We start from the raw sequence: 71083 nt of genomic DNA, 5'->3' as shown, positions 1-71083 counted from the left end.
TGTTTATTTGGTAATAAAATATGGGACCTTTAGGAGGTGATTAAGACACCAGGGCAGGGCTCTAATGGATGATGGGTGCTATAGTTTGGAAGTGGTTTGTCCCTCAAGGTTCGTGTGCTGGAAACTTGGTCCCTGTGTGGCAGTGTTGAACTTTTAAGAGGTGGGGCCTGGTTGGACATAATTAGGTAATGGTGGGGGGTCTCCACCCTCATGAATGGATTGATGCTAGTCTCCTGGAATGGACGGGATCTGGTAGGAGTGGATCAGTTCCTGTGAGAGAGGGTTGATACTAAAAGAATCAGCTTGACCCCTCTCCTCTCTCTTGCTTTTTATCTTGCCATGTGACCTCTCTCTTCTATATCCACCTATGCCATATGATGCCATGGACTATGAGGTCCTCACCAAAGCCAGCAGATGCTGACCCTATGCTCTTGAACTGCCAGATGGTGAACTGAATAAACTTTTCCTTACAAAATATCCAGGCTTGGGAATTTTGTTACAGCAATGCGAAATGAACTAAGACAATGGAGTTAGTGACCTTATAAAAGATTGAAGAGAGCCCTCTTGTCCCCCTTGAAGACACAGCAAGAAGGTTCCATCTTAAAAGCAGAAAGCAGCCCTCACTAGACACTGAATCTGCTGGCTTGGTCTTTGACTTCTCAGCCTCCAGGACTATGATAAATAAATTTCTGTTGTTCATAAATAACCCAGTCTTAAGCATTTGGTTGCAGCAGTCCAAACAGACTAAGACACTGTCCCTTCAGCTAAAACTTGGCCATACAGCTACATTTAGTTACAAAGGCCATGGAGTGCAATCTCAATCCAGGCTGTCATGTGCCTGGCTAAAAACTTTGGTGTTCTACTGCAATGAGCAAAAGAGGGAAGAAAGGGTGCAGGAAGATAGTCAGTCATCTCTGCCATAGTTGACTTTCCACAAAAGAGCTCTTTGAAGGACAAGGACCACACCACACCCTCTGTATCATCCATAGGCCAGCCAAGCTCCCAGCAGGGGAATGATTACATGTATTCATCTTCCCTTTTCCCAAATTGGAGCCCAAGCCCATCACAGCAGATGTCTGTAGTGGGATTTCTGTTTCAAAGGCATCTTTCTGTGAGGCTAAGATGCCTTGAGTCTCTAAGCCTTCACGTTCCCCATCAATGTGGAATCATCTTTCAAATCCCAGACCCCAGAGGGTTCTTGGAGGTGGGTGTTTTGTTTCTCCTGACTCAGTGCTCCTCTAAGACCATGGCATCTTGTGCAGGGCACACCTGTCCTTCCAGCCTGTGCCTGGGAAAACTCTGTTTGGGGATTCTCTCCTTGGACCATCCTACCTAATGATCCTCCAAACACACCCTGTAGACTCAGACTCAGATTCCCAAAGGTCCAGTCCCCACCCTTTGGCAAGACCAGGTCAGTCCCTGGGGTGGAGAGTGGGGGAGAAAAGGGCACCGAAGGCCTTCAACTGAATAGCTGCTTTCTTCTCACAGGCTCCCCTGCCCCCCAAAGTGGTCACTGATTAACCCTTCAGACCAGATAACCCCTCCATGGGAGAAGAAAATGTGTGTTTATCCTGGATCGTAAAACATCAATATTGACTTCTCATGGTAAAGGGGAAGGGGAAGGAGAAGTGGGGGCTAGTGGGGGAAGGCTTGCCTAAGCCACATTGTATGACCCATAGAGGCCAGCCCACCAGGCTTCCTTTCCTCTGGAGAATATTGAGGTACCAGGTTTAGGTACCTGAAGAAGCAGATTCCTGCCTCCACCTCAAAGCTGGTCCCTGAATCAGGTCCAGGACCCTCCCTTCCTGCACCCTTCCACCCTCACCCCAGAAGGTAACAGAGTCATCTAGGTCCCAGGTCTGGACTCAGATTGCCATTGGCTCTGCTCTTTCCTAACTCCAGGACTTGGAGAAGTAACAACTTGGACCTCTGTTTCCTCATTTGTAGAGTTCCATGGTAACAGCCCTAGCACAGAGGTTATTTAGGATGCCCAGAAACCACTTGTGCCTTAGGAGCAGGAGCTCATGTGACCGGCAACACTTGTTCCTCCCCACCTCTTCTCCTGGCTGAGCTTGCCTGATGTGACTTGGGGGTGGACAGTATCAGAAATCAGGGGAAGTTGGGTCAGAGCTAGGTCTCATTCCTCTCCCCTCTGACCCAGATTGAATTGACCCCCCTCCCTCAAACTCTCACTCATCTCGTGTTTTCCTTCAGAGGGCCTGGGGAAGAGGTCTGTATCCCTGCACTGCTCTGATGGGACAACTGGGTAAGGAGTTCAGCAATCACACTTCTCAGATAACCTTGCAGTCTGCACTCTGTCCCCAACTCCTTCCTCTTTCGGGGGAAGGATGTTGTTCCTGTCCCTATCTGTTCTTTGGAAGGACCAGGAGGAGGACATGGCCCCACAGGGAATTTTCAGCCACTAAGGCCTGGGCACTTTTTACAGCTCACTGACACAGGCATGGGGAGTGCCCGGAGGCCTTGAGCCTTGATCGTCACCCAAGGCCGGCATTCACTACTCTTCTGATCTTTCATCCCTCCTCTGCCCCAGGGGAGCCCCACCTGATGCTGTGAGAGGCCAAGGCCCCAGCCTTGAGTGCCCTCCATCCAGCTGGCCAGAGGGGCTGTGTCCCTGGGCACCTGGTCAATAATTAACACTGAGCAAACTCAGGCCACAGCCAGGTCTTGCAGCAGGGTCAGGACCAGACAAAGGCCCTCCTGTCTGGCAGAGCTGCCATCTTGGTGGAGAATTACTGACTGTTCAGTCAACTCAGGGTGACAAACACCCCCGTCTCCAGCAGAGAGCTGAAGTGTCTGCTACTCAGCAATGAACTGGGTGGAGGGGTCCCTGGAGAAGGGCAATGGGGAGTGCAGTGTTGGTCAAGGCCTGTGAAGACCCAAGCTTCAAGTCTGTGAGCATGTGTGAAATGGAGACGATGGGATGAGGGTCTGCTGAGGGGCTCCTAAATCAGGGTGCGTCTGCCCCTGGCTGCCAGAGGCTGATAAGAATGGGTGCCTGCCTTTGAGATCAGCCCTAAGCCCCTCCTTCCTTCTTTCCCTCTCATCTATTCTCCCTTCCTTACAAAAACCTGCTGCGTGTCTTCTCTGTGCCAACCCTTAGTGGCACCCCCATCTCTTCCCACCCGCCCCCCCCAAACCTCCCATGGCTTCTCTGCTTTGTTTACAATGTTCCCACAATCCTGGAAACATTTCCTTTCTATTCTTCTCTCCTTCCTCCTTGAAGAAGTCCTCCTTGAGCCACCCTGATCTCTTCCTTCTGATACCTTGTACTCAGTGCTCTCTGATGCCTCTTCCCATACTGTGCAATCAAGCTCTATGTGACTGTGGCCTTCCTCCCCCACCATGCACACTGAGTAGATTTATCAGTAATGTCACCTTTGGCCACAAATCAGGCAAGAAGTTACTTCTTACAGAACAGCAACTCAGAAGACAACGCCAATCAGAAAATTCCAGACACACTGCAGAGTTCCCAAAGTTGCCCTCACCAGCCCAGGTCTCCCTCCTTACCATCATCCATCATCTCTTCCTTTCCCCAGCCAAGCCCAGCTAGCGTGTCCCCTTGATTTGAAGCAGACAGGACACTTCTGGCTGCCCGTCCAATCAGCCTCATGCACAGTCCCCATGGCCTCCTGGCCCTTCCTCCCTGTGGCAGCTCTATACTCTCTGTCAGGCACCATGGCATCCTTTCCCTGCAGTGGGAGTGACAGAGTCCTGCAGTGCCAGCCTCCTGTCCTCCCCTCAGGTACCCACTCACCCTTGGTTCATATTTCTTCCCTCTTGGCCCTCAGCACAGCCTGCCTGACCCTGCCCAGGTGCTCTTTGTTTGCAACAAGGGTGTACATTCCACACAGACTTGCCACATCCTACACTATACTGGCTACCCAAAAGTCCAAGTTGAACCAGCTCTTTCCAGAGAGGGTACCCCATCCTTAGGCAGGCCAAGGGTGACACGTTGGCTTTTATTTAAGCTGAAATAGAAACAGGGTGTAAAGAAGAGATTATCTTCCATCTCACTCAAGTGAGGAAATGGGAAACCACTTTGGTGTTTTGTTTTGGTGTTGTCTGAGCCAGGCCAGGGTTTGGGGGCACCTCTGTGCTACCAGACAACCCTCCTTTAAAACATCCTGCTCCGTTGTCTCATAAATATCCTCATTCTTTTTTTTTTTAATTCACAGTGCAGAGAGAAACACTCACTGTTATCAAACCACCTGCACCAAAGTAGAATCTAAAGCCTATGACAGCTCTCCTAAGGAATCCAGGATCGGGGGAGGCAGATTGGGACCAGGCTGGGCAGATAGCTTTCTGGATTAGCCACCACACATTCCAGCCAGATCCTCACCTTCCCTCTCTCAGCTTCCCTTCTCTACAGCTCCTTCTGCCCTCCTCCACCACAGAGACTGTTAGTGCTTTGGAAACTTCCTTGGATGATATCTCTTCAGCCCTCATCTGCTCCTTCCAAGGGTCCTTCTGCCCTGGGCAGTATCTTTTTCTTCCACCTCCCACAGCCCACCCTGCAGCTCCCCTACCCATGGGTGCACTACCTAGACCACAAGTGGAAGGACTCCAACTCCAAGTACAAGAAAGGAAGACGTGGGGAGGATGGCTGGAGAGGATGGTTGGGGAGGCCCAGCAGAACCCACCTGGGCCTCAGATTTTCCTCCTGGATTAAAGACTAGTGACTAGGAGGTGTCAGGCACATTCATCAGCAGTAGCTCCTCACCATGCTGACAGCTGTTGGAACTCATGTTGTCCTTCATCAGCCCTTGCTACAAGCAAACATGTCTGGTCACCTCCTGAAACTCTTCCCCCAGCTAGGGGCTTGGAGCACCTCCTGAGGGCATATGAAGAAAGGTAAGCCATTGAGAATTAGAGGCTGCTGAGAACACCCCCAACAGGGACATCCCACTGCCAAATGTTGGGCAGGGCCTGGAGTTCTCTTGGCCTGTGATGTAGCCTCCAAGTGAGCTCCCTAGGCCTTCTCCCTGGACCCCAGCTGAGTGCAGGGGTGGGCAGCAATGGACAGGGACATAAGGGAGAGGCAGGAAGAGCCGGGGGTGAGGTCCACAGGTGGGCAGGAGGGAGTGGAGCAGTTAGGTGGAGGTGAGGGGCCCTGGAGCAGCTCTCCAGAAGCTCTGGTCTTCCCTCCCACTCCCAGGGAGTTTCCTGAGCAGACTGGCTCAGGACCCTAAATCCAATCCCAGCAGCATGGCGCCACCTGCTGTAGAGAGGGAGGAGCACAGCTTATTCCTTGCAGGGGTGGATAACCGACCTCAGGGATGACAGCCTCTGTTCAGGGCTATAATATATGGACTTCCACATGGGACATTCTGTGTCATCTGTGCCTTCTTTCAGATGGCCAGTGTGCTATCCCCGCAGGGTGAGCTCTCCACATGCCAGGAGTCCTTGGGCTCCCCTCTCCTTTGCACACTCCTCACAGTTCACAGAAAGTACCTCCATACTGGAGTCCTTGCAGAGGCCTTTGCCTCTGTAGCCCCAGCACCTGGAAGCCATGCAGGAATGAGTAAGTGAATGAACCCGTGGCTAGGGATGCTAGCCTAGGCTAGCTAGGCATGGCATACTGACCACGCAGAAGACCAAGTTGGCCAGTCCTGCATTTCCTGCATTCCCCTTCTTCTCTGAGCTCTGTCTCTCACTCCGCCACTCCCTTTCTTGCCTGGCTTCTAAGTCCATGTTTGTGGGGCAGGGGGGAGCTACCCTGCATCCTTTCTGGGAGTTCCTAGCAGCCTCTCCAGACTCAGAGTGACCCCTGCCCACTCCACACACCCCTGTTGCCCAACAGACAGAAACCAGTCACTCGCCTGGCCAGCCGCCCAAGGCTGCTCTACAGGTACCAGTCTCCTTCTACAGGAGGACCTGGGCAGGGCTAGGACAGGGGTTCTTCTGCCTATATCCAGAAGGCCTTGCTGGCTGTGTGATTGGGTGTCTCTCTGTCCTCAGAAAGCCTGCATTACCTCTGTAGCTCAGCTGGCTTGCTTGTTTCGTGGAGGGACATTTTACCACCTGCAACACTATAACCCGTCTGAGAGCTTGGACTATTCAGGGAAGTGTGGCTTCTGAGGCTAGGTTGTCATGGAAGACACTTAGGCCTCTGCCTTAGTCTTTCAAAAGTCTTACCCCAGAGGAAGCCATCCACCATCGTGCCTTGAGACACTCAAGTGTCCACCAGAGAGATCTGTGTGCTGAGAAGCAGGGGCCTCCTGCCAACTGCTGCGCCAACTTGGTAGACATGCCTTGCAATCAGTCCCCAGCCCCAGGTGAGTGTTCAGATATCTACAGCCCCAGCCGGCATCTTGCAACATTTTGACCACAGTCTCACGAGGGGCTTCGAGCAGAAGCACCTCTCAAAGCTGCTTATGAAGGATTCCTGACCCACAGGAAAAGTGTGAGATATTTGTTTATTGCTGTTTTTAGCTGTGAAGTTTAGGTGTCCCTTAATTATGTCACAATAGGTCATTAATGCAGAATTTGATGATTTCACCACTGGCAACTTCTGGCTAAAAAGCAAAGCCCACAGTGATTCTCAAAGAAAGGTCTGATACACGGAACCAAAAATGCAAAGCTACTCAGATGAACTTGTACAGACATGGCCACGGTGGGGTTGGAAATCCCTGACTTTGACTCAGATGGGTAAAACCAGCATCTTCTCAGTTTTTCTTGTGCTGTTCTCATCTTTAGCTGAGAAAATCTGTCCTGCTATTTACAGGCAATAAATGAGTGAAAGAGTGAATGAATGAGTGCGTGAGTAGAAAAATGCAAAATGAAGCAATCTTGAACTTGCCCATCGTGGGCAGACCCATTTTTCAATGTTTAACGCAGTCTTCTTTGAGTGAAAGGCTCAGTTTTCCAACTCCTCCCCCATTCTATCTAAGAGAATGTCCTGCTGTAGGGAAATGTCCATAAACCCTGCAGCAATGGGAAGAGGTGTCCATGATAGGCACACAGTCTTCTTCATTCTTCCACATGGTATAGGCTGGCCTGGACCCTGGGGCTCCCTGTGGTGTGAGGTGGCACTGCTGAAGTTTGTGGATACCACACATGGCTGGGGTACTGATCCTATCTCTGTGGCCTTCGCTCCTGGTCATCCCCTGGGACCTAGGAGCACCTGGCCACATTCTCCCCACCATATCAGAAAAGGCACAATTCTGTGAACCCATTTGTTAGACCCCCATCATTCACCATTTCTAAATGACCTGAATGGGCTTGTGTTGCATGGCACCATCTTGAGTCACTACTCTGCTGAAGGGGTTCACTAGGTTTTCCCATGACTACGATCTGAGAGTCCAGCCCCACTTTTTCTTGAAGTGAGATTTCACCCACAAACCCAAGTCGGGTTCCTCCCATAAACCCCCAAGGCTCCTCCTGGTGTGAGGGATGAGCTGGCTTCTCGTGTTCTCTCCTTTTTGGGTCTTACTGCTGTTGGTAGCAGTTTCTGCCATCTGGTCCTACTTTATCTCTACTGGATGAGGCACTGGGCTTTGACTGCACCGTCCACTTACTTCCCCAGGTGACAAGCATTGCCCTTAGCCTTCCCTTGAAGGCTGCAGGACAAGAACCACAAGCAAATGAAAAGACATTACTTCAGTCCCACGTGAGACAAAAGCACACAACTCACATTTGCTTGCAGTTACCTGTGAACAAGCTGCTACCAAGACCCTTAGAGAGGGTACGAGGCGTGGCTCAAGTGGAGAGATGGCAAGCTCAAGGCCCTGAGTTCAAACCCCAGTCCCATCAAAATAAAAAGACCCTTGGAGATACCAGACACTTCACCACCCCCTCACCCCGAACTGGGGTCCCAGGCCTTTGTGGAGCACACTTGTCTGTGTGCTCATCAGCCAAGAAGACACGTCCCCTCCTGGACCTTCCTGTTCACTCTCGAGGTTATTTTTCTGACCCTATATCTCCATGGCCTTGAACGTGAAGCAGAGAGGAGGGAGCTGTACCTCTGCTCAGAACTTCTTCAAGATACAAACCTGGAGATGCCTTCTGGCTTGTGGGTTGCCACAGTGGAGACTGCCTGCTGTCCCTGAGGCATCCCTGGACTTGGTCCCCTCTGCTGGGCTACATCAGCTGCTGATGTTATCGGCAATCATTGTTCTCAGACCTTGGTCCTTGCATTCTGAATGGAAGAATCCAAGCAGAGCAGCACGTGGATGGGGGAGGTAGAATAGCTTTATTAAGGGAAGGTGGCTCACACGTCCTGCCAGGTGAAGGAAGAAGGGTCAGGGTCTCTTGGTAAGTCATTTTTATACCACCTTAAACTTGGAGGTGGGGAGACAATATGTCATCACTTGGCTCCTGTCACCTGTGGGCTAGGGGGAGGAGCTCTTGAGCCAGACTGTCCCTAATCTCGCCTGCCTCACTGGCGGCTTCTCCATCTGACTTCCACTCATCCCAACTGACTTGTCCTCAACCTCAGAGTGGCCTGCTCCTCTTTCGACCTACCCAAGCCCATTTGCTCTGCTACTGGACACATTTCCCATCCCTCCCTCCTATCCTACCATTGCCCAGGCCAGGCCTACATCTGATCTTCCCACCTGGATCTTCTCTCTCCCCTGGCCACCAGCCCTTTTTTCTCCATGACCTCAGTCTGGTCTTCACTGGCAGTAGGCCTTGTGAGTTCCAGTCCCTTCTCAAACTCCTGGTGCTCACAGGACACCCCCTGGCAGAGCAGGGCCCTCTTTCCTTCTCTGGCCCAGCAGCCTGTGCCTCCGGGTGCTCTGCTCCTGTGGCCAGGTCTGGCTCCCTTTCTCTTTGGCCCTGTCACCGTGCTGAAGGCTCTGGCTCTCTGGAGTCCCCAGTCACCTTCTCATCTTCCACCATCCTGCCTGAATCATTTCCCCAGGGACAAATCCTGAGTCAGAGTTATTCACTCCTCTCTCCGTGTCACTGGGAAACCTTATTGGAGTTTCTCCCCAGCACCTGTCCCATCCTTCACTGCTACGTCCCAGCTGCATGTCCATGACTGACCGACCCCCTTGCTCCTTCCACTATACTGTGGACACAACAGCCCTTAGAAAATGCTGGTCAATACATGTCTTACTCAAAACTCTCCAACACCTGTATCCCAGAGCTACAGCTAAAACCCCACACCCTAGCTGCCATCCCCATCTTTGGGCCTTTCCTCATTCTTCCCTTTCCCTCTCTCCATAGCCACCCCAGCCTCCTCACCGCTCTTCAATACTGCTGGCCCTCTCCTGCCTCTGGGCCTTTGCACATCCCCCAGATACTCATTCTCATCTTCCCCACCAACTCTAAGGCTTTGCTGCAGTCCTCCCTCCTCAGTGACGCCCTGATCCCTGACAGTGGACCACTCCTACCAGCTCACTTCCTGACCCCTTGCCTTGCTCCATTTTGCTTTCCTTCCATAGCACTCAGTACCTTCCAAACATGTTTGTTTTTGTTATGTCAGTCTGTCTCCCCTACAAAAAATTCCAGCTTCACCAGGGCAGAGTTTTTGCCTACCTTGTTCACTGATGGATCCCACAGCCTAGAATGGTGCAAACAGTGTACACCCAACAATTAATGAACAGTCAGCTCATCTGGGCTCTCTGTTGGTTTTTGTGGAGGCTTCCTCTGCAGTTGGTGAGGTCCTGGAGACTGAATTCACGTCTGTCATCCCTGGATCCTTAGAGCTTAGCCACGGTCCTGGCCACAGTGGGTGTGCAAGAACTAGCTGTTGAATGGACAAGTGAATGAGTGAGTGAATGAACAAATGTGTGAATGGATGGAGTGGATGAATGAATGAAGGAATGGGTAAATGAACGTGTGAATGAGTGGACATAGGAGTAAATGAATGAATGAGTAAAGGTATGAATGACTGAATGAACAAATGTGTGAATGAATGAAGGCGTGGGTAATGAGTGAGTGGGCATATGAGTGAGGGAGTGACTGAATGAATGTATGAATGAATGAACAAATCTGTGAGTGAATGGAGTGGGTGAATAAAGGAGTGAATGAACAAAGGAGTGAGGGAGTGAGTGTGAATGAATGAATGAGTGGAAGGATGAATGAATGAATGAACCCTGCTCTACTGGCTAAGGAAGAGGCTTAGGGGCCTGGGCAGCTCAGATCAGATCTGCATAAACAATAACACTGCCAAATCATTCCCGGGCTCCTCCTCGCCTGCACCCAACACTCACTTTCTCCAGAATCCCACTCTGTCCAATCGCCCTTCAGTCCAGTCCCCACTTACTGTTGATTTAGGAGTCAGTGTTAACCTCCACTCAGGGGAGTCTGCCTGAAGCCCACCCAAGACTTAACATTTTCCAAGAAAATGTGGGATCTGTAAGCAGGGGCCAGTCCCTTCCCCAAAGATTTGAAGCAAGTGGTGAAGCCCGAGGTGCCATGTGAGGCTGCGAAAGGTGTTTGGGGGAATCTGCTCGCAGGTATCAAGCCAGTCCTGGGCCGGAGGCTGCTGGTGGCCTCCATGGAGTCAGCCTTGCCCTTCCTGGGCAACCTTCCACAGACATTATGGGGTAAGGGACTCAGCTCTGAACTGAGGACCAGAAACCCGATGCTGCACAGAGCAGGGGTGAGAAGACACAGTCGCCAAGCCCTTGCTCTGTCCCATTGCCTCCTGTGCCATGGGCTCCTTCCAGGCTCTCAGAGGCTGCTGGAAGGAGAGGGGTTTGGGTGGGGTTTGGCTTCCCAGGCTCAGGCTGGACCCTGACCTGGGCTTTGGCATTTCAGGCTATTTCTGGAGCCACAGTCACACGTCCTTTCATGTAACCTGAGCCTTCTGACACCGCATGAGTCTGCACCCCAGCTCCTGAGCCACATCTGCTTCTCATTTCCGCCCCAGGAAAACGGCCCAATTTCCATGAGCGGCTAGCCCAAGCCAAGCCCCTTGCCTCCCTGCGGCCAGCCCCACCCAGCCAAGCTGCAGCCCTGGATGTGTGTGTGTGTGTGTGTGTGTGTGTGTGTGTGTGTGGAGGGGGGGTTAAAAGAGCAGAGTGTGAGAGGGATTGTGTGTGTAGTGGAGCTGGGATGCAACCAGGAGGCCTGAGTTCTTGGGGTGGCTCTGTTGATTCCTTGCTGTGTGTCCTTGGGCAAGTCCCTTAACCTCTCTGAGCCCCAGCTTTCTAATCAGGGAAATGTGTTACTCTACTGATGGAGATATTAGGATTTAGGAACCAAATCCTCCTTGAGAATAACAATAGAGTTTTCCCCAAAACAGTACCAAGAAGGGTGTGGCCACTGGAGCTGGCCTACATTGGAAGATGGTGCAGGACAGAACCACCATCCTATCTGTGCAATGGCCCAGGTCCACCCTCAGTAGTTTGATAGTTTGGGCCTGAGTCCTTGTGCTGGGAAAGTGTAACCCCAGTTCTAAACCCTTCACCTACCAGCATTTATTAAGAATTAAGTATATGCCCAGCAGTGGGTAGGAGTCAAGAAACCAAAGTGAAAACAGACATGGTGGTACACTTCTGTAATCCCAGCACTCTGGAAGCTAAGGCAAGAGGATCATGAGTTCAAGCCCAGTATGGGCTACACATCAAGACCCTGTCGCAAAAAACAAAACAAACATCAAAAGAGACCAAAATGATAACAATTTATGTTCTTGGAGCAGAAGAAGGGTCCTCAAGTAAATAAACACAACCCTGCCCAGCAGATTGATGGTGGTATGGACGGGGAAGCCAGAACTGGAAGCAGCAAATCCTATTCCTGTTTTGTTAGTGGAGACCTGTAATTTTTAGGACAGTCTCAACTTGATGTTATTTCTGTCTGCAGCAAACTCCATCCTCCTTCCAATAAGGAAGGAGCTCTGGGTGACCCACAGAGAAAGAGGTCAAACCTCACCTGCCACCTGAGACCCCTGGTGCCCCTCTGGCCCCTCAGTCCTTCCCCAGCCATGCCCAACAGATCCCTGCTTCCTGGCCATAGGGCAAGTTCCCGAGATGCGAGCAAGGGAGGCTGCCCTGGGCTCTGCTGCTCCCACAGCAGGAATGCTGGACCCAAGTACCTTGTGGAACTCCAAGGACACTGTGTGTCCTTACCCCACCTACATGTCCCCAACAGTACTAAACCATAACCCCGTGAGTCAAGTGCTACCCGTGTCTCATTCTCCAGATGAGGAGCCAGAGGCTCAGAGACACTCTGTCCTTTGCTCAAGGACAAGAAAGCCACTAGGTGTGAAAGCTCGTCTCTAATCCCAGAGCAGGGTCTTTGTACCCATGTGGCACTCCTCTTGGGGACTCCTGTTAAAGTTCTCCAAGACTCTGCCTCAGTTTTTGAAATATGTTTCTTTAAATAAATCAAATTTATTGGAGGGAAATTTGCATGTAATAGTGTGCAGGTCTTGAGTGCACAGCTTGAAGGATTTTGATGAAGATCTACCCTCAGAGAACAGCTGCCTCATCAAGAGAGAACACTTCCCTTAACCCAGGAAGCCCCTCGTGCTGTGGTTGAGCTTTTCATTTGTAAACAAGAATCTCAGCCTCAGTGTATTAGGGAAATGGGATGAGATAATCCAGATACCGACCTGGCGTGAAGAAGGTGGTGGGTACACACTGCTGACTAGAGCGGGAATCGTGGCACGTGTGAAGCCATCCCCCTCCCTAGCCTGCCGAGGAGAAAGAAGACATGGGAAGATGATCTTGACCTCCTAGAGGAGGTTTGGATCTGACTCTGACTGCCTCCAGAAGCCCGGCAGAGCTGGGGACAGGCAGGGAAAGTTTTTTGCCCTAAGCTTGGCCCAGCAGATCATCCTCTGTTCTTCTAAGACCTGCAAAGGTTGGAGGTGCTGGTGGTAGGGCGGGCTTCAAGGGCTGGTCACCAGTGTAGCTGCACAGGGCCCCACACTTGGATTAATATTCTGATGTCACCCTTTTGAAATCCTTCCTAACTTTTAAACAAGAGGCCTGCATTCCACTTTGCACTGTACCCGGTGAATTATGTAGCCAGGGGTGATGGTGGGGAGGGAAGAGCAAGCTGGCAGGTCTCCCTAGGAGAGCTGGTGCCCTCCCATCTACACATAGAGTCATGCTCAATCACTCACCATCCTCTGGTCCCCTGTCTGGCCCTCCCCATAGCCGGGCATCAGGAAGGGCCTGGGTCCCACAGAGCCCTCATCTGCTTGTCTGGCCTGGAAACCTGATTGGGGACAGCTCCTGCTTGCAGAGCCTGTTGGCTGGGCCACTGAATTCCCATCCTCTGACAGTTCTCTCCAGCTGCCTCCACCTGGCTCTGCAGCTCAAGTGCAAAAACCACAGCTGGGCACCAGCCAAAGGGGCTTGGGTTCCATCAAAGACTTCCCACACCGTGGCCAGAGGAAGGGGCTGGTGGAGCTGCTGGACGGCAGAGGAGGGGGTAAGCTCCAGTCGTTGCCTCGCTTCCTGTGCTCCCCAAAGGTCCCACTCTCTGGCCTCCATTTCCCCTCTGTGTAATGGACAGGATTCCATAGGGGAACAGATGCTAAGGGTGGAGAGAAGGTGACCTCAGAGGCCAGGGCTTGCAAGAGTCCCAGAACTTAACTGTCTAATAGGGTAGCCATGAGCCATGTGTAATAATTTAAATTTAAATGCATTTCAATGAAAGAAAATGAAGATTTTTGTTCCTTAGTCACTCTAGCCACATTTCAAGCTCAGTAGCCAGCTACATGGGACTCATGGCTGCCATATTGGATTGGGCAGATATGGAACATTCCATCTCAGAAAGTTCTATTGAGATGTGGCCCTAGCTGGGAAAGCCAAGGTGCTGGGGACACTGGTAGCTTTTCTGGCCTCAGTTGGAGGTGGGGGGAGGGGGGCTCTGAATGAGAGACATTTAGGAAAGCTTCCAGTTCTCCCTAGACTTCAAGACTGAGGAGGTAAACCTACTGTCCAAAGGAGTCAGGCCTGACCTCGACTGGGGGTGTGGACAACCATTCCTGGAGTGACAGCAGGCTTCCTGGGTCCCTAACTGAGTGGCTAAAAGTGCCAGGGTAACCTCTGAGAGGGAGGAAGTGGCCAAAGCAGGTGTCCTTCCTAGCAAGGGGCTCCCCAGGAGCCATTTCCCTTTCACCTTCCCCCTGGAGAGTCAAAGGTCATATTCCCATCAGCTGAGGAGCCCTTGCAGACTTTAGAATACTGGGTTCTCAACCTTAGCATTGTCAGGATCTCCCGGCTAAGACATAGCTTTGAATGTACCCACTCTTACTAAGCTTATGAGCTAGGTTAAAATATAGATATGTGGTTCTGTTCAGCTTAGGGTTCATAGTTTGGACCTGCCTGGGTCAAATCATTGAAAAATAATGGATTTGGTTTAATCTTGGTATATTAAAAGGGGACACAGCAGAAAGGGTGACATGGTGGGCCTTAGGAGAGGAAGAAAAGGAGGGAGAGGAAGAAAAGGGGAGGGGGGAAGAAGAGCTCTCTTGTGTCTCGTACTGAAGTCATTCTTGCTCTACATTATCCCACCTTATAAGTTGGTAAAAGTGTGGCTCAGAGAGGTTCCACAACACCCCCGCAGACACACGGTCACTAGGGAATCCGGCTAGACCCTCTTTCCTTTCCCTTCCCTGCCTCTAGCTCTGAATATTTTTAAATGAAATAAGCCTGGGAAGCAGGGAAGGCACAGAGCTGTGAATACATTTTTTTGTTTTCTGGGCTCATTCGGCTTTGACAGGAAGCTCAGCCAAGTGCAGGCATCTGAGGCCTGGCTCTCAATGTGCTTTTTAGGCATGCCTTTATACAGAATGCAAAGAGTCACAGTTATAAATATCAGCCAGCCTTGGTGGCCCAATCAGTCCCTCACCCCACACCCAACAGAGACACGTGGGAGTTCCCGCCTGCCATCCTATCCCCTCCCCACTTCAAGCCAGCACCACCCTCCCTACATCTGGGAAGGGTAGAATCAGGGATGGGTCTTGGGTTGGGAAATCAAAGATGAGTGAAACCCAAAAGTTGGCCTCTCCTTTTGACGGTTTTTACAGCACTGCAGAAACCATCTTACACATTTGTGAAAATTCTAGGATGACCCTCTTTTTACAGGCGAATAGAGGTCCCCTCTGGAAAGCTTATGAACACCCTCCACTCTCCCTCTACAAGTGCCCTGTAAGGCAAGCATGGTCCCATTTTAAAGATGGCCAAAGAGATTAAGTGACCACACAGTATATCATTGAACCAATCTCAGCCAGCCCGCCCCCACAGATGGCTCTGGCGGTCCCACTTCCCCACACCCCAAGGCACCTCCTGTCTCTTCACCAAGGCCAGGAGCACAGTTGATTTAGAATGTCTTGCTCTTTTGACAATCTTTGTGTACAAAATGGGCCTTATTCAAACCACTTTGCAGGGCATCTCTCTAGCCCCTTCCTCTGGCTTCATTAAGCCGCCTGATCTGAAGCAGGATAAATCTTCAGCATTTAACTACCTGATCAGAAATTTAACTATGTGATCAGAAACATGTTTCTGATTCCTGTCCCTGCCCTGCTGGAAGGCACATTTCTCAAAGGGTTAATTAACAGCCTTCACACAGGCCACATTTAGCCACGAACACAAAGCCACACACATAAATAACGTCTAGGGCGGAAGAAGAGGTGCAGATGGCTTGTGACTTTGCCGTCCAGTTTTCTAAACCGGCGTGAACCATGTCCTGTCGGGGGCCCAGGCCCATGACTCAGGGTCAAGCTTTGAGGTAGGCAGGCCAGAGTCACTGGTGGCCAACTCTGTGCTCTGTTGAAAGAAAGTCTCAAAGGAAAACTGAGCTTTGAGCCAAGAAGTGGGGGAGAGGGAGGGGCGGGTGGGGGAGCAGGGCTGCTGACCATCCAGAAGCCAGAGAAATTCACTGGGAAGAACCGTGCTGGAGACTGGCCCTGTTCCCCACAAAGTGCTGCCTGGGAGGCTCCATCAGGATTCGAACCTGAGCCCAGGGTCCCTGTGGAGTATGATGCTAAGACATCTCCAGGCCTAAGGGAATCACACAGGGCTGAGGAAAGGGTGGAGTGAAAGACAGCCCAAGGAAGCCTGGAAAGTTCTTGAAGGGGCATAATGGTACAGGGTTCTGAGGGTAAGGTCTGCTCTCCTAAGTAGCCTCAGCTCCACTGGGGGGTCACACGCCCTTCTTCCCATAGCTTAGGAACACATCTAAATGCTCCCTGGGTGGTGAGCGGAGCAGAGGACTCATGTTACAGAACTCAGCATTGTCAGGAGAGCCCTGAAGCCAAAGGAAGAGGAAAACAAAAGCCAAGAGACAGCACCCTAAGCACACACTGGACAGCAATGAAAATGAGACCCTCTCCTTACTTCTGTAGCTCCTCCACCACCCTTAAAGAGGTCCCCTAGTTTGGAGACCCCCGCCCATGATTCCACCTCTGGTTAGGGTGCTCCCTGGCGGTCTGCCTCAGCACAACCCAGGCTGCCCCAGGGCTGAACCAGCCTGAGCATTCAGGTCAAGTGCTGTCTCCCCGTGCCAGGCTCAATGCTCTGCAAATGAGACGAAAGAAAGATGGACGCCAGACAAGGCCTAACAGCCGTGGTCTGTGTCCAGGAGCGGCAGTTTCAACTTGAGTAATTTTCCATAGCTTGGCTTTCCCTCCACATACAGGCTTGCTCACAGAGTTCAGGCAGTGGCTACCATCCTCCAGAGGGTTACTCTGGGCCAGTCCCCTGCTTGGTGACCCTTCCTGATTGGATTTCTACCTCCCCACCCCCCATCACTCAGCTGCATCCAGCTTGCTTCTTAAATCCCTGCACCCAGCTCAGAGATAATATCCCTTGTGGATCCCTGGGTCCATCCCACCCCATCAGGACCTCACTCTGGGGTAGATCTAGGACACCCCAAATATACCATCATTGCCCAGCTGGGGCCAACCTTTCTGTTTTCTCAGAAGGATCAAAGCTCCATTCCGACCCTGCCAGAAGGAAGCAGTTTTGATTTGTGAAAATAGTTGCAGTTCATTTGGGATTTTACTTTGGTGAGAAATAAATACACAACCATCTGTAGACGATGGAAATATGACTTAAGTAACTTTTTGGTTGAGGCTCTTGGGTCAGAGCCCAGATGGAAATAAGACCTTGTATCTCAGTCTCTCTTGCACACTTTCAGAAAAAAGAAAAACGCAGAGGGGGAAGAAAAGTTGATGGAAACAGAAGTTCAAAATGGAGTGTGCTATATTTCTTGGCCTGGGAAAGGCAAAATAAACAACCAAACAGCATCTCCATTCAAGTGTGCGTTATCTTGCTCATCCTGGCCAAGAACCCACTCTCCTCCCTTCTCTGACCGGGAATTACTGTGCCTACAAACAGCCCCCACGCCCACCCTAACCAGGGCAGGAAAACAATGGCCCGGCAAACCCCGCTCAGCCAAGGCCTCTCCCTGCAGCCCCCAGAGGCCTTAAGATTGGGAAACACAAGGCTATTTTTAAAGTGTTGTCTACCAACTGTGGCTAGATGGCCTGAGAAACAGTATCATCTGTGGGAGGTGCCATGGACTTTTTTTTTTACTTGCTCAGACAAAGCCACATTTTCGCAACTTTCAGAAAAACCAAAAAAGCAACCACCATCCAAGGGTGACCGCTTCCCTGGCTTGTCCTTCTTCTCTACAGGGGATTCTCCTTGGATATGTTTGGGAAGCAGCCCCCTGCTGTATGTGCTGGTGAGCAGTGACACAGGCCTCAGATTCAGGGCCTGGGAAAGGACAGCCAGTGAAACAGGGAGGGGGGAGGGAAGGGAGAGAGAGGGAAAGAGAGAAAGAGAAGAAGAGAGAGAGGATCTAAGAGAAAATGGGTAGCATCCTCCTGGTGAGGGAGGCATAAACCACGTCTTGCTGGCCCCAGTCATTCTTAATAGAAAAACGTAAGAGGAGGCCTAGTGGGGTGGCTCATGTCTGTAATCCCAGCTACTTAGGAGGCACAGGCAAGAGAAACACAGTTCAAGGCCAGCCAAGGCAAAAGAGCTAGTAAGACCCCATCTCAATCAACAAGCTAGTGGTTCACATTTGTCGTCCCAACTACACAAGAGGTGTAGGTAGGAGGATCACAGTCCAAGGCTAGCATGGGCAAAAAGCATGAGACCCTACCCAAAAAACAACTAAAAGCAAAAAAGGGCGGGAGTTGTGGTTTAAGTGATTTGCCTAGCAAATGCAAAGCCCTGAGTTCAATCTTGAGTGCCACCAAAAACAAAGCAAAACAAAAAAGTGTGAGGTCACACACAGAGGAAATGGTTTCACAATATCCATCTATGTTCCAAATCCATGGGAGGCTCTGTGTGGTGGGGGCACCTGGGGACTGAGAGGGGGCCACTAGGGTGCCACTAGGTGGGCATGCTTTGCAAGTGAAGGATGGAAGGACTCGTGCCGGGAGCATCCAACCACACCAGCAGCAGCCTTTCCACTCCTGGGCCTTCCTCTGTAAAGGCAGCCACACCAGGGTTCCAGGGGTCTCTGCATTCCTCCAGGACAAAGAAGTAGAGAAAGAGTGGTGATGGCAAGAGAAGAATAGCAGAGATGGCAGAGAAGCAGAAATGAAAGAAACAGAGGCATAAAGTGAGAGGGAGGAAAAGTCTGCCCACCAGACAGGTGGGCAGAGAGATGGAGATATTAAGGGAGGCAGAGGGTGAGGGCGTCCTCTGCTGATCCCCACCCTGCCCAGGGCTGCCAGGACAGATGAAGGATGCTGCTCAAGTCCAGCACAGAGAGACACCAGAGTGGGCGCCTCCTTCACCATCAGCACCACAGCCCACAACCTGGGGTGAGAAAGCAGAAGTCCTCCAGCCACATGCTGGACACCTGCCCTGCCTGACCACCAGGAAGCTACCTCCCCATCACACACACACCTGAGACTTGTGTGTGTGTGTGTGTGTGTGTGTGTGTGTGTGTGTGTGTGTGTGTAAAATTCTTTGTAAGTGCCTGGCACACAGTGAGGGCTTGAAAAATGGCAGCTTTAATGTGTGGGGCATGTAGTTGATACATGGTAGTTGACATTGCCAGTTCTCCTGGAGGAGAGCCAGTGGGGTACAGGCAGCAGGAACAGGCAGAGGAGTCTGGTGAGAAGGGCAAGGGTGGGGAGGACAATGCAAAGTTAATGGAACCATGTGTCCTAAAGCTGGATGGGTCTCAAGACAATCCTAACCCATCTATGACAACCCTGCTACTGACTGCACAAAGTGAAGGACATGAAGGTCCCCAGGCTCCTACTCTGACAACCTGGGTCAGACCCCTGCCAAGCCTTAGGCCTGTCTGCCCATTCCATGCTTTCTTGTGACTGGTGTTCTGGAAAACCAGGTTCCAGAGGAGCAGCATGGCAGCCGGGTGACCAAGCCCCCAACTGTGTACAGAGACGAGCAGGAAGCCAAGGAGTCCATTATCCTGACTGCCTCAGAAGCCAGCTCCTGAGGAAGAAGTGCTCTCAGCTGCCATGTTAGCACCCCAGTGGCACTGTGAGGGTGCTGGAAGGCCCCAGCAGAGGCAGGTACATCACTTCATCCCTTTCCACCAGCCTTCAATAAACCCCTAGAGGCAGGTACATCACTTCATCCCTTTCCACCAGCCTTCAATAAACCCCTACTCCCCACCCCCACTGACCCAGAGCCTACCCTGCTCCAAAACAGCCATTTGGGCACCCAGACCAGTCCTCACCTTCCCCCAGAAAGGGGCCCTGGTATCCAGCATGTCTGCTATGTCAGGGGTCAGGGCAGAGGAAGGGGAATCAGCTTGTGTGGGCCACTGGGAGGAAGTCCCCTGAGATGCATGCGATTCCAACTCCATCACTTTACAAAGGTTGCTTTGCAACTTTAAGTTTCTCAACCTCTCAGAGCCTCATTGCCCCCTTTCTGAAAAAGTAGGTAATTATCTTTACATGTTGGGGGTTTCTTTAACAATGGCACATGTATACAACCACTTAGTCACATTCTGAGCTCCACTTGTGAGTACTGACACAGTGCAATTTGGTGGGTGTTAATGGATGCCATCATGGTTGCTAGTTCCACCTCTGCCTTCAGCAGAAGCTGGTTGGTGTTTGCTTCTCATCTGCCCAGTGGGGATCCAGTATTCAGGTTAGTGTGATGGCGAAGTGAGTTGATCACATGGATCCTTCAGCACAAGGTCTGGCCCCAGCCAGTGCTCCATGCAGCTGGTCAGAGATTGGAGAGGAAAGAGGAGGCCCTCTGGGAACTGCAAGAGGGAGATGTTCAAGATCCATGTAGAGGAGAAAAGCATGATGCAACAGCACGTACAGCATGGGTGGAAGTAGGGAAGTCAGACCATGTGGCCATACTGGCTGGAATTTATATAAGAACATTCTGGAAAGATCTCTAAGAAACTAGTAAGAGGGGATACCTTGTGGAAGTGGGAGAAGTCAAAGGGGACGAGGTGGGAGTAGAACTTTTGATGCCATTCTTTTTCCTACAATTCAGGTTCATCAACCATGTGAGGGTACCACCTATCTCCCAAAGTTTTGAATTATCGTAGAAAAACGTGTGCTACTGATTTTTCTTGAGCATCGATTTCTTCCTCCTGACTGACTAGAATTTTATGGGCACTCAGGTGAATATACAAGCGTCCAGAGAATCAGAAAGAGGCTGGGATGAAGATGAAGAGGATGAGGATGAAGAACAGCGTGGGTAGGAGGAATGAGTGAGGCAACTCTCCGTCCTGCTGTGTCCCTGAAAGGGGCCGATGTCCCAAGACCTGAGCCTTGGTCAAGTCATACATGCCACCTGGATGGCTTCCCTGGCCTCTTTCCTCCAACGCCCTAATGCAAGTGTTCCAGGGAGGTGCCCACAGGTGAATGAGGCCAGGGTGGGGCCCCTGGGAACCTGCCTGTGACCCTTAACACCTGCTGGTGCTGTGGGAACAGGAAGGGTCCTTGGGAACACAGGACAGTAGAGGAACGAGACATTGGAAAAGAAAAGGAGAGATCCAACCCAGTGAAGGCAATGACGGACAAACCATCCCAAGGATGTGGCAAGTATGACCTGGTTCTACACTCAGGGAAGTGAGAGAGAAGAGTTATCTTATTTGTTTCCGCTCCCCCTCTCCCCCATAAACAACTCCTCTGCAACATAGATTTTATCACCATTCAGAGGAGGAAACTGGGGCTTAGACAGTTTGGGGGAGTTGGATAGCCATGTGGTAAGAAGTAGGGCTGCAGCTCAGGGGCTGTGCCTCTGTTTAACCACCATTCCAACCTACCTGCTCCCTGGCTCAGGGATGGCCACCTTCAGGGGCACTCTGTTCACAATTGCTCACTAGAATGGCCAAGGCTTAAGCTCACACCTCCTGGTGGCAGCAGCAGTGGCCACAACAGTGTTTGAGGCCCATGAATCCCTCCTCTGGGTTTCTATACAAATTAGATGCCCAGAGGTTGTGGGCAGACTGGGAGGGCTGGGCTGGGTTTGGGAATCCCCCAGGATTCCATGCCCCTGAAACTTAAGGGGCACAAGACTGGAAGAATGAAAGCGCTTTTCATGGAATTCCAACAGGAAACCCACGAGAACATTCCCGCCCAGACGATTCCAACAGGAAAACCGCAAGAACATTCCTGCTGGGGGGGGTCCAGCCGGGAGCTGCAAAGGAGGCTGGTCAGAGGTGGAGGGATGGAGGAAAGGACTTGCCTCACCCCCAGGTAGATCCAAAGATTCCCTGACCTCTGCACCCCCTTGGAACTCAGGCTCCCGGGCAGAGGTGGAACGAAACTGCCCAGTTCCCAATCTTACTGCCTTGGCTCAAAGTGGCTGTATTGCCACCTGGCTTCCAGAGACAATGCAGGTTCCCTTCAAATGTTCGTCATCTAATGAAAGCTTGCTCTCTATTCTTCCACGGGTCTTCGTTGTCAGGCAGTGTGAGGACCTGTGAGCACGTGAAGAGCTTGTTCTTGAAACGGATTGCCTCTTGAGACGAAGTAGTCGGCATGCACCTGCCCATCTGACCTGCCTAATGTTCATGCAAGGCCCTGGCCTCAAGAAACCTCCCCTGCAGTAGGGAGGCCAGGGACCTCCACCAGGAAGCCCTGTTGGAGTGCTGAGAGAGAAATGCCCTCTGGCCACTGGAGTCATCAGAGCCACCCATGGTCATGTGACACCTGCCATAAGCCAGGCACTGCAGGAGCTGGGGGTGGGGGGGACTGGCAGTCTGCATAGTTCCCCCTCCCAGAAAGGCCTTGCCTCATGAGAGAGATCTATAAGTGATGGCTGTTTCATGGTGAGAGGGAAGTCAGAACCATGGTCTGCAAAGATCCTCAGTCAGGCCACCCACCAGGGCAGGCTTCCTGGAGGAGGTTCTAGTATACTAGCATTCCACTGTGCTTAAGCTGGGAGGGTCTGGACCTTTGGGTAGGATGGGGAGGTGCTTGAGGCTTGACTAAGCATTAGTTGTGAAACTGTGACAAGCCTTGCTAAAGGAGGGTGAGGGGACTGTGCAGATATGGGCACAGGAGAGCAGTACAAGTACCAGGAGGGACAGTTTGAAGAAGAGTGCTGGGAAGGACAGGGAGTCCTGAGGGCTGTGGGTAAAGACAGTGTGTATGATTGTGCTCAGTGGAAGAGAAGGTTGGGGGAGCTGCACTCAGAACACAGAAGGAGCCAGTCTTTAAGGGGGTCTTTGTGCTTAAGGAGAGGAGGGAGTTGGAAAATGAAAGAAATCCAGAATGAGCTCCCAGGACTTTTTCTTCTGCAACCATCTAGAATTCCCTTCAAGTCATGGGGTGGAATTGTGTCCACACAAGGCATCAGGGCTGCTCTAGATTGGCAGTGGTGAGGGGCAGCCATGGCAAGGAAATGGTTGCTGCACCAAGCCATCAGGAAAGTGGCCAAGAAGAACCTACAGCAGGGATTTAGGGGGCAGGATTGGGGGAAAGCAGAGGCGGCAAACCAGAAACAAAGTCAGGGACACCAATGACTCCATCAAGTTGTAGAGCCAAAAACTGAGCGCCACACCAGGGTCAGAGAAAGACCTGTGAGCCTTAACTGAGTGAGAGAATGGGACAGTGGAAAAGTGCGGGATTTTAAGTGTGCTGGGGCAAGTTATATGCACCCACAAGCTAACTGTTCAACGTCAACGGCTTTGCAAGAAAGGCGTTAAAATACTAACAAAACCAGCCGTATCTACACTGTGAAAACTAGCAAATGCTACAAACCAAGGCACACCGGCTACTCCAGAGAGACAGCTGAGACCACGTCTTTCCGCCCTCCACCATGTGGCTTTGTGCCTTTGCTTCCTTCTTTTTTTTCTTTTTTTGAAATTGAACATCTATTTTATTTTATTTTATTTTTTTCTTTTATTATTCATATGTGCATACAAGGCTTGGTTCATTTCTCCCCCCCTTTGCTTCCTTCTGAGAATGAGTGTTCGCACCCCTGCCCACCTCAGAGGAAATGGGGGCCCAATAAGAAACTGTAGCTGGTTATGCTTCTTTCTATAGGACAAAGCATTACAGAGTGAGAGACCCTTGTTAGTGACTTCCTAGCGTCTTCCTGGATGTCTGATCTAAATTTAGGTCCTTGGAGTCCAAGTTGAATCCCCGCCACTGCCTTTCCTTCCTTCCTGCAGGCCCTTGGTAGCGCAGCCGCAGGAAGCCCCTGCTGGAAGGCGCTTGGCCCTTTGTTGCTCCTTCTGCCAGTTTGCGTGCGTGCGTACTTTCTGGCCAAAGTCCTCCCCCCCCACCCCACCCCCACAAACCTTCCCTGTGCCCTCTTCCCTCATGTTGAGGCTCTTACAGTAGCTCTGTACTCCTCTCCTGGTGCTCCAGACCACCCCACCCCCAACCAAGATCACCCCATCTCATCTGTTCATAACCACACCCACTCTTTGCTCAGCCACTGCCTGAATGTCGTTCCCAGTAGAACACCTCAGGTACACCTCTCTAAGGCTCTTCTGTACTCCAAGGAAGATATCTCCTTACCAGCCCCCACAGGACCTAGAACAGAGCCCATGTGCAAGCAACACTCTAGCAAGGACTACAAGAAAAGTTACTGGTTGCCTATTAAGAAGTCTTGAGGTGGGCAGTTCTGAAGTTGACTTTGTAACTAGAAAAGGACAGCATCTCTAAATCCTCTTCATCTTTCTCTTATGACCACAATAAAGTTGCCACAGCTCCAGATATCACAATCTAAGACTCCCTCAAGCTGGGTGCTGGTGGCTCATGCCTGTAATCCTAGCTACTTGGGAGGCTGAGATTAGGAGGATTGCATTTTGAGGCCAGCCTGGAGCAAAATGTACTGGAGGTATGGCTCAAATGGTAGCCTCCCCCCCCACCAAAAAAAACCAAAAAAATAAAAAACCTCTCACCAAAAAAAAAAAAAAAAAAAAAAAAAAAGACTCCCTCCAAAGTCAGGGTGTAAGGTCATGGTCAAGGTGACTAGAGCTCTCATCCTGTGCTTTTCTTATCTGACCAGAGATAAACTGTCTCAAAAGTATTCACAGTCCCACTGCCTGCACCGTGATGCTCACTTCAGTTTGGACAAGTAAATTAGCCTGCTTGCCATCAGTTGCTCATCTGTAAAGGCGGGATGATGACACTTACCCTAGCAGGTTGTTATAGGGATTGACTAGATCATCTAGGCCAGCCATTCCCAGTACACAATCCTCCGGCCAGCTGATTGGTTCAGGGATGAACAGGTGACTTGAGAGCATCAATCCAAGTCTTACTTGAGAGCGGGACTATTCCTCTGGGATATTGAGCACTGAAAATCTGCACGTTATTGATGGTCATTATCACTTGCCTTGATAAAAAATAAATTTCAAGTAGTGAGAATCCCAAAATTCCATTTAACCTAATTCTGAGTTGTATCTATGAGGTTTTCTAGAGCAAGACCCCACTGAGCAAAAAGTATTGCTTATTCTCCTAAAATGACTGAAACTTCTCATTGTGTTGATTCATGGAGGCCAGTAATTTCCCTTCATAGTTTGTAACAATTTCTAACTAAATATATTGTGAACTATATCACAAAATGTAGGATTTAAGAACTGTTGCATTTCTTAAATTTTCTGAATTAAGTTACATCTAGCTAAAACCCTCATTTGTCAAGGTTATAAAAAATTGGTGAAGAATATGGGACTAGGGGTGTAGCTCAATGCAGAGCACTTGCCTGGCATGCATGAGGCCCTGGGCTCCATCCCCAGAACTACAAAAGAAAAAAGAAAAAAAGGAAGAAAGGAAAAGAAGGTTATAGAAAGATCCAGGGTTTGTCCATTCATGAAAACAGATATGGGGACTTTGTTGTCAACCCGTGGTTGTCCCTGGTGTTACTCATGAGTTCACGCAGAGGCAGGAGTTCCACTCTACGGCAGGCTTGACTAGGGACCTTCCTTAAGGTTCCTGAGCTTCAGCACTGAGACCCCACTCTTGAAGGCACAGGGCAGCCCCCACTGCCATCCAGGGTCTGGCCACCTCAGCTTCCATGGGGACAGATTCCAACCTAAACCTTTCGACTCCAACACCTCCTTCTTCAGGTCTCAGAAACCCTGAAGTCCATACCTCCTCCCTGGCCCTGTCTACAGTTACCCGTTACCTCCTGAAGGACACAGGCCTTCCAAATCACAGAGGCCACCCCAGCCTGACAACTTCTTCATTCAGCCGGAAACAGACTAAAGACTGTTCCTTCCCTCCTTGAGATAAGCAAAGTTCAAACCTCAAGAACTCAGAAGCCAAGCTCTCCCAAAGGGTAGAGGAAACCATATTTCCTGCTTTATCTGATAAGCCACAACCTAGAAATGGGACAAATGAGACCTAGCTTCTCACCAGGCAGTTATGCTCCATCACCTGGAAATCACACCACCACCGGAGACATTTGTAACAGAGGGCAGGAGACCCTTAGGCTGGTGTCTAATTGGCTCACCATTTTATCCCAGATATGAGCAGTAGGGCTCGAGAAATGTTAGTTCAATGATTACTTATTAATCAGAACTCTGTTCTAAGTGACATAAATTCAAGATGGATCAACATTGTAAAAAGATAACTTGTTTGCTCTTGTGAACTGGGAAAGCTGAAGGTGTGCCTGACTTCGGGCAAGGCCTGGCTGATGTGGGAGAAGGCGATTTTCTCTGTAGCTTCATTAGGACAGCAACTCTTTCCTTGTGTCCTTAGGCCATGACTCTATACACTTCAGGCTGTTCTGGTCCTTGTTACTCAGCAACTCAGATGCTGTCTTTCCAGAATCTGTGGCTCCAATCTTAAGCAAGACTTTTATTGCACGATGTCACTATCTCGGAACCGATCACTTGGCCAAGATTGTGCTCTCAAACTGCCCACTTGGATCACATGCTCACAGACAGGGTGGTGGTGAGGAGCACCACATAAACAGCTTCACTGTCAGGCACGGTGGTGCACACCTGTATTTCTCAGGAGGCTGAGGAAGAAAGATGTGAGTTCAAGGCCAATCTGGGTATGTAGTAAAACACTGTCTCCAAAAAACAACAACAACAACAAAAACAACCCGGCTTCATAGGGCCTGGTATGGTTGTACACACCTGTGATCCCAGCTACTTAGGAGGCAGAGATAGGAGGATTGTTGTCCCAGGCCAGTTAGGGCAAAAGCAGAGACCCCATCTGAAAAACAAATGAAAAGCAAAAGGGCTGGGGGTATGGTTCAAATGGTAGGTACTTGCCTAGCAAGTGAAAGGCCCTGAGTTCAATCCCCAGTACAGCCAAAAGAAGAACAGGAAGAGGAAGAAGAAGAAGGAGAAGCAGTTCACTAAAAAGGTGGGATTAATAAAAATAGGAGCTACGGCCAGGCAAAGAGAAAAAGCATCTACAGAGACATTAGAACCCCCAACCCCCCCCCTTCATAGTGTTGACAGCTATTTGTCAGTTGAATGTCCTCCCTTGAAAAAAATTCATGTTGACATTTAACTGCCACTGTGATGGCATTGGAGTAGAACCTTTAAAGAGGTGAGCAGGGCATAGGAGCTCTGCCATTATGAATGGATGAATGCCAGTATTGTGGGAGTAGCTTTGTTGAAAAAGCCAGCTCTCTGTCACTATGTGATGACCCTGACCATGTTATGATGCATCAGAAGGGCCCTCCCCAGATCCCATCCGCTTGATCTGGGACTTCCTGGCCTTCAGAACTGTGAAAAATAAACTTCTTTCCTTTATAAATTACCCACCCTGTGGTGTTTTGTTATAGCAGCAACCAAGTACCATAGGAGCTCAGGCTAATTGGGATATGTGTTCAGTCAGGTTCAGTCATTGGGCAAGATAGCCATTTAACAAACAATCCCAAATCTCAATGGCTTAATGTACCAGCCAAAGCAGGGAGGAGGGGGAGTGCTTGCCGCAGGGAGACTTTAGGCGCCCAGTCCCCCTCTGTGAGTGATCATCTGCTAGAGCTTTGGAGTCCTGTGCTGCAAACTGGTGGGGAAGGTGGAGCTCGTGGGAGGCCATACCAGAAGTTTGGGGGGTCTGGTCTGTAATCGATTTGCATCACTCCTGCCCAATAGCCATTGTCAGGAACTCAGTAACCGCACATGGTAACTGCAAGATACGCCAGAAAACATGCTCAGAAAGAAAAGCTCGCGGGGGCATTTGGTGAGTTCACAATCCTGCCAAATTGAGGGAGGACCCCCTCGAGGGACTGAGGCAGGAGGTGGTGGGGCAGCAGGGTAGGATGGGGTGGGCCTGGAACTCCAGGCTGCCAGCCTTTGCCCACCATATTTTTCACCTCAGGCAGTCACTCTCCCTCTCTGGACCAAGTCTGCTCATCTGTCAAATGTAACAAAATCCCCTTTACAAGCCCCTCCCCATGCAAGCATTCTCTGCCCTCCCCAGCTCCTCCAAAGCTGTCCCAGCTCTGTGTCCCTGATTTTATCATCTCTGACCTCCAGGTTTGATTTCCTACTCCCCCATCCCACCTCTCCTTCCCCTTTATTTTTCTCCACAGACCTCTCATTATCCAACATACCAAATGTGTTTTTCATTTATTCACTGTCTCCCTGCATGAGAATGAAGCTCCCAGAGGGCACAATGTTTTTTTGTGTTTAGTTCACTGTTGTATCCCAAGGACCTAGAAATGTTCTTGGCACATTGTAAACACTCAATAAATACTTGTGGAATGAATGAACGAATGAATGAGTATTAAAACATCTCTGAGTATCAAGTTGTCTATAATTCACAACAAATCAACACTGCCATCTGGTGTCAGAAACTTGAATTGCAAGCACAAACTCCAGGGGCTGGCAGGAAATTCTCCAGGGACAACGTTAAATCAACCTTATTTATTGCTTCAAATACTGCCATCTGACTTTGGATGGCTCAGAGAACCTCAAGGTATGACTTTCTGTCCCTGGTGAGCTCCTACCTTGCAGAGCACTTGGTGACATCAGATTGATCCCTCATTAGATGAATCAGGCAGTTTCTCCCATGTTCCTAAAATCAAACACACATCTCTCGTGAGTAGATGGAATATCACAAAAAAAGGACTCTAGCCCTGAAAGAGGATGAAAGAGAGAACATAGTAGGGTGCACCAGTCAAAAGGACCAAGGGGAGGCAGGGAAGAAGGAAAATCCTTTGAGGAGGGGCCAGGAGACTAGACCTACCTTCGACTTGACTTTGAGTTTGCCTTGGCTTCTCATCTATAAATGATGGCCTTCGGCTAAATGAGCTATAAACCATAAATTTAGCCTAGCCCTAATATCCTACCATTCTTAAGAAGGAACAGAAATGCCATAGTACACCAATTTCTAGAGTCAACACCCAGATACAGGGGCTCAGCCTCTGCCCAGACACTGGTGTCCTCAATCAGAGGGTCTCCTCATTACTAGGCAACTGCTTCAATGTGGTGAGTGGTGAGGTGAGGGCCTCTCCAAGAGGGTTTGGTTGTTTACTCCAGTTCCCTCTCAGAGCCTGCTTGAGCCCAGCCTTAGTGATGTGGCCCAGTACCCTTGGCACCATGGCAACCAAGAGCCACTAACCCTCCCCACCCTCTCCACCCCCACCCCCACCACACACACACACACACACACACACACACACACACACACACTGTGTTTTGTTTGAGCTGTTCCTTTTAACTGCCTGAAGATTGATTCTGGCTGATCTCTGACTTCCTTTGGGCCTCTGAGGTCCATATCAGCAAAATTTGCTCATCCAGCCCCTTCGTTCAGGTTCGCTGCCTTAGGAGATGAAAGGAAGTGGCCCTGGATGGACTTTTGTCCCTTCCTCCAGAGTCTTGGCCATGTGACAGGGGCAACTTTGCCCACAGACCTTTCTTTCTGGCCTTCGACTCAGCTCACTTCAGCCCAGATGGGTAGATCACATACCAGGACTGTGTGGAATTTAGAAAATAGGTTGGGCCTCTGATCCCAAATGGCCACTGACAAGTGGGGGATACAGCCCATGCAGAACAACCAACAAACTATGACAGTGTGTGTAAGACGGTGTCAAAAGCAGGGGCTCAGGCTGAAGGAAGAGTTGATTGGGAAGCCTTCCTGGAGGAAAGGGGATTTCTGTGGTCTCTGAGTCCACCCACCCTGGGAGCCAACATCTTTTTCCAGCTCCTCTTAGCACCCAGAACCAAGGGGAGTGACAACTGTGAGGCCCCTTCATGTGGGTGTCCCTGAGATGTGGGGCTGGCCACCTTGTGACACTGGAGCATGGATGTCCAGAACACTTATAGAGACCCACACAAATCCACCCTCCCTACACACCCCTCCCCCCTACTCCCTGCTTCTCCTACTCTCTTCCACTCTCAGGGTCCCAGCTCTGCTTGCTGCTTCCCTCCCAGTGCTTTCTCTGCTGCTCCTCCCACCTGGCAGTTGCTCTCACTGACTCTTAGGAGTGCTCATTCAATGGAATATCAACTCAGCATCACTGCCACCCCTTTCCATGGTCTCCTCTGTGCCACTCATGGAAGATGGGAACTGCAATTCCCAGAATTCCCGAACTTGTTTGGCTCCATCTTGGAGCCTGCTAAGGAGAGGTTTTGGCCTGATATTTGGTGTATGGAAGAGGAGAGGTCATTATTAAGTCTAAATATAGATGAGAAGTTCCCTATGAAAAGTTTAGCCATCAAATTGATATGTGCTGTTAAGAATAAAATGCAGGGTTGGTGGAGTGGCTCAAGCGGTAAGAGTGCCTGCCTAGCAAGTGTGAGGCCCTGAGTTCAACCCTCAATACCGCCAAAATAATAATAATAATAATAATAAAAGAATAAAATGTCTATGAGATTTTGAAGACTGTGCAAAAAAGCAAACTATCTTAATTTTTGTAATGATTCTATATTAAAATAATTTTTATATTCTGGATTAAATAAAAGATGTTAAAATTAACTTTGCCTTTTTTTAATACTTTTTAAATGTACCCACTGGAAGATTCTAAATTATATATAGAGTTCACATTAAATGTCTACTGGGCAGAGCTGATTTAAAGTGTGCACATATTGTTAAATAAAAATTAAGGAGCCAAGTGCCAGTGGTTCACGCCTGTAATCTTAGCTACTCGGGAAGCAGATATCAGAAGGATCACAGTTCAAAGCCAGCAAAGGCAAATAGTTCCCAAGACCCTATCTTAAAAAAACCATCACAAAAAAGGGATGGCGGAGTGGCTCAAATGTTTAGAATACCTGCCTAACAAATGTGAGGCACTGACTTCAAACTCCAGTACCACCAAAAAAAAAAAAAAAATTATGGAAAGCCAAACCAGGAGAATGAGATGATGGCCAAATTTCTCTAATAGGCCACTTTCAGTCGGCAGGATAATGAAGTCCTTGCCTTCATCCTTACACAGAAAAGATAACCTGTGGTAGGCTAAGGTTAAGCCTTGTAAGTAACTTCGAAAGTAACTTTGAAATGACCCATCTACTTTTTGTTTTTTCTTTTTGCTGTCTTCAGCCCTGCTCTTTCTATAAAACCAGCTTTCTCTGCTCTGCTTTTTTAGAACACTTATTTTATTTTATGGGATGAAGCGTTGCCTGATTCAAGAATCAATAATAAAGCCAATTAAGTGTGTAAATTGTTATAATTTTGTCCTTTCACAATACAAGACACTTCATAGCCATGTAAGACAATAGATAATGTCACAATGTTGAATGTGGATTAATGCCACCTGAGTGCTCCAGTCACCAAGAGTTAAGAGCTCAAAAGAGAAGAAAAATCTCCTGAGCACTCTGGGGTAGAAGGAAGGCAGTGAAGGCAGGATGGACCCACCTCGAAGAGCAGGAGGTTGGGGGTGGGCAAAGGACATGAGGCAATGGATGCAGCATGCTAAAGGAGGAATAACCCAGACCCGGCAAGTTGAAAGGTCATGGGGTCTCTTATAATCTTGCATCTCTAGTCAGAACTTCATTCATTTTACCCTGTGGCCCAGAGTATCAGGGGGCTGAGGAAGACCCCCAACTTGAATGCTGAGAGCATAGGTACTATCTAAGGCTTCTAAGGGCCCTTAAACCCCAGGTCACAATGCACACTCAAACCTAGGCCAAATATTTACTCTGGTTTTGTCTACAAGTGGCTCTTCAAGGAGTCGAGTTTTCTTTCCTTCTTTCTTTCTTTCTTTCTTCCTTCCTTCCTTTCTTTCTTTTTCTTCCTTCCTTCCTTCCTTTCTTTCTTTTTCTTCCTTCCTTCCTTTCCCTCCTTCTTTCCTTCTTTCTTTCTCTCTCTCTTTCTTTTCTTTTTTTCTTGACAGGAGGTGGAGACAGAAGGATTGCAGTTCAAGGCCAGCCTGTGTTACATAGAGAGTTTGAGGCCAGTACTGGGATTATAGGCATATACCACCATGGCTGGCTGAGGATCCAGACTTTCTGGAGTTGCAGGGGCCAAGGGTCCAGGCTCTGAGGGCAGTATGCTCTGCCCCAAGGGCTCACTTTCCTACTGGAGCCTCTTTCTAAATAGCTTCCAGGAAGCCATAGACCTAGGCTCTGGGAGAAGTCACAGGGGGAAACACATGTTCTTGTCTGAGATGAATTCATTCCATCTGGACATTATGGAGGTTGGCGGAATGAGGCCGTAGGGACGGAAAAACATAAGCTGCAGTTTGAAAGTGCTTGCATTTGCATTTTGCAGAATTGCTGGCATGGCCGTCCATGGTCAGCGCGGTTCTTCCTGAGAAGAGCTCTGTGGTCCTGGCCTGTCCTTGGGACTGGCCGCCTAGACCCAAGGGACTGGAGCTGAGTCCAAGCTGGTGTTGAGTCATCTTATGAAGGGCTTTCCAGTCCAGGCCACGAGGCTGCCTAGAAAATGGACCAAGTGGAACATGAGGCCAACCATGCAAGATCATCCACTCTAGTGCCACCAGGACAGGTCAGCTGCCGCCTGGAAAACATTGATGCTACAACCCTGGAGGTACTTTGATTCCCAGGGGTCATCTCATGGGGATGTCTTTGAAAATGAGAACTCTTTCCACCATTTTCTCAAAAGCTCTGTACACCGGCTTCCAGAAAGAGGAAAACTGAGCACCAGACATCCTTCCCAAGAACTATTTCATTCCTAATACTTACACAGGTACTGAGGTAGAAGAGAGAGGGCACACTGAGAATCTTTAAACCTCAGGACAGAGGCCTTTGAAAAGGCTGAAACACCTTTTCAAAGTAGAAAGGCCTGGTGGACTTTGATCTCTAGGACAAACAATTTAACAGATCAAAAGACACAAGCAATATTTGGAAGACTGGCATGGAACATATGGAGGTGCTGAAGCATGTAACCCAGAGTGTAAGTGCCATGCAAGATCTGAGTTGGATGACCAGTGTGAGTAGGAGTCAGTGGGAGGACTGGAAAGGGGCAAGTGGGATCTGAGTCAGACAAAGACAGGAGGCTATGAAATGGGAAGGAAGGAAGGAAGGAAGGAAGGAAGGAAGGAAGGAAGGAAAACATTAGAGAGGCAAGTTCACCAACCCTCAATCTCTTATGCCTAAAACCCACCATTAAATTTTCATTTGGGGGCTGTTGAAGTGGCTCAAGTGGTAGAGCACATGCCTAGCAAGCAGGAGGTTCCTCAGTTCAACCCTCAATACAACAACAACAAAAAATTTCATTTGGTAGAATTAAGTTTTGTGTTTTCTAATTTCATCTTTCAAAGTGAAGCTTTCCTTGCTAAGAAAACATGTGAAAGCTAACACAGGGCATAAGATGCTGAAAACCAAACAACAGGCAGCTAGGAGAGGAATGAAGATAAATTCTTGCCAGCATTACATTTTTGTCAAAGATTAGCCAGTTTAAACAGCTGCTAGTCACATCAACAAAAATGCAAGGGAAGTACAGAGGTGAGAGATTGGTTTGGCCTAAGGGTCAGGGGATGCTTCTTAATCTGTGTGGATCTCTACCCATTGGCCTCAGGAAAAACCCTGACATTTTCCTTCTAGTTTCTCCATCGTTCAGCCTTCTGAACAAACCTCCAAAGTCCAAAGAGAAGCAAGGTCATGCTTGCACACTCTGTTCTTGCCAGCCCGTGCCGATGGTTCTCGGTGATGTCAACCTTCTTTCCAAAGAGCTCACAGGAGAAAAGCCCTCCAAAAAGTTTTACAGCAAAAGTGTTAAGATCCTGGGCTCTGAAGTCAGAATGCTTAAGCCAAAGTCCTGGCTTTGCTGGCTGGATCTATGACCTTCATCTCCATCTCTCTGAAACCCAGATTCCGCTTTGTAAAATGGGGTAAATGATAGTATTTATTTCATAGTTTGTCATCAGGGTTACATACTATGTCAGGCATTATTCATGATAAATGTTATTCTTTTTATCATCACTGATTTTCTTCAATAGCCCAAGAATCCTTTATCTACCTAGCCAGAAAAATTGTAGTGTCATTCTTTCATTTATTCAATAGTTACTGAGCCCCAGTATGAGCAGGATCTTATAAGAACTATAAAACCACAAAGATAGCTTGGATACATTCTTGTCCTCAAAAGACTTATCACCTATGTGGGAATAAGAAGACATAGTCACAAAGGACCACAACCTGGTACAGTGGACAGGAATAGGTGATGAACCTACAAGGTACCTGGATCCTTCAGGGTGATACAAGCGACTGAAAACCCAAAATAAGGGTGGAAGTTTGCTTTTTTTCCCATACAAACAAAGTCAGGGGCAAATAGCTAAGAGCTGTTGCAGTGGCTCAACAATTGTTAAGGATCCAAGCCATCCTCCATGCCTGGCTTCTACCTCATCATCCAACATGGCTCTTCAGCCTTCATCGTCTTCATCTGAGCCACACATTCTAAGCACTCTTTAAATATTAATTCTAGGAAGATGACATTTCGGGTTGGGTTCAAGTTGATAGACTGCCAGCCTAGCAAGGAGGCCCTGAGTTCAAAACCTCAGTACCTCCAAAAAATTAACTTATGTAATCCTCACAATAGTCCTAGTATGTAAATATTCTTTTTATATCCATTTAGCTACAAAGAAAACTGCAGCAAGAACGGTTAGATAGGCTACAAGGCCACAAAACTGACAGGTAACAGGGATTTGAACTTGGGCAGTCTGGCTCCAGGGTCCAACTAGGAGGAGGAAGCAAAGAAGGGCGTTCACCTTCCTTTATGACATTTTGGCCCAAACTTAGTCACATGGCCATACCAGCTACAAGAGAGGTGGGGAAATGTAGCCTTTATTCAGGACAACATGAAACTGAGAGTTCTATTACTATGAAAGACTGGAAACAGATAGTGAGTACCATCTTGCAGTCTCTGGTGTGGACCCCTCTAAATGCAGCTTAATGCCCAAAAGCAGGGTACCTTGATAATCATTCTTCTGCCCCTGGAAGGGCTGGTCAGAGTTCCCGAACAGAGAGTGAAGAGAAAAGAAGGGAGGGGAGGGGAGGAGAGGAGAGAAGAGGATTTCACCTTTCCATGTTGGACTGTAGCAGTAGACTCAAATGCCCAGGGCAGTGGATTTTAGGCAAGTCTGCAATGATACAGTCTACAAAGAGAATAATTAGATGAATATTCAGAGAAAGAACACTGCCCAGGCAATAGTTGCAGATGTCAGTGCCAAGGTTTCTGCATTGCTGCTGCATCCTGCCCTTAGATGCTGGGTCTTCCACCTGCATGCTGATAATAACAATCCTCTCATTTGCACCAGTAGGAAGACCAGGCAGATGTAATAAGGGCCACTAGCAGCGTCAAGGAAAGTACTTTGGAGGGACAGATTGATGTGGCCCAGAGGAAGAGAGGCATCATCATCCGGGGTTTTCAAACTGACACATGAAGTGTTCATGGCAGGCCACACACTATTGTAAGGGCCTTACATGTAGTCTCACAAAATCCAATGGGGCAGGGCTGCTATTAGTATCCTCATTTTACAGATAAGTAAACCACGGTGCAGAGGGTTAGGGAGCTTGCTCAAAAGGTCAAATTTACCTAGAGTTAATAACACTGGGTTCTGCACCTGATCAGTCTGGTTGTAAATCCCGTGTTCTTAAACATCCTTTGGGTTCGGTGTTTGGTATCTGGGCTGGACCTAGAACAAAGGGTAGAGGTGAGACAGGCAGAGAAAAGACTGTCTGGAACATTAGTAAGGAGCAAATGTGAACAACTAAGGCTGAAAAGTGGGGTTGGAAGCCAGGTCAATGAGAGGACTGTGGATCTATGGTAAGGAATGTGGGTGCTATTTTGGGGGCATTAAGGATCCACAAAGAGCATTTAAGTAACACACTCTGGGACTGGCCTTGGGATGATCAGTCAGGACCATGGGTTTCACCACCAGGAAGGGGAAGACAGTCAAGAGGGGAAGACAGTCAGGAGAATATCGAGATAAACAATCCAGTATTTGAGATTTCAGGCAGATGGAGAAGAAGAGATGGAGATGCCACTTCTGGGGTAGAGGAGCAGGACCACGGGCCATCTTGGAGATATGGAGATGAGGAGCCAAAGGCAATTCCAGAGAGAGGTTCTGGACTTTCTGGTGGAGGGGGTCTGTAGGGATGATGAGTTCAAATTGGATAATATGAATTTGAAGTCCTGTGTGACACCCCGGTAGAGAATCTTATGGTTGGGACATGGAAAGAAAGTAGGACTTAGAGATGCAGCTCTGCAGTTATACGTATAATGTAATCCCTGAAACTGTGGTTGAGATGACACCCCTAGGAGAGAGTCTCTTGACCAAACCTGAGGGGAGGCAACAGAACAAGTCACAGGAAATAGGAAGGAGCCTGCTGAATGGTCCAAGCACAGTTAGGAAGCGTATGCCTTGGAAGACCAGAGCAGGCTCTCAAAAAGGAAGGCAGGGCCCTTGGGGCCAAGCACTGGGGTTAAGAATGCAGGAGGGGCCCAAAGCTTGTAGCTGCTGGTGGGGCGGGCCCTCAGCTCCCCACAGGCCCCCCAGGCCGATCAGTGCTCCCACAAGCCTTCCTGTTGCCCTGGCCATGGCTCCAGCACCAGGGATCTGCAGAGTCAAATAGTTTAGATTTATGATGGAAAATGGCCCCAGGGACAGGGGCAATTTACTGTTCACAGACGGATTCCAACTTGTCTATTAAAGCACCCCATTCTGTCCCTACATGCTACACCCAGGCATGTTCACACCTCTGGTGAGGAGTCAGTGAGGAGTCAGGCTTGCCCAGATGATCAGCCTCTGGGCTGGCTCTGAGGGGAGCGGTATGCCCTCCTGTGGAAAGCCCTGACAGCCTTCAGAGCCAGGGTCACAGCAGCCTACTCTGCCACAACAGAGAGGCCAGGCTTGGCGACAGCTCGTCTGCCCCAGCCTGACCCGGACAGAGACTCTGTAGGGCAGGCCATCCTCCCAGGAGCGAGTCATGACCGGGTTGGGTAACAGAGGACTTGAGGCTTTGCGATGCCAAATCCCAGCTCTGCCGGCCAAGTGTGATTTGAGCAAGCCTACCCTCCCCCTTCACCGAACTGACATCCTTTCCTCTTCTGTAAACAGGAACAATGATTCCCACCTCGAGAGGGTATTGTGGTTCCTCAACAAAGTAAGAGCAGTGATTAGTTAGCACAGTGCCTGCAGTGTGGCACTCCCTCCATAAACGAGAGTGATTATCCCTGACTGTCCCTGTCTGGCCTCTTCCCAAAGCATAAGTGTAGAGGGACATCCATCAGAATAGGGGGGCATCTGCTAAGAGGGAGGTTACAGGATAAGAACCAAGGAGCAATTCCCTGTATTTCTCCTTTTTTCACACCCTACATTCCCTTCTTGAAAGGGTTGGGTGGGGAGAGTCCCTCCTTCCCCTACCTCAGAGCTATGGCCTCCACCATCAGTCAAGGATCCCTTCAGCACCAAGGGGACAGCCTATCAGAATGCCCCAGGTCAGGGGGTGGGAGGGTGCTGGACCAGCAGGCCTGGAAGGAGAGGGGAAAAAATAACCAGTTGCTCTCACCTTCTCCAGCCACCCACCCTGTAGGCAAAATGGCCTCCCCCACTGAGAATTATGCCTGGGGCTGGAGAACCAAAGACAATAGCCTCCTGCCCACCCCACTCCCACAAATTCCCAATCAAAGCAAACAAAACAAACAGCAGGTAATTGAAAAGTTCCATTCTGAGTATTTGCTTTCTTTTGCTAAACATTGACTCAGTCACTCCAGCAATATAGAGGCCATAGGTGTAGGCCCCAAAAGTGACCACGCGGAAAGGAGTGATCTGGGCAAGAGATACTTTATTGTCAGGTGGGAGAGGGAGAGAGCCAAGAGAGAGAGAAAGAGAGAGGGGCAGGGGCTTAAATACCCCTCAGTGAGACTCAGCATGATCTGATTGGTTAGGATCTTATGGTTCATGCTGATTGGAGGTTAGGGCAGAAGGGGAATTCAAGCTAGACTTGAGGCAGGACCGTGACCCTGGGAAACAGAAGCTTAAGTGTGCAGTAAGAACGGAAACTTATCGGCGCCATTATTGCCAACAATAGGGATTACTCAGAGAGGGGCCTTGCCCAGTGAGAGAACCAAGACGGGTCTAGGAATAACTACAACAGAAGCTGGTCCAGGAAGGCCAGAGAAAGGGCCATGGGTCAATTGAGGGCAAGATTGCCTCAGTCACATGCTCAGTTGTCAGAGGGGCTCAGAGAAAAAACAAAACCCAGGCCTCAGCCTCCCCCTGCACCAATTCCCACAGCCTTGAGCAGAGCTGGTCCACCCTGGCCACAGCTGGTCACAGTTAGCCACTGTGTTGAGACATGGTCTCATGACTGCAGCTTGGGGTTGGCCACTCTGCCTCAATTCCTTTGCTGTGTTCTCTTGCCCACTGCCTGCCCTGCCCGCCATGGGAGTGGAACTGGAACCTTCCATGGCTCCTGCCTGAATTACTGTGGACACTGATTGGACTTCTTTCTAGAACCTCAGATTTTAAAATCCTACATCTTACTCTGTTTCTAAATGACTCACATTTGTCAATCTTGTCTCCCTGGTTACACATAAAAACTTCTTGGAGCAGGAACTGAGTCTCCTGCCAATCACAAGCGCTCCCAATGCCTCCCCTCCACCTCCCCACCCCAATCTACCTGTGTCTTCCTTGTGGCTGATGAGTGATTTTGGCATTCACCACCTTAGCTAATGATCCTTGTCTCAGCAGTGTGTGTCAGGGAAGGGGGATGGGGCCCTGGAACACAGCTGGTTCCTCTTCATCTGTCTCAGTGGCTGCCTTGGGACTCCACCCTCCATTCATCCTCCCCCACACCCTGGGGATGGGGTGCAAGGGCTGAGGGCCAGGGACAAGAAGGGGGTGTCTGCCATTGGGGATGTAGTCTCACACTGCTCAGTGCTCACTGGAGGAGTTCCAGCCAAAGGGGTAGAGGGTGGGAATCTGGACTCACATGGTAAACCCTCCATCCTGGCTTCCATACTAATTTTGAAAGTAAGAAGTAGCAGCAAAGAAAGTAACTGCTGTGATGTTAGTACCATTCTGGGAGGGCAGTCAGGGGCTGAGCTAAGGTGGGGAGATGGGTGCCCCTTTTTCAGCATTGTTTCAAAATTGGCCAGAGACGTCCATATTTATACAGACTCCTTAAGACCCCGCAGTCAAGGAAATGGAATGGTGGTGATAGAAAAAAGAGAAGCAGCAGCCACACGCATACAAACCTGGGGAGGATCTGATGACTACTGGTGTGAGAGAAGTTTCCACTTTAAGGAGGGCATAAGCAAACACCTTCCTTATCTACCTGTGAACTCTTCCTTGTGGAAGAGCCCCATATGGCCAGGAGGCACGGGAACTCAAAGGAGGGGCCAGGTAGTGGGATGCTAGAGTATGGGTGAATGGTTGTGAGCTCACCCATTTGGTGGCTAAAGGAGGGAGAGGAAATAATTTGAGACAATGACCTCTGGGGTAGGGGAAGATAATCCAGCAGATACTGAATCTTCTGGTCAATTGCAGAAACAGTTGTACTCCCACTTGGAGGGACTCCAGAGGCCTTAGGGTGCTGGATGAAAGAGCTTGGTCCCCTCCCAACATTTGCATTCCCATCCGTCATCAACACAAAGGGTAACCTATCCACCTGATTGACCGCCCAAGAGCAGATTGGATGCCAGGGCTTCTGGAGCCACCCTGACCATCACTGCCCCACTCTGCAGCTCTGCCAAAATATGGGAGGTAACCAAGAGTGTGCCACCCAAGATAAAAGCTTCCATCTGATGATGGTTCAGCTGAAGTCGTGTTCTTAGTTGTCCAAATAAACAGTTTTCAACCTGGAGGCCAAGACATGCCAAAACACACCATTTCCAAGTCACAGCCAGCTCTAAATGGTGCCTAGTGGGCCGTGGCAGCCAGTGGAACTTTACCAACCCAAGGAGATGAGAGACCTTCATTCCCAGCTTACTTCTTGGTGACCCTGCTCAGGCTGCCTTCATAAACACACACACACACACACACACACACACACACACACACACACACACCTGGGCCACACACACACACACACACACACACACACACACACACACACCTGGGCCTTTGTTTTTCCAACTGTAAAATAGAACAGATCATGGTTCCCAAAGTATGTTCCCTTCATCATTGACATCATTTGAGAACTTGGTAGAAATCCAAATTCTCAGGCCTGATCCGATCGGCACTGACTCAGAACCTCTCCAGAAGGGCCCAGAACGTATTTTCACAAGCTCTCCACATCTCAGACATCTGTCTGTCCCAGATCAGTGGTCTGTCCTCTGTGGCTGGTCTTTAGGACCTCGTTTTCTGGGAAGAACTAGCCCTGGAGCTGGTGTTGGCCAGCCGACAAGCTGAGACTACAGGGAAGGCCGAGCCAGAGCATCATTCTGTCCCAGAGCACAGAGGGACCTGGGGAGCTGGGTCCAGAGACCTGGTGAAGACAGAAGCATGACAAGGGCTGTACAGGCTAAGGACCATAATGGCCTAATGTCCCTGCGAGGCGGCCTCCAATCCAGGTGAGATTCAGGTGACCTCTTCTAAGGGGATGGGGAGGTTGAGCAAAGCCAGCTCCCGGGCCTAGGATGTTCTCTTCCTCCTGCCTGAGACTTGGGTCCCTGAAGCACAGGCTCATTCTCACTGAAACCCAGGCCCCAAGTCTCGGGGCCTGTGAGTAAGGTACCAGGCCTGTGAGTAAGGTACCAGTGAGTTACTAGCACACAGAAGGAGGGAGATGGGGAGGGAGAGGGAGGGTCCCACGACACATCTGTCACAAATCACTGGGAAAGTCTCAGACCAAAACTCATTTCAGACCTGCACCTGAGCCTCTGGGCCTGTTTTGGGAAAGTTGACTAATCCTATAATCTGCCCACCAGGCAGTTTTTCTGCCTGGCTTCCAAGTGGGAGTGGGAGAGGGCCCTGGGACAACTGTCCCACCGAGGAATGTAGTCCCTTAAAGGGGAAAAGCTACCCTAGTTCCGTGTCATTTGTCCCACAGAGGGCTCCAGTTTAGGGGCTGTGGAGATAAGCATGCAGGGGACAAGGAAGGAGCAGGGGCAGAGGCAGTCTTGCCTCCTCAGTGGGCAGCAGGGCCAGCAGGCCATCTCTTTCAGGCATAACTACACAGGCCACAAGCAAGAAAACAGCCACATAGCCTCATGGGGACCTGGCTACACATGCAGAATCTCAGCCTCCCCTGCCCCACTGCACTGGAGCTGGCACTATATAGGATCCCCAGGTGATTCCAAGTCCTGGCCTGACATCTTCTGTCCCTCTCACTGCTTTGCCATTGGGGAATGGAATGAGCTCAGCTTACTCTCCCTGAACAGCCTGTTTTGATTCAAACAACTCAGATAAGAATGAGGAGTGTTCTCAGCGCATGCACCTACTCAGACTGTGGGGGACCCCTGTTTGGAGAAGAGAATGAGACCACTCAATGCAGTGATCTGGCACACATGCATGCACACGCAGGTACACACACAAGCATGTATTTTTTTACGCCCACTGAGACTTCAGCTCACCAAACCAACAACACAGAGACAAATGCAAATGAAGCCCAGAGCTTGTCCAGGTCATAAAGCAGCCAAGTTCCAAGGAAGCTGTGTGTGACCAGACTTGTCCCTCTGAAGCCATTTTCCTTTGATATCATCACTTCAGAGATGTGTTCACTTGATGGGGCGGCAGAGGAGGAGAAAGTGGGCATGAATTTTTTTTTTTTAAAGTCACACTTCAGAAGGAAGAAATCCTTTCTGGGTCCTACAGACAAAACAAAACTATAGTCTGTCAAACCTGAGCAATACCACTCTGCTACAGTAAACCCTAAGGGGTTCCCACCTAGCCCCTAACTTCCAGTGGTGTACGCAAGGACAAGTGACAATGCAAAGGGCGATTTTCTGGGCAGAGTGCTTTAGGCCAACTCCTTCCTGAGAATTTCTGGAGTGATAGAGCCCCTCCTAGCCCATCCCTCTTCCCCCCAACCCCACATCTCTTGCAGTCCACAGGCAGGAAAGGACATCCAACTGGTGACAAGCATGTGCTGTCTCTTTAAGAAAGTAGCCTGAGACTTTGTTTATTGGGAGATTTGTTTGGGTCTCAGTGGGAGGAAAGGAAGAAGATAAAAGCTGGTTGGGATACTAGAAAGAAAAAAAAGCCAGAATGCATTGAAAGCAAGATTAGAAAAGCCAGTCCAGAGAGAAAATTTATTTTTGCAACTAGGATTCCACTTCCCTGAGGACAGTTTCCACTGAGCAAGTTAATCACCAAATGCGCCAATGCGTAGGTTGGGTCAGACAGAACTCCCTGAGTGAGTCCAACTGAGGGAGACCTGGATCCTGGCCCTTCAGGCCTCAGGCAGAGCCAGCATAGGAGTGGAGGGGCTGACACGGAGGCCTCTTGGGGAAGAGGGGTTACACTGAGGTGGAAGGAGGACAGTGTTGGGGTGGCCCATCAGAAGCCAGAGACAAACCCCAGGTATTGCTTCAGACTGCAGGACAAAAGCTCTCAGACTGGGCTCAGTGTGTGCGCTTCAGGGCACCTCGGAGCCCTGCCATCACTTTGTCCTCGTTTGTGGTGCACGCCTATGCATGCAGGTCTTCAGGAGTCCTAAGAGAGAATCCAGAGGATGGTGGGGACCAGCAGGAGGATTCTGGTTAAGGTCGGGCCCAACTCAAGCCCCGTGAGGTGTGAAGTGGGGCTACAGGGACCCTGTGCTTTAGGTGTGCTGATGAATCTCTCTCCTGGGGAGTGGGGCACCTTGATCTATGACCAGGCAGAGAGGCAGCACACTTGGAGCTGTCACTCTAGCGGCTGTGACTAGAGCAGCCAGGCCTGGGAAGATGGAGATTTGGGGGTAGCTTTGCCAGAGTCCACAGTCCAGAGACTGTACTTGGCTAGCTCACGGTAGAGTGAGAGTTGCACACACCCATTCCTCCTTTCGACCCAGCCCACCCAGGACAGCAGTACCCACTGAGACATGGGTCTGCCCACATGGACTCTGTGCACCTTTGCAGGGACAGCTGGGGGCTGTGAGTCAGGCTGAGAACACTGGGGCAGGCAGAGACAATCCTCTAGGGACAGCTGGGCCTGGGTGTTCTTGGAGCTGGTTCCCAGAATGTCCTTTCATATCATGCGGACTCGGGGAATAGCCTGTAAAGGGATTGTTCCATCCAGGCTGATTCAAGCTCCAGCTGCCCAGCTCTGCAGCACCTCCTAGTGGTGAGCACCAGGTGTGGGACAGAGACCAAGCAACTGTCGGACTGGGCAGTAACACCTCTGCCCTTTCATACTCCCACTCTCCAAAGACCCTAGGTCTCCACTGCCAATCTCACCAGAAGAGCACCTATTTAGGGGAAAGCTGCAATCTGTGCCATCCAATCCCATGAACCAGAACAATGAGTTCAAAAACTCAGAAGGAAATCTGCAGCCTGTATTTGACTTGCTTTCTGCTGGAGTAGCTGAGGGCAGTTGTAGAACCTTGCCTCTCTTGTGGGAAGGGACTGTACCCCAGATCCCTGAGTATCCCTTGTAGCTCTGATCAAGTACTTATTTGTCAGGCACATGGACAGACTTGTGCCTGTCTAAAGGCTGGGAGGATGGACAGTATCTGGGACTTTGTCTCTGACAGTCTTTCTGTGACTTTGTGTATGTGCGTGTGTGGTGGTATCGGAGTTTGAACTCAGGGCTTCATGCTTGATATGCAGGCATTCTACCACTTGATCCACTCCATCAGTCTGACAATCTTCCTGTTTGAGCTCTCCATCCCATGCACGTCAGAAGGAAGAAGCCTAAAGAGACTGTAGCTGTCAGAGGGAGGCCGAGGGACTTTGGGCTATAGCCCCTGGAAAGCAGAAGCAATAGTAAAAAAACAAAAACAAAACCAAAAAAACCCCATCTGGGTCAAATCAAAGTTGCAAGAGCCCCAGAAATCTTTCCACAGTGCCCGGCAGGAGCTGAGCTAAAGTGTCCCTGGCTCCTACCCTCCAGCCCTGGCTTTCAGGATGCCCCTCTCCAGCCAGCCTCTAGCTCCATAAACCAGTCTTTGTGTGTGTCCAGGAGGAGGAGAATGGACTGGGGGAGGGGAGGAGGACCTATTTATCAAAATAGACCTCCTGAATGCTTTTAAGGGCCTGCAGTTGGATGAGTAAATATTTTCCCTTTCAGATGAAAGGTGCAATCATCACCGTTTTTTAATTACTTTAATTAGAAAAGATTGCCTTAATCTTTTACTTATCTGTACTATTGTGGGAACTGCCAGAAAATGAAATGCAAGGAAAACAGGTGGAGTTTGACCTTTGCTCTAGGCATCTTGAATTTCTTCTGGGCTGGTAATTAAGAAGAATCAAGGGAAGTTCCTTGCAGAATCTAGGAAACACAAACACACACAGATACAAGGTCTCTCTCTCTCTCTCTCTGCCCCCTCAGACGCACTCTCTTAGGCACACCCGTGCATGGAAGGAAAAATGGACCCTGATATGGCAAACCAGAAAGTTCCAGCTTTGAGAGCAGTGTTCCTACTTCCAGCCTGAGAGGTGGCTTAATGAGTTTCCAGGGTGGCCTAAAATGATTAATTAAACAGACAGCCTCCCCCCAACCCCTCCTCAAACAACGGAAACCATAACGATCTGTTTGGTGAGGGAGCGGCAGGGCCCCTGACTCCAGGGGCCGTTGAGGACGTGGTGTAAGAACAAGGAGCCCCAGATAAGGATGATAACAACAGCCTGTAACGGCCACCAAGACTCATGCTACCCAAGCCTCACTGGCAACCCTAAGGAACAGCCTTCCTCTACTCCTGGTTTCTGGGCTTCCTGTATCTTAGCATTAGCCAGGCCAAAGGGCACCCTTGGCAAGATGGTGAAGAAAGCAAGTTTGTCTCTGGTCTCCTTCCATGTCGGAAGCCCTATCTGTGACCATTTCTACTGTGCAAGCCTTCCTGGGCTCCTTGGTGAACTCTGGGAAGGGATTCTGGAGTCTGCCTAGGTGCCCAGACCCACAGGCACGGAGTACAAATGGCAGGGACAGAGAGGAGAGTAGGAGGCTCACCCATGTCTGGGGACCTGATCTGGCTTTCCAGTTGCCAGGGCCTTCAGAGCCCAATAGACATGTGTCCAGTGCTTCCAGAGGTTGGAGATACAATAAGTGAGCAGTGATGTAAAAGACTCCTAGTGTCCCAGACCTCTGATGGGGATCAGATTTGTTGCTCTGGGGCAGGGGACCTCCTGAAATCCAGGAGATGACTGGGTAAGAGCAGGGCTCAGTCTCAGGGAAGCTTCCTCCCAGGGTGCCTGTTTTCCAGAGACACCTCAGTGTTCTGCATCTGTAACCACAGCCAGCAGCTTCTCAGAACATTATGGATGTTTCTCTTGGAAGGTGCCCCGAGGGTCTGGCTGGGGTGCTGAACTCCGGATCTTCATTCTGACAAAGGGCTGGCCTTCATTCCCTGATAATCACTCCTCAGAGACTGGGACAGAGCAGAAACACCTAGCTGGGGGTCTTCAGACTGCCCTGCACCCTGTAAACACACCTGACAAAGGGCATAAGAGCTTGCAAGCAGGCCCAGACCCTGCAGCCTAGAATGGCAGGAGGAGATGAAGGTGAGAAGCAGGTGGGGCCGCCAACACTGTTTTCCTTTCTGAAGCCTCCAGGTGCTTGGGCAAGATTTCCAGCCTAGTGTTTATGGCATCTGCAGCCACCTTCATGTCTGTCGGTACGTGTGCCTTTCTGTACGGGTGTCTTTCTGAACGGGTGTCTGTGCGTGTGATCTACCTGTACGTCTGCTCATGCCTATGGCATCTGTCTGTGTTCATACGTGTGCCTCTGAGAAAAAAAATCTTTGGCCTCTTCTTTGTGTGACTACTCCCACTTCAAAACATTCACTAAAATAAGCCTGCTGGAAAAGCTTTAACAACCTTTTTTTTTTTTCTCTGTCCCTGGCATGGGCACTAACACCAGCGGATCTCCATGGTCAATTTAGGAAGCTTGGGAAAATATTGCTCATAATTAAAAGTCTAGAAGGGCCTCAATTAGAGCAGTGTTCACCCTGCCAGGCCTGGTCCCAAATCCCACTCGGCGGCATTCCTGTCTTGGCTGGAAAGGCCTTTGATTTGCACCAAATGTTCAGTGGCCATGATAGACTGGGCCCTGGTGCTTCCTACCTTGCCAGCTGCTCAGGGCACAGCTAGCTTTGGCTCCAAGGCCAGAGACCCAACCCCACACTTGGGCTTTGTCAGCACAGGACCAGTTTTCATCACCGCCTGACTTCCTAGCCCCTCTGCAATCCTGAGTTTCCCTTTTGAAAGAGGCAGAGCTCCCTACCTGCCAGACAGATGGGGACTACCTCCAGCATCCCTCCCCAGCCAGGGCGGTAGTGATCGGGCTGAGTTACAGGCTGTGGTCAGTGCTGGAGGGAGGGTGAAGTTGAGGGTGTAGCAAGTGTCACCCCAGTTACCCTTCTTATTCACAGAGGCCACCTCCATCTGAACAGAGGCCTGCTTGGAGCTACAAGCCCCTCAAGAAATGCAGCCGGAAGACTCCAGGCCCTGGAGCGCACTGGGCCTAGCTAGGAGGGCCTGGTTGGGAGGGCCATGAATAGCATAAACCTCTGCTTCTTTACTTCCCAGCTAGTAGACCAGGCCTGGGTTGTCATGTCTGCCCTTCCTGTTGGTGGGGGTGAGGCAGCCAAGGACAGAAGCATGGAGCAAAGGGGGGTGCCTCCCTCTGGGGGCTCAGACTCAGGCAGGCACCCTCCTGGGTGGGCAATTCTGAGTCAGCTCTGGAGCCGCATAGGCACACTCACATTCACTTTGGCAAGCGCAGTCACACTGGCTCACACAGATGTGTACTCATGTTCTCAAGGCACACACATAGCCTGTGCCTGCCAATGGGTCTTCAGTGTCAGTGTCCCAGGTCACAGCCGCCCACACGCACTCACATTCCTTACCAGCTCATAGTAGACACCACTCATAGTCAGTGAGACACACATACCCCACCACAGAGCCTGCAGGCTCCTGCAAGCCCAGGATGCCTTTTGGGCTTCTCCAGTCTTGGCTGGCTGCCTCCAGCCCCTCTTGGAGTAGGGGAAGAAACTGCAGGCCTGTGTCAAGCCCCAGCCCACCAACCACACCTTAGAGGTATGGAGCAGAGTAGGGAAACACTGTAGGGGGAGCAGCCTAAGTGTCCCACCCTGCCTGTGGGTCTCTGTTGTTGGCTAAGAGAGGACCTGGTCCCAGCAGCAGAAGAGCAATGGCAGGGGAAGGGTTACATGCTAACTAGAAAAAACAATTACTAACGGGAAAGGCAGCACATTCCAGCCCTGCTTAGCTGGGCCGCCAGGGCCCGTGGGTGGTTCTTGGATTATGCATTTCCTTGAAAACAAAAAGGAGAGTTCAGGGCAGTTCAGCTGTGCCCTGAATCTCACTCTAGGCCTTTGTCTGCAGCCCCTTCAGAGCCCTGCGTGCCTGCACACACGCACACACAGTCCCACTGGCCTGGCCAAACATCCACTGGGAAAGTGAGAACATTAATACTGCAAAAAGCCTGCAAGTAATGCAGAGGCAGGTTGAAAGAAACGAAGAAAGCCCAGGAAAGAGGAGCAAGTCTCCCTAGGCAGGTGAGGCTGTGGAGACATTCATTCTCACCACAGCTATGTGGAGCCACTGCTCTGTTTCAAGCACCCTGCCAAGTCCAAGGCTTAATCTTGAGGGGTTCACTGTCCAAAAGACCTGGTCTCCCCATTTTGCCAGAACAGGGTCTTCTACCCTTCTGTCTCAGGTCCCAGCACACTATGATTCTGCAAAAAATCTGGTCTCCTGATACACTGATTTTCGTATTCATACTAAAGTGTGGGTAGCTGAAAGGTTAGAGACCCTCCCAGGGGGAGGTGGTGGTGCCTCTCTGTAGAAGGAGGTAGCAGGCATCTTGCCATAAACACCGGAACAGAATGTAATAGCCTCTTATGTCTGACCAGACATGTTCTTCTCGTTAGTATGGGCTCCTCTGACACCCCGCCCACATTCACACCCCAAAGCCCTGTGAGAAGCAAAGAAAGCATGATGGTCCCCTTCACAAATGGGGAAACTGAGGCTCAGGGGATTCAAGACCTTGTTCAAGCCATTGCACAAGGCTGGAGCTCTGTCCCTCTCCTCAGCTTTCTGAGTGGCTGACTCATTCCATCTTTTAGGCCTCAGATTAAATACTGTCCCTTCTAAGAAGCCCTGTGTGACCATGTGTCTAGAGCAGGCCACCCATCAGCCTCCCTACTCTTCCCCTCTTGATGCTTACTGATTTTGTACATATTTACTTCCCATCTGTCTTCCTCATCAGAGGAAAGCCCTAGGAAGGGTTTGACTCTCTTTTGTCTGCAGTGTACTCCCGCACTTAGCATAGTGCCATGCACACAGTAGGCACACAATAAATATTTGTAGGATGAATAAGAACTGAGTGGCCACTGGCCCCCAGTGGAACCAGGTCTTAAGCCCAGGCTCTTGACATTAAGGTCCCCACTTAGTCTGTGGCTGCTCTCCTCCATTGAATTCGCCCCCCTGACAGAGAGAGGAGGGCCCCTAGAGCCTCCCCCTTCTAGACCTGGCTATCCCTGAAACTTAAAAAAAAAAAAAAATCAGATTCCACAGTTAGGCTGCATGTTGATTCTAAAAGACCAGATGCCCGGTGACAGGGTGTGCCAGAGGACAGCCCTGAAGGGGACCTCAAAAAACAACCGGCAGAGCTGGCAGATGTATACCATTTAAACACATTTGTTCACTTCTCCACCCCACAGACACCTCCCAGGTACTGAGCCTAGGTCAGTACCTAGGAACTGAGGCTAGAAGAGCCATCTGTCCTTGCAGTACACCTAGACTTTTAGGGGAGGGTCAAAACACCAATGCACTGAAGCCTACTGAGACCCAAGGTAGAGTACAGTCAGTACTCTAGGAGCTGGGGATATGAGGAACAATTCACAAGGAGGCCAGACCAGGATGGGGCACAGGGAACAGCATGTGCAAAAGTAAGAGAAAGCCTGGGGCCCCTGGGATGCAGAAGGTGTTCACTGAGCCTGGATCAGAATGTCTGGGCAGGAGAGGAGCCAAAGAAGGGGATGGAGAAGGCTAGAGCTATGTCACAGAGGGAAAGTTTGCTGGCCCAAAAAGCCAGGGCTTCATAGGATACGCAGTGGAGAGCCTGAAAGACATAAGCAACTTGGCTGTACTGGCAATGTGCAGAAAGTAAGACTGGACAAGTTAGGAGGCTAGGATCACAGCCCAGGACTGATGGCTTGAACCTAGGGCTAACTAGGGGTAGAGATGAGGGCACAGAGGTGAAAGGCATTTAGAAGGGAATGGGAGAGGCTTGTGGTGAACTGACATGAGTAGATAAGGACAAGGCCATTGTTAAGAATGGATCTCAGGATCTGGGGGCATGGCTCAAGTGGTAAAGCATCTACCTGGCAAGCATGAGGCCCTGAGTTCTGACCTCAGTACCTTCAAAAATACGAATTCCAGAATTTTGGTCTGTTCAGCAGAGTAGAGGGTGGTAGGCAGGAATTCGGGGAGAGGAGGATATGTTGACCTTGGCCATACATCCTGCTGGCTGGTAGGGGTGTGGGTCTGGAGAGGAAAGCACAGGGCTGGAACTTTGGAGTAGTCTCAGTCCAGACATCAGTGGGCCAGGGAGAGGCTAAAGTAGGGTGACTGAGAAGAGTGAGCAGTATGGAGTGTATCCTCCTCTAAATCAAATCCTAGCATGATTCAAAACTCAAACCTATTTCCCTCCCACCCCCACTTTGTGTGAGAGAGCACTCCAGCTGTCAGAAGAGGGCAGCTTGCACCGGGCCTTGAAGAGGATAGGTTATGATGGGTGGAAATGGGAAGTAAAGGTGCAGAGACAGGACTGGGGCTATGGGGGAACACATACCAGAACTGAAGGGGCCTCCCTAGCCTGGGCCCAGCACAGCTCAGTGGCCCTTGAGAGTCCTGGGAATAAGGGCTGGATGCTTAGTGTGACCTCCCTTTGTGCTGGAGGACAGACCCCACAATACTGTAACAAAGCAGCCACATGTTACTGGGGCTCCCCTCCTCAGGGGCTGTCACTCCAGGACCTGCCAGGTTCAGCCCAGGGGTTAAGATCCAGACTGTGGTTCTTTCCACTATAGGGTGAACAGAAGCAAATGTCTAGGGAACAGGGAGAAGCACATACCCAGCATTGAGCTGGGCATCATTTCCTGCTCCCTTTCCTTTCTTTGGTGCTGAAAAGAGAATTAAGACTTCCCACTTCATTTTCCTCTTTGCATTTTGCAGGACACACACAAGCTTGCCCAGCCAAGGTTGCCATGGTCTTCAGGAATCTGTCACCAATTCTTAGCTCCTTTCCAGAGACGCTCAGTAGAGAGAAGAAGTCCTTCTGACTCTCACTTACTTCCTACCCGCCTCCTAACCAGACTCTAGCTCATTTTCCCCTTTTACCTCCAGCCCAAGAAACCCTGTCCCCAAAATTTCTTGAAGAAGGTGCAAGTCACAGGGCTGTGAAGAACCAGACATGGCTGGTTTATCTCCCTTGGAGCTTCTAATGCCAGCCACATTCCCAGTGGCCAGCTACTGTCCCATTGGCCTGCGCCAGCCAACCTCAGGTGCCCAGTGATGGCCCTATCCTCTTTGGGACCCTTGCCCTCCCCCTGCTCATCTATCTTGCATTTCTGTTTCTCATATTTCTTCCCTTTGCCTTCTTCCTCAGAGTAGACAGCCCATGCGTATATGGGGTACAGGGAAACATTCATACCTTGATCCTGGCCAGTGAGCCTGCCTATGGAGGTGGAAATCATCACAGTAATGAACATGCTGTTACTAATGGGGTGGAAGTGTGGAAAAGGTGCACAACCCAGAGCCACCTAATAGACCAGCAGCTGAGCCATGAGGCCCCCAGGAGAAAGGCCATTCTTGGGGTCTGGGACAGAGAGAATCAACCCCTTGTCCTGAAGTATCACAGGTCCAGGGCACAGCATGTTTGTCAGTGTGGGGGAAGTGAGCACGGGGATTCCTGGGGAAGGGTAGAGTCAAGGACAGAAGTGGATCTCACCAGGGAAGTGGGGTAGCCAAGGGACAGCCCCCGGAGGCCTGCTGAGTCACAATCCTCCCTCCCTCGACATTAATCTCTCACCCTCTGCCTTCATGCAGAACTCAGCCTTGGTCAACAGGGTGGGAACCCTTGCACGGCCTAAATCAGGGAGGCTAGAGCGGGGAACCAGCTGGCCACCATCCTGTTCCTCTGGAGCCACTGTCTTCAGCCCAGACCTCCAGGTATGGTTTGTTTCCTCCTTTTCAAAGGCTCTGGGGGTGTTCAAAAGCCAGAGCATCTCATTTCCAAACAACCGCCTCTTCCCAGAGGCAGAGGAGGAAAAAAAGAGATCTTCACTACAATGCCTCTACCTCTGCATTTGCACCAGACTGACCCATTGGGCTCTGCCACCTCCCCAAGTAGGGCTTTGTTGCGGGGGCAGAAGGAGTGGGTGCAGTAAAAAGGCATGAGTTTGGATTGAGTTAAGTTGAACTGATGTGTGTGACCCTTTGGTCTTCCTGCTTTGGGCCTCTGTAGAATGAGGATTTGGGATAAGATCAGTGGTTTCAAACTCTGCTCCCAGAGCCCAGGCATTCTATGGGGAGACGAGAGCACAGCATTGCTGAGCACACATGCATGTGTGCACATATGCACACTCATATACACAGCCGCCCTTGCAGCCCTACCTACGGAGAAGGCGCAGCTAGAGGAATTGACTTGCCTCTCCCTCTGAGCCCTGCCAACTCCTATGGGCCAACTCTATGGACTCTTCAAGGTGACTTCAAAGAGCTTTGTCTAGAGATGAAGACAATGAATCTGTTTTTCAAATATTTGGGGCCTGCTAAAGACCAACACGTTTTTTTAAGTATCTATAATTTGAGGACAATTTGATCCATATGTTTCTGATTCCCTTGCACTTAAATCATCAAAATATTGATTTTTAAAAGTCATTTGATGGCTAAGGAACCTTTTTAATAAGCTTTTAAAGCTCTTTAAACCCAGAGCCTGGAGCCTGTGCCAGCGCCCTGGCTGTCCACTGGCCAGATCACCCCACTCCCCTCCCCCAGGTCAGGATTATTTGGAGCTGAATCTCCCCTCCCCTCTTCAGGCTCCTCCTGTCTGGCCTCCCTGCCTCCCCCAGAATGACCCAGGGGTCCCAGTGACCTCCTGCTACCCTGGCGGAGGGGCCCACCCTCATTTTCTCTTCACAGACCTTTCTTCTTGTGCATCCGAAATGCACCCTTCAGACACAAACCAAGAGGGCAACACGATTTTTTGTCTTAAAGGCTGCATGATATTTTATCATAGAAGCTGATTTAACCAAATGTCCTACTGAAGGACATTTAAGTCATCTCCCACTTGCCACTGACGGCACACTTTTTTTTTTTTTTTTGGTGGTACTGGGGTTTGAACTCAGAGCTTTGTGGTTTGTGCTTAACTACTTGAATCGTGCCTCCAGGCCAAGTGACTCTGGCTATTTTGGAGACAGGGGACTCTCCAACTATTTGCCCAGGCTGGCTTCGAACTGCAGTCCTCCCAATCTCAGCGTCCCAAGGAACTAGGATTATAGGTGTGAGCCACCAATGCCTGGCTTCTTAAAAAAACAAAACCAAACAAAATTTCACTATGTAACTCAGGCCAGCCTTGAACTTGAACTTGAGATCCTCCTGCCTCAGCCTCCCAAGTGCTGGCATACACAGGCATTCATCACCATGCCCAGCTATGCGCATTTCTGATCATTTCCTTTGGATGAATTTCTAGAAGTGAAAATACTGAGTCAAAGAGCATGCACACCTGTAAGTCTCCTTACACACAGGTGTTTACACCACTTTTCTGAAAGATTGTACCAACGTATGCTTCCATACCCTCCCCGTACTCTGAGTGGAAGTCACGATCGTCACTCACACGAGGCCTCCTCTGAGAGCGTAGGCACACTCTAGCATAGCTGCTAAGGAGGCTCTGGAAGAAGCAGAAAGTACCTGAGCTTGAATCCAGTTCTTCTCCTTACCAGTTGGGAAGGTTTCTTATTCTGTTGCTCTGTTTTTCCATGCATCATCTGGGGTTAGTGATATCACCTGACCCCTTGGTTTAGCATGGAGATTAAATGAAATCATCTTCACAAACTTAAACTCCTTGGAATAGTGCCTGATGTAGAGCTCGTGTTCAATAATGATGGCTGGCATCATTTTCCTTTATGCTTTTCTTTCAACCCAGAATGTTCTTCCTCCTGTCCTTCATCTCTTCATCTGACCGACTTCTGCCCACACTTCAGGGTCCCATTCAAATGTCTTGCCCCTTGTTATGTATTCCTACAGCTCTGCCCCTTCCATAGGCTACCTACGTGTGCCGCTGCTATCCTTATATTTAGGGTCTATCTTTCCAACTGAGAAATAAGCCCCAGGAGGGTAGAGTTGGGGTTTATCTCATTCCCAGAGCCTCCTACAATGCATCCTCCATACTCTAATGCTCAATCAACTTGTGTTGAATTGAGCAGAGTTGAACTGAGTACCCTGCATTGGCTGGGAATGATGTGATCCATCTCTTCCAAAATCTCTATTCATCCACAAAGGGCAGAGACTTGCCAATTGAGGACAATCAGAAGAGTGTGCTGAGGCTCAAAAGGCAGATCCTCAGGAAGAACTCTGAAATTCAGAGATGGCAGCATCACTGGGAGGACTCCACAGTACATCTAGGTAGATGTACTTGTCTGGTAGAAAAGTCCTGCTGCCACCAACCATGAATCAAAGCTCATTTTGTTATTTACTTTTGATTTGTTCTTTTACTTTCAGATAACTTTTTCTTATGTTTTCAACCAGAAGAGACTGTGCCCCTTCTTCTGTGGTTCTGTGCTGGACTGATAGGTCCCTAAATAGACTGTCACTGAGGTTCAAGCTAAGAAGTGCTCTGAGAATCAGAATAAGCCTTACCCCAGCACTCACCCACTCCTGTATTTTTCTCCCTGTGACCCTTTCTGTCATTATCATTCATTCTGGAAGGGACTATTACAACCTAATTGCTCCTGGGAATATGTATGCATGTGTATGAGTGTGCACACATGCATGTATGTTGGTGTGTGTACATGTATGTTTAGAGTTTAAGTTTCTGGAGAGCAAAGATCATATGGTGAGATTTCCCCGAGTTTCACACAGATCTTACACAGAACCCGGCACAAAGCTACTATTCCCCGTTTACACATGAATGAATGAACAAATGCATGAATGAAGGAACACAAGCCCCAAACTCCCCATCCCCTGTCAGGCTGTGCTCTGGGAAGAGGGTTACACTGGGAACCAGGAGTTGTGCATTTGCAATGCCATAGGTCTGTGTGACACGGGGGTACTCGCCCCTTTCTGTTCCTCAGTGTTCATCATGTCTTGTGAAAGTGTTGATTCTAAGGTTCTTTCTTGCTCTGGGGACACACTGGTGTCCCTCCCTCTACAGAGCCTGCTCTCTATCACCAGCCCTACTCAGCCCCTCCAGACACAGAACTCATCAGACTTACACAGGCACCCAATCTAGTGGGGGACTTTCTGTTCCCCCTCCTCATGGGTCTTGGGGCTATTTTGTCAATATTCTCCAGGAACAGATTAAAAACACAGTGGCTTTTGCTAAAGCCCATTGGGCAGGTCTCTGGGAGGACACGGATTAAGTTCATCTCTGTTGATCTCCCCTCTAGTCAAGGCTGTCTGGGAACCAGCTTCAGATTCTCTGGGGTTGATCCTCTGTCATATGTTTCCATTACCTTTGTGTTACCCTTGCGCCATTTTTAGTGTTCTCTTTGGAGAGCCTTAGCAAAGCAGAATAAATTCCAAACAAACAAAGCAAATGTGGGGCCAGGCTAATTTTAAGCAAATTCCCTGTTTCAACATTCTCCACATGAGAAGGAAAAGACCCTTCTAACTCCTGTGCCTGCCTGAGCACCTCTGCCAGACCCTCACATCAGACCTGAAAGTCACTCCTACCATTCAAGAGCCAGGAAGTCGCAAAAGGCCTCAGCCAGCTTCCCCGCCTCCCAGCCCTGGAGATTTGTAGGCTTTCCAAGCTGATGGTGATGAGTTTGTGGATCGATTCTCAAAGGATTATCTGGATTAAGAAGGGTCACCTAGAGGTCAGCATGTCTGGGAGGACCAAGTCTAATTCCACACAGAAGAGGTGGGCACAAGGTTCTCTGTCTCCAAGTGACCCTTTCCCTCTTGGAACTGCTCATCTACCTATGGGAAAAAAGTCTGACTCCTGTCAACAAGGTCTTACTCTGCACTCTAAGAACTCCTTCTTGGGCTCTGAAGCACCATTACTTTTGAACCCCATAGAAATGGGAATATGAGCCTTCTATAGAGTGAATGATGCTTTTAAGAAATTTATGAGATTTTTTTTAATCCAAGTTTTAAAAATCCTGATGTTCCAAAACAGGAGAACACTAATGTTTTAATGTTCAGACAGGACACTATTTTAAAAACCAGATCGTTGGAGTTCACAGCCAGTTGGAGGTTTGAGTTATTCAGGGATTGAGTGACAAGATGTTGATATTAAGGCTGGCACAGTGTATGAATCCCTTGCAGTTTTTGGCTATATCTACTTCCAACAGGACAGGATCTAAGAACAAAGATGGTAGCCTAGTCACTTAGCTAGGCCTGTTACCAACTCATAAGAAGAGGGCTCATGAAATCCCGAAAGAGTTGATGTTATCATTGCTAACACCAAAGGCAGGACATTGAACCAAGGAATTAAGTGCTTCTGAAGGTTTTTCTGACTTTACCTTGGGAATTTCACATGCTCCTTCTATGTTGTTTGAAGATTCAGAGGTAGTCTCAATAGAGGACTGTGTATGTGTGTGTGTGTATGTGTGTGTGTGTGTGTGTGTGTGTGTGTGTGTGTGTGTTTGTGGCCTTAAACTCTCACTCCTCCTGCCAAAGGTTCCCAAGTGCTGGGTATAGAAGTAAGCTTGACAGAGGACATTTTGAATATGCATTGATGTCTTTCAGAGCTCTTTAGTGACATCCAGCAAAACTAGCTTACCTGTCATTACAGCAGTGGAGTGGGACATCCCTAGTAGGAAACACAAAGTTGAATGACTTTTTAATGATGGTCTCCAATAAAGAAAGTCTTCAACAAATCTGAAAATAAACATGCAAACAAAAACAAAACTAAGAGGACGCGTTGATGCTCCCTCACAGAGGATAATTGTAAGATGCACTTGGAAGTTTTCAGCTGGGCCTTGAGGTCTCAACTCCCATTCATGCCCCACCTTTGCTGTTTTGCCAAGACTTTGTTGGCAGGTAAGGTATGTACCAGAGAAGGCTTCCATCAGCTACAGCCCTCAGGCCAATCCTGGCTCAGGCTTCTTTGGTAAATAAAGCTTGTTGGCTCACAGTCATGCCCATTTGCTTCTGTACTGTCTGAAGACCGTGTGGCTCATAACGCCTCGAATATTGACTATCTGGCCCTTCATAGAAAAACTTTGGCACTGCCAAGATGGATCATTTTGGTCATATTAAAAGTTCCCCCTGAGTTGGGGGTGTGGCTCGAGTGGTAGAGTGCCTACCTAGCAAATGTGAGACTCTGAGTTTCACAAAACCCAGTACCACAAAAACAAACAAAAGTTCCCTAAGGTGGCCACTGTAATTCTAGATTATTCTTGGTGGAGTTGTGCTGTTTTATGAGACACGCACAATAAGTAGGTTAAAGTGAGAACCCTATAAAGTGGGCATCAAGCATGGCGGAGGGGTGGGCTCAGACTTAGATCCCCTTGAAACTGACAAGTGAGCCAAATGTACTGTTTCTATGCCTCCTATCTCTTAGGTATCTCCAACTACAGACCTCAAGAAAATGGTGTTTGGACATTTTGTCTCCCAAATCAGCTCTCAGGGATACTGCATGAGGATGGAGGAAAAGCAAGGCTTGACATTTTTAGATGGAGAGACAAGACAAAGTGCATCTTCTGAAGGCCCCCAGCCTAGAAAGACCTTCAACTACTCAGTTCTCGGGATTGCCTGTGGCCATGGATTTATTAGTGCTCATCTATTGACAGGTCTGGGCCCATTCCTCCTCCCCATGGACAAACACAGTTCATGACAAAATGGGAGAACACACCTCTAATTCTAGTACTTAAAAGACAGGGGCAGGAGCATCACAAGTCCCAGGCCACCCTGGGCTGCATAGTGAGACCATGTCTCAAAAAACCAAACCAAACCAGGAGAAAACAAAGGTGACATTGGACGAGTAACATCTAAACCATGGAAAGCCCTTGCTCAGTTAGAGAATGCTGCTGTTAAATTGACTTTTACTGCCTGATTAGAGTAAGGGAAAACCCCTCAGATTTCTTGTTTATTTTGTTTTATTTGAGACAGGTTCTAGCTATGTAGCACAAGCTGGCCTTGAACTCAAAATCCTCCTACTGTCTCTTGAGTGCTGGAATTACAGATATGGGCCACTATACCCAGCCCCACAATTCTTACATAACAGCTTGTGAGGAGCAATGAGTGCTTTCTACTTCATTGCTGTGTTGGGTTCAGAAGATCTTAGAGAAGGCAATTCAAGCCAGGGCTAGTACTGAGATTGCTAATTCCTAAGGAAGGGTGATTTTTTTTTTTTTTTTGTGGTACTGGGGCTTGAACTCAGGACCTTCACCTTGAGTCACTCTACCAGCACTATTTTTGTGAAGGGTTTTTCGAGATAGGGTCTCACGAGCTATTTCCCCGGGCTGGCTTCGAACTGTGATCCTCCTGATCTCCACCTCTTGAGTTACTAGGATTATACGTGTGAGCCACTGGCACCCGGCAGGAAGGGTGACTTGTGAGAAGCAAGGTTCTAAGCATAAAAGGGAAGTCCAATGGAAGTTACAGGACATTGCTGTTATCACTGTGTAACTGACAGCCTTGCTTGGGTTCTTCTTCTCCACCGTTGTACACAGTCATTACAGCTGTCACTTATTGGGCCTGGCAGCCTAGACCACTGAGGTCAAGTACACCTCTGGGCCGGTCACTTTTCACACCCCCTGTCATTCAAATCTCACAGCAGCCCTGTTCACTTACCATTTTTCTTTCCCCTTGATTGACAGACAAGGAAATTGAGGTACTTGCCCAAAATGTGGCAGCCAGTAAATGCCAGAACAAAAGACAGCTCTCCCCTTGCCCTAGCATCCTACCACCTCCCGTGAGTGGCTCCCACGATCACTGTAGCCCTCGCTCCCAGGCCTCCAAGTGGCAGAGCAGTGCCTCCTCAACATTCCCACATCCAGGGGCCATACGCCTTCTCAGAGACCTCTGCCCATTTCTCTCCTGCAGGACAGGCAAATTTCAAAGGGAAAACCATGTCATTGACTCATAATCCAATTAAACCTATCTTGGTTTTATTAGTCAATGACGAGACAAAAATGAAAAACCAAGGCATAATGAGATTCCATTACACACCCACTAAACAGAATAGCTAAATTAAAAGCAATGATGATACCAAGTGTTGATAAGAATATGGAGAAACTGGAGCTCTTATATATTCGTGGGACTGTAAGTTAGTATAACTAGTTTGGAAACCTCTTACCCCTATCTACTGAAACCAAATATGCACCTTCCCTGTTACTATATATATATATATATATATATATATATATATATGCCTCCAATAGACTTGTATACATATTCAAAATGCTTATAATAGCACCATTTGTCCTAGCTAAAACCTAGAAAACGTTCAAAATACCCAAAAAAGTAGAATGCGCAAATTGCAATATATTAATGGAGTATCATACAGAAACAAGAATGAATGAACCGTCATTTATACAACAGCGTGTATGAATTTCACCATGTACAAAGAATTCACACACAAGAGTATATGCTGTATGGTTCCCTTTATTTAAGGTATCAGCACCAGCCAAAACTGTCTTGATCAGAATGCCTGGCAGGGGGGACACAAAGACTGGAATGAGTTGAGAAGGGGACTTCTGGGGTCTTGGTAATGTTGTTTCTGGAGCCAGGTACCAGACACAGGTATGCATCCCTTAAGAAAATTAATTGTCTCTTACAATTTATGTCCTATACTGCATGCATATTAGACTTAAATAAAAGTTTAAAAATATATATAAAGGCATATATCCCCTCCTTTCCATTCTATACCATCACTACCCAATAAAGTCCATTTTCAAGGGGAAGGAGTTACAGATCCAGAGGGCCTGTGTGTTACATACCATCATCCTTGGTTCCAAGGATGGAGGTTCCTAAAGTCTGAATTACCTAATCCATCCACACAAAAAGACTCATGCCTTGAAACTCACAGCTTTTGTCTTGCACTGTGAAAGTGATACTGGCCATCACAGGGCTTGAAACCAGACAGACCAGAGCTCTGGTGCTTACTTGATGTGGGACATGGAGCAAGTCACTTAGTCGCTCCTGTTTATTCAGACAAAATGACTGCCTCGCTACAGCTTACCCACATCTGATTCCTTCCCATCTATCTGTTTCCTTGTGGCTGAGCGTCCAGTGGGGTGACTTCCCAGCCTCCCTGTTGCCAGAACATGTTTGCCTTTCCAAACACTGAGCAGAAGTATGCCAGGGTACAGTGTTCTTGATGACATTTTCATGCCAAGCCTGGAGCCCCCAACTCTGGACAGCTTCAGGGTGAGGGACTTCTTGGGTGGCTTCTCTTAAAGGGGCTTAAAGGATTTGGCTCCTCACTTCCCCCCAGTAGGATTAAGAGAGGAGAACTGTTTTCCCAGACTTCAGGCCCAGAGCTGGGGAGGACAAGGCTTCAGGCACATTGGCTCACCAATTTTCAGGAGCACCTGCTTATGTAATTTTCAACAAGTACCTTTTCAGTACCTACTCATCCTAGGCACCTCACTGTGTGCTGGGGACATAATGGTGAACAAAACAGATGGCCTGCCTTGGCAGAGCTGACCACCTAATGACCAAAGCAGATCAGTATTGACAGTAAACTTCTTAAATCTCTGCAAGCAAGTCCCAGCTCTGTATTTTGAAACCCATCAATATTCCAAAGAGCCCTTCTGGAGACATTTGGGCTGTGTGGTTCAGAATAAAGTGAGTAATTAGCCTGCATCTTTCTCATGCAGACCCATGTGAACACATGGGTGTCTTCACTCCACAGGCAGCTTTCAGTCTGAGGTGGTTGATATGTGGCAAATGTTAGATTTGAGCAGCACAAGTTGTCACTCTTGAAGAACCACAGAGAGGGTCCTGTGCCAGTGAGTCAGCTTTGGAGAGGAGGCAACCCTAAAGGTGATGGGTTCCACGAAGCAGAAAGGATGGTAGATGGTCCACGAGAACAAGTCAAGGGCACTGCCTAAGTGGATAAGAATGCAAGCTGGGGGTGGGAGGATGAACTGCAATTGGTGGCTTTGAGGTCTCATCTGGGGGACCTTAGATTCCAGGCCTAGGCATTTGGACTGCATCCTATGGGTAGAGGGAGGTATCTGGCAAGGAAGTAATGTGACAGGGCAAGTGCTGTGGAATAACTTTGTCACCCATGGGGAGGATGGTGGAGAGGAGAAGACACTGAATGCAGCAAATAGAGGCCTAGCAGTTTCAGTGCATTCAGAGGCTTGTCCTGGCTCAGGGGAAGACCACTCTCTGCCTCCCAATAGCCATTTCCCTCTCTCTCCTCCTGAGTTTGTTTGAGGCAGCAAGATTCCCTCAAAGCTAGCTAAGATATTCATGTAACCCATTTCTGGCTGATGAGATGTATGAAGAACTTTATGGTAGGGTTTCTGGAAAGGTATTCTTTTCTTAATAAAAACATAGATTCAGCTGGTGCAAACTTCTTTCCCTACTTCCCTCTCCCAGCCCGGAACCCAGATGCAATGCCTGGAAGGGATATAGCAATTCATGACCATGAAAACAAAAGCCAAGTCAAAGACAGCAGAAGAGGAAGGTAGCAGGAGTACTGATTCTTAATGATTTTTTTGGACAGATGCCCCTAACTGGACTATCCATCTCCAGACTTCCTAGTAGGTGAGAAAAACAACCCCTTACTTGTAATTTCCTAACTGATATACATGTCAATTCTGAATCCCTCAAGCATATCCTGGTGCAGCTATAAAACCAAAAGCAAGCAGGCAGTCAAAACTAACAACCACAACCAATATATATATATATACCAAAACTGGCACAATAGCTCAAATAATAGAGTAATTTGTCATGGAAGTCCAGATTCCGGACTGCTCTGGGGACAGCATGGTTAGCTGCTCTCCATCATCAGGCACTGTGCAGTTCTCCATGGTTGGCTTTGTCCTCATTCTGGCTCTCTTCAGGGACCCAGGATGGCTACCATGGTACAAGGCACAATAGCAGCCAAGGAAGAAGATAATTCATCTCTCTAGTGTCTTGTTCCCATTAGGAATAAGAACCTCTTCCCAAAAGCCCCCATATGACTTCCCTTTTACCTCCATTGGCCAGAGGTGCCTCTTCCTAAACCAGTCACTGAAACTGACTGGAACACCCCCAGATGGAAATGATCACCTGGGATGCATGGATATTAGAGAGTCAATCAGGACCAGGATAGAAAGGGAGAGATAGTACTTGTCCCATGCTATAGAGGACAGAAAAACAGAGCCAGAAGGCAGAGGTGGGGGAGGGGAGCTGGTGCCCACCTCTGTGTTCCTCAGAGCCCACCCCATTATTCCTCGGAGCCCCAGTTACAGAGTTAGAAGGCCACTAGACTTGATCTGTAAGGCAGCTTCCTGCTCCAATGCCCCACAGTTCTCTACTTTTGAGATTATTGGCTCTGGCAGAATGAGGGCAGTAGGAAAGGCATAACTACACATCTATCGAGGTCATCCTGAAGAGGGGCCCTGCTGAAGGTAAGAAAGCTGTGTGGATTATTCTGTCTTCTACCATCATGACAATAACGCACATTGACGCATTTCCTGTTTGCAAGACTCTTGGACACCCATGATTTCATCCAGTCTATGAAGAAGCCCTGTAAATACTATAAGGTCCAGATGGCTCTATTTCAGATATGGGGAAACCAAGGCACAAAACAAAGAGGTATTTGTTCCTGAAAGCCAGGGCCTGGTGGAGCATAGCCTAGATTATTGACTGCTAATTTTTAGGCCTAAGGACAAATGACACTTCTGGCAAATTGTTAGTGCCTTCCTCCAAGGACAAAGGCACAGATGTATGGTGAGGCCCAGATCAAGGTTTATGAAGAGCCTCTTGCTGGCTGGATGACTTGGGTCTGTGTTCTTCTGAGCCTCATTCCACCTCATCTGCAACTGTAAGGTCGCTCAGAGTGTCCCCTCTCAGGGCGACTGGAAGGATTGGGGAGCCCTTGGACAGCTGCGAGACCATCTCGGCCAAGGCTGCAGACTAGACTGCTTAGGAGGGCAAATTCTGTTCCTCATCTCCAGACTGCACCTAAGAGAAGACTGGGCCCAAATGCCACTGTCACCCAGAGCCTGGCTGCTGCCTCCTTCTGGGGTGGCAGCCAAGGCCATGGCCCAGGCGACATGCCTCCCCCACTCCCTTGAGGCAGGCGACTGCTAGTGGCTCTCCCCACAAGCTAGTTCATTAAAGATTTGTTCTGTGGGGTTGCAATCAAAATAAACAGTCCAGCCTGAAAGCCAGGGAACTAAAAACCAATTAAGAGGGAATGGAGATGGAAAAGGGGTGGGGGCAGGAAGAAAAAAGAGGCTGGGGCTTTCCAAAGACTCAGTTCCCATGGCAGCCAGCTTCCAAAATAGTCTGGGAATGAAAAATAATGAAAACCACCTCGGAGAGAAAAGCGGTCCTGGCAGGAGAGTCTCGACCTCAGGATTGGCTAAATCCCCCAGCTCAGGCTCCCAGAGGACACCTGGTGACCTGGTGACCTGCCCCACCCCCCATCCATTCCCCTTCCCTTCTGAGGTTGTGAATGGTGTAGTCCCTCTGTGAAACCCTCTGCCAAGGCTCCAAAGTGAGGGAGCCCCACAGGTCGGGGGAAGTAGGGGTGCAACTGAGGCTCACAACAGTCACTAATCCAGTTGTGGAAAGCTTCCTAGAGGACTTGACATTCAAGCTGAGTTCTGAAGGCTGAGCAGGGGTTGGCTCAGAGGCAATCTGATAGTTGCTCCAGGAAGAGAGAGCAGGGATATCAGAGGCCTGAGGAGTGGAGGAAAGGGAGAAAGAAAAAGCAGTAGTTCACAGCCAGGCGTGGTGGCACAGGCCTGTGGGCACCAGCACTCAGGAGGCTGAGGCAGGAGCATTAAGAGTTCCAGGCCAGCTTGGGCTGCATAGTGAGACCCTATCTCAAAAAAAAAAAACAAAACCAAATAAACAAATGAAGGGTTCAGCAGGGCCAACAAGGACTGAGCTGGGCATTCTGTGTGCCAAGCTCAGCCTTTCTTAACACTGAATCCTGAGAGGCCAGAAGCCCAGCAGGCCGAGACTCAAGGAAGCAAAGGTGGGCAGCCGGGAGCCCAGCACCAACCTGTGGACCCTTGCACTGGCCAGCTTTTCCTTGGCCTGGAGTGTCTTTCTGAGGAGCCCCAGTTCCCTGCCCCTTCCCTTACCCTGGAGACAGGGAAGCCCAGCTGGGCAGTTTCTAGCAGCCATTTCTGGTGCTATCTTTGAGGAGGTCTGTTGCCCACCAGGAGGCATGGCTGGCTAACCATCTCCAGACCCCTTTCTGCTCTGGTTTCTGTTTCATTGGTTAGGCAACAGGAAAGCTGAGCTCCTATTAAGTCCACTTGCAGATGCCAAAAAGGAATGACAGCCAAAATGAAAGTTAACCCTTTCCCATCCCCTGCCCCGCCTGCCTTCCCCAGCACTGAGACACATCATCCACCAGTAGATGAATGACCACAGGAATCCTGGCCTTTCAGGTGGGTGTGATAGGTCAGAGGCCATTCCGCATAGGTGCTGGATGGTGCTGGTCAGGAGGAGTCAGCAGCTCTCACCACATGGCCTAGCTCCCATAGGAAGCACAGTTGTGCAGACCTGAGCCAGTTCTTCCAAATGGCAAGAGGCGACATGAGGTCCACAGTGTTGTTTCCCCAGATAGTTCCCAAGGCACTGACTTCTTCCAAGAAGCCTAGACACCCCAAACGGGAGCCCACTGCAAATGGGATAGCCCTGAAAATGGAAAGGCATAGCTATCACCCCTAACTTAGTGTCCTCTGAGAAGAGCAAAGGGGATATGGACCCAGGAAAGAGCACTGGACTGGGAGTCCAGAAACCAGTAGGGCACTTGTCTTGTCCCCAGGTGGGACAGAATTAGCATAGGTTTTGTGGTTGGATTCCCATGAGTGTCAATCCTAGCTCTGCCAACTGAGAGCTGTGTGACCTTGGGCAAATTACTCCTCTCTGATCCTCCACCCCTCAGCAGCAAATGGGCATAACAGAATTTGCCCCATGGAATCTATCCACAGACACCCAGAGCAAGATGGGGGACCTGGAAGGAACTCACTATCACTGCTTTCTTCTCTAGGCCTCAGCTTCTGCACCTATAAAACGAGCTGACAGTCATCCTGGGTTAAGTGCAAAGTGCTCGGAAAACTGAAGATACAAGGAGTCTCTGGCTAAGGAAGATGCCAGAAGTTTTCCCTTTCCAGTCTCCTTTATCTCCAGCCTTCCTCCCACTGCCTCCCTTACCTGTATGGCCTCTTCCTGGGTGGCCACAGAGTTGAAAGAACACTGTAGAGACCTACACACGGTCTAAGAAACCTAGATCATTGTACCATTCCCTGCCCCTCCTCTGACAGTTGGAGGAAATGTGTCGGGGTACAGGTGACTCACCTGCAGTCACACAGTTTGGAAGCACCTGGGTTTGGAATTCCAGGGTTGTCTTCCTCCAAGGCCCTTGTTTCTGCCCTTGCCCCCAAGTCAACTGGTATAATGATTCCTATGGCCTGGTGGCCTGTCTAGGACCAGCAAGAGGCCTGAGAGTGGCCAAAATACTAGGTCTCCCTGTGTTATCCTCTCCTGGGGGCATGCCAGACTGTGCCAGGACCAGCTGGAATGAGTGGCAAGGTGGTGCACCAGGCAGCCCAGCCTGGGAGGAGGTGACACTTAGTCCTGAGTTTGAATATAAGCATAGCTGTGTAAACTTGGATGTTTCTTAACCTGTCTGCCTCTCACTCACCTCCTCCACAGATTCTGGACAGGAACAAGACTTGTCTTATCTCACAAGCCTCAGGAAAATTCAAAGGATGACTGATGCATGTTGAGAATGGTAAACCTTCTCAACGGTAATTAGCACACTCATTATTTGTTTGTGTTTCTAAGCAGCAGATTTACTGGTTAAACCGTTTCTCCTCACTCTTTTAGGAGTGAGTAAGGCCTGCTGGTTGAAGGTGAATCCATACCACGGTGAGCCAGTGCTGGCTGTTTACCCTGTGCTGGAGGAACATGAGGCCAGGAGCCCCAACAGAGCTCAGGGAAACCACTGTGGCAGGCAGAGCTCCCCCTTTGTACTCTTCGTACAATTTGTAAGTGGATAAACAAATGCATTTGATCAGCGGCCACCCTGTGTTTTGTGGAGCACTCTTCAGGGCCTGGACTCACTCTTTCCAGATAGAATCCTGGAGCCTCACAAAGTAGCCCCTCCTTTTCTTCCTTCTTTCCTTCTCTCTCCTGCCTTCTTTTTTCTTCCCTTACCTTCCTCCCATTTCCACCTTTGATCCCAATAGCCAGTCTCAGGGCAGAGGCAGGGGAGGGAGTATTGCTGGCCTCTGGGTTCCTGTTCAGTGAAGGGAAGAGCCCTGGAAGGTCAGGAGCATGGCCCAGCCATCTGAGAGGACCTGGGGACCTGACAGAGGCAGAACAGCAAGAACAGGGCAGGGCTACTGGGCCCAGGAAGGACAGTGGCCTGACTTGGGGAACTGGCCCAAGCAGGGAGACCCTTCCAAAAAGGAATATTTCCCAATCAGCTGCCTGTAAACACCTCTAAAATGAACACCAGAGGCTTCCCTGGCAAGGCTGGGCCTCCATAGGACTGTGGTCAAGGATCAAATCAGATTAAGCTGGAGGCGTGGCTCAACTGGTAGAGTGCCTGGCTAGCAAGCACAAAGCCCTGAGTTCAACCCCCACTGCTGCCAAGAAAAAAAAAAAAGAATCAAACTAAGCTGGAAAGAAATGGCAGATTCCCTCAACCCCTGAGGGAAGCAGGAGACCCCACCACTACCACGCACACAGCTGGGTGGGGTCTTGAGGAAGGAACAGGGACTAACAAGAAACTCCCAATCCTGGGGACTCCAAGGAGGTTGTGTCTGGGGTGTAGGCAACTGCACTTCCCAGCTCCTGGATATTTACAAAGCCATCGCGCAAGTAGACATTATGCTTCTTACCAGCTACTCATGAAGCAGGAGTTAGCACACCCAGTGAAATCTAAGAGCCTGATATTCAGTGAGGTTAAATAACTCGCTCTGGGTCACCAATCTTGTTAAAGTCATTAGGCTGCAAAGAACCTACGTGGTTATTGTTCAATGGGATGAAAGTCATTATTGAGTCTCTCCATCCCCTTCTTGCTCAGGGACCTGGACTGGCCCTCTCCTTCCTTCCACTTGCTTCCCACACTTGAAGAGGGCTCTGGCCTGGAAGGTGGTCATTGCAACTTTGAAATGCAGAGTTGGAAGCAAAGGAGGAAGGAGAGGAAGATCAGAGAGGCCATGGGTTAGTGCTGGGAGCAGCTTTGAGGTGGAGTTACGCTCTCACCCCAGGCCCCAGGAGGCTCAGAAGCTGAGAGAAAAATGGGGGGGGGGTGTAGGCTAAGTCGGCCATGTGGTGTTATCCCTTTATGACTGAGGAATGCAAGAAGAGAAGCTGTAATGACATAGCATTTGGTCCCTCAGCTCTGTTCTTTTGTAGCCACACCACCACTCCAGGCCACAGGAGTCCTAGCTTCCTAGGTGTTCTTTTTGGGAGAAGTATGTGGCAATGAACAACAGCTGGCAGGAGGCCAATCGAAGCTTCTCCTCTTCTCACAGCTTCTCCGTCTTTCTGCCACCCACTGCCTTTGCCCACTCTTTGTTTCTGTTCCTTTATAACTTTGGTCTGCTGTGACCCCTTTTTCTAGAATTACAATTCTACTTCAGTGCTCACTGTTGTCTCACTGTCTTTCCTTTTCCCCACTCAGAACTCATTTGCCCATAAGTAAGTCTCTTTGGGGAAGTTTATTTATTATTATTATTATTATTATTATTACTATTAATTTTGCTTTGTTTTTGAGACAGAGTCTCACTATATAGCTCAAGCTGGCCTTGAACTCTTGTTCCCCTTGTCTTAGGCTCCCAAATGCTGGGATTACAGGTGTGTACCACCATAACTAGGCTGGAAGTTTGTTTTTAACCTTCAAAGCCTGGTGATAATATGTTCTTGACTCTTCCTTGTGGTCTTACCTTTCTGGTTCCATGAGCAGGCCCTAGACTGATGACGTTGACAGAGCTGTGTGTTGATCCTTAAGGAATCCACCGGTGTAGCTGCTTCTTTGAAGGATCTCAACTAAGGAAGAAACATCAAAACAGTTCCATTTCCTCTGTCTTCCCTAGCTATACTAAAGGAATCTACACTCTTCCTGCTCTCAGTTAAAGGCTTCATTCGCTATGACTTGGTTCAACCTATCATTTGTCAATTTCCTTGAGTTTCTAGGGCCGTCTGGCCCTGATCATTAAAGCTTAGTTCTGCCTGTGTGTTTCTTCTTCCTCCCTCAGGAGAGACTGGAACTGTAGTGTTTCTACATGAGATGGAAGGGGATCTAATCCTATCTATGCATGTCTATCTCCCCCACCTCACCAGGTCACCTCGTGGTGTTTAAGGACAAAGGAGAGAGAGAGAGGCACATATCTTCTAACTTCATCAAGACCAAGTTCTCTCCAGGCTGACTGCTGTTGCTAGTTATTTAGTTAAGCCCAACAAGCTTTGGTGGAGAGGTGTCCATAGGCTAGCTGTCCCATGGGATGCCTCTTCAGAGGCTCTGTAAGGACAGAAGGCAGTGAACTCCAAGGTCTTTTACTGAGGGATCCTCTTATTGACATACAGCCCACAGGGAGAACAGAACAGGGAAGGAAGCAGGGAGGCACAGCAGGTCAGGGCTCAATGCAAACCCTCAACCTACAAAAAAATCGGGAACTCAGTGAACTGAATGTGTCCCCCACCCCACCTCACAGATTGAAATCTTTTCTTTTTTTAAAAAAATTTTTTTTGCGTGTGGTACTGGGGCTTGAACTCAGGGCCTTCACCTTGAGCCACTCTACCAGCCCTTTTTGTGTTAGGTATTTTCAAGATAGGGTCTCGTGAACTATTTGCCTGGGCTGGCTTCAAACATCAATCCTCCTGATGGTTTCCTCCTGAGTAGCTAGGATTATAGGTGTGAGCAACTGGCACCTGACTACAGGTTGAAATCTTGATTCCCAGTGTGATAGTATTTGGATGGAAGGCCTTTGCAAAGTGATTAGGTCATGAGGATGAAGCCCTCATACATGGAATTAGTGTCCTTATAAAAGTTACCCCTGAGAGCTCCCTTGCCCCATCCAGCATGTGAGACACTCAAAAAGGACAGCCCACACCAAACACCAAATCTTCAAAATATAAGAAGCACTTTGCAATCACCTTTAAAAAAACTTTCCAAAAAAGAGATTTAAATAAATGTGGGCAAGTGATTTTTGATCAAGGAAACAGGGATAATGTGACCTTTAAGAATGAGTCTTTTGGCGTGCCCACCCCCCCACTTCGATTTTAAAGGAGAGAAAGGCTCCCTTCCCTGTTCATTGGAAGGGAAGAAATACACTCTGTCCACGAGAAGCTAACAATCCCCCAAAGATTCCCCAAGCTCTCCCCAGCTGGGGAAAAGAACTCCCATCCATGGACCAAGGCAATTGTGGGCATTTTCCTTTGTACCTAGTGTGAATGTAGATGCTTCCAGGGGCTGCAGTAGGAGACAGGGCTTCCAGGGAGTGTGCAGGGCAGATGAATCTGTCTGAGTCCCACGAGCATGTTAGACTGGTAGCCATGGATTCTTTTGGTCTGGATGGAATGTGCCTTCCTGAAGGATTGTGGACAACAGGGATCCCATGAAACTGTCCGGCAAGCTGATCTGAACAACCTAGGGGCAGGGCAGAGTGACTTATTACACTTCACAGCACTTTTAGAGAAAGGCAGCTTTACTACTTTTAAGCAGATGGAGTAATGGAGACCAGGTGTGACCAGGAGAGGTTCTGAGAAAATTGCCTCAAGGCCTAGCTAGCAACGAGCTGTAGCCCGCAAAGCACTGTTGGTCTTTGAATAGGCATGCTTCGCCTGTGTTTGTAAATGTCTTGCTTGAAGTTCTCGCTAACACCATGTCTATCTTTGTGTGCTTCTGCACAGAAAGGGAGGGCTAAGCAAAGGCTGATGTCCCTCTAGCCCCGTCCAAATTGTCGCAAACCTCAGATGAGTTGGCAGCCTATGTGGAAGCTTGCATTTCACAGTAAGAAGAGGAAGTTAGCCAAGATTTCCCTATAGAGAAGGCCTCGATCCCAGCCCTAACTCCTCTCAAAGTACTTATCTCCAGACTCAATTTCTCCAAAAGAACTCAGCTGAGTTGAAATACTCTAGGGAGATGAGGGAAAGCTGAAGGTTCCCCAGTGGGGCCAGACCTGCTGCAGGTATTGAAAGAGTGACTAAGGCAATTCAGTGGGTATCGAGTCAGTGACTACCATGTACCTGACTCTATAGGGGATGTAGGGACAAGCAAGTCATAGTGCATGTCCTGCAGCAAAACCAAATCACATAGGTTTCGAATCCTGAGAGGGGGCATGCAGACTACCAATGGCACAAGACAATGTAAAGCTTAGGCAGCAGTATAGAACTAAACAGAATTCCAGAGTTGGGGAAGAGAATGGGATTGCTTCCAGCCAGAGAACCACAGGGGGCTCTATGTAGGCGAGCTCCTCTGCTTGAAGATGTGTGTTCCACGCCCCCCGCCAGCACTTACACCTCCAGATGCATCTGATAGAAAAATCTCATGCATGAGCTCAGGATGACACGTGTGAAGACTGTCAGTGCAGGCCAGGCACAGTGGCTCAAGCTTGTAATCCTAGCTACTTGGGAGCACCATGTCCATGATCCTCCAGAACTTCTAGCTAAATAAACCTGTCATCCAGCCTCAGGTATTGTGTTATAGTAACAAAAAAATGCACTAATTAATACAACTGTATGTAGGGTGAAGTGACTATATTAGAGCTGAATGTATCTTCATGGGAAAATCTAGAGAGCCATTTTAATTAATAAAGAATTGTAGAAGGATTTTACAATGATATCATTTACATAAATTTTTAAACATACTAAATTATCTTTATGTAGAAAATGAGTCAGTACATGGGCAAAGAAAAGATAGCTTTTGGTTTCAGATCATTGATTGCCTGTGGGGACAGAGGGAGACAAAAGGGACATAAGGAAGCAGTCATTGTAATGTTAGTATTTTACTTCCTTTTTAAAATTTTTAATTAGAGATAAGCCAAAAATTCTGTTTTAAAGCAACTTTGAGCCAGTAGATATCATGAGCAAAGCTCACCCTCCTGAGCTGAAAAAAGTTCTGGACAAGAAGCCATCATTGAGATTAGATGTGGCAGACATGTCCAAGAAACACTGTAGGGATGATCTGATCCCTTCATGACTCTTATGACAGATGAATGTGTGAATGTGGCACTAGCAGGCAACAGAACAGTACTGTTCCTTTTGCAAAGGACCAGCTTTACTTATGAAGTAAAAATTGGTTCATGCACATTTTCAAATTAAAATTTTTGCTAAATAAACTTCTGTAATACTCAAAAAATGAATAAAATATGGCCAAATATGAACATTTTTAAAGCTAGGGAGTAAGTATATGAACTTTTGTTTTATTGTTCTTTATGTCTCTGTATGCCTGAAATAAATTCATTAAGAAAATGAGATCTTTCATTCTTCTAGAAATAGTGGATAAGATATTACCAAGTAAATATTGGTGTTTGTCTAGACTCTGAGAAATAAATGGAATCCTATTCCTAGGGCATTTGTGGAAAACTTTCATGGCTTTGTACTACAGGGAACAGACTTTATACAATGAGTTCAGCAAAGCAACTCAATAGACAATCAAAGCAACAGCAAAACAGCCACAACAAACTCTTTAGGGAGAGGAGACACTGATTCCCAGAGACACCACCTTGTATTTTCTGTACCTAGAGACATCATTGTCAAACTATTGAAGGACAGAATCTTGAACACAGCAAGAGAAACAACTTATCACATATCAACCAAGAACTCTATATCCAGCAAGACTATCCTTAAAAACTGAAGGAAAGGCTGGGGGCAGGGCTCAGGTGGTGAAGTGCTTGCTTAGAGAGCACAAGACCTTGAGTTCAAACCCTAGTACTGAAAAAAAAAAAAAAAAGGAGAAATTAAAAC

General features: G+C 49.1%; 3 long non-coding RNA genes across 4 annotated transcripts; 1 reads left to right on the top strand and 2 right to left on the bottom strand.

Annotated features, from left to right (window-relative positions):
• Window positions 1–24283: 24283 nt before the first annotated feature.
• Window positions 24284–28726, bottom strand: LOC141415027 (uncharacterized). Its single transcript, XR_012440047.1, has 5 exons — window positions 28493–28726; window positions 28254–28321; window positions 27343–27430; window positions 26425–26503; window positions 24284–26303 (listed from the first exon to the last, which is right to left on the bottom strand). It is a non-coding gene; the product is annotated as an uncharacterized lncRNA (long non-coding RNA).
• A 2248-nt stretch (window positions 28727–30974) lies between these two features.
• Window positions 30975–38566, bottom strand: LOC141415026 (uncharacterized). 2 transcript variants are annotated; one of them, XR_012440045.1, is made up of 3 exons: window positions 38326–38566; window positions 35237–35336; window positions 30975–32121 (listed from the first exon to the last, which is right to left on the bottom strand). It is a non-coding gene; the product is annotated as an uncharacterized lncRNA (long non-coding RNA). The 2 variants fall into 2 exon arrangements; XR_012440046.1 differs by lacking the exon at window positions 38326–38566 and adding an exon at window positions 37068–37281.
• A 1316-nt stretch (window positions 38567–39882) lies between these two features.
• LOC141414802 (uncharacterized) lies at window positions 39883–60619 on the top strand. The gene is made up of 3 exons (XR_012439671.1): window positions 39883–40219; window positions 50861–50983; window positions 56541–60619. It is a non-coding gene; the product is annotated as an uncharacterized lncRNA (long non-coding RNA).
• Window positions 60620–71083: the final 10464 nt, after the last annotated feature.

The sequence above is a fragment of the Castor canadensis genome, chromosome 12 (genome assembly GCF_047511655.1).
Source record: "Castor canadensis chromosome 12, mCasCan1.hap1v2, whole genome shotgun sequence".
NCBI lineage: Eukaryota > Metazoa > Chordata > Mammalia > Rodentia > Castoridae > Castor > Castor canadensis.
The sequence above is the reverse complement of the archived record's forward strand: the minus strand, read 5'-3'. Positions and strand labels throughout refer to the sequence as shown.